At 35.1% G+C, this 72,089-nt stretch overlaps 1 protein-coding gene across 1 annotated transcript; it reads left to right on the top strand.

Moving 5' to 3' along the window:
• The first annotated feature begins 16,965 nt into the window (after positions 1-16,965).
• Positions 16,966-41,476, top strand: LOC131048177 (histone-lysine N-methyltransferase ATXR3). Its single transcript, XM_057982059.2, has 21 exons — positions 16,966-17,205; positions 17,432-19,404; positions 19,632-19,694; positions 19,861-21,474; positions 21,589-22,040; positions 22,134-22,769; positions 22,868-22,974; positions 23,110-23,998; positions 24,114-24,320; positions 24,412-24,483; positions 34,960-35,070; positions 35,196-35,296; positions 38,086-38,185; positions 38,272-38,367; positions 38,528-38,692; positions 38,786-38,914; positions 39,014-39,067; positions 39,162-39,409; positions 40,001-40,109; positions 40,448-40,750; positions 40,838-41,476. Exons 2-21 carry the CDS (start codon positions 17,511-17,513, stop codon positions 41,012-41,014), a joined length of 7,527 nt encoding a protein of 2,508 aa, XP_057838042.2. The 5' UTR covers positions 16,966-17,205; positions 17,432-17,510; the 3' UTR covers positions 41,015-41,476.
• The last annotated feature ends 30,613 nt before the right edge of the window (positions 41,477-72,089 follow it).

The raw sequence follows: 72,089 nt of genomic DNA, 5'->3' as shown, positions 1-72,089 counted from the left end.
GTTATCTTTGTTAAACTTCGAACCTTCTTTCTTCATCATGATCTACAAGATCTTTTCCTCAAGTTGTTAGGCTTTTAGATTAAGAGGACCTGGATAGCTCTGATACCAATTGATGGTATGATGAAGGAATAAGTATTTGGTAGAATACTGAGAGGGGGGGTGAATCAGTATATTGAAAAATTGATACAAAGTTCCCAAGCTCAAACTCAGTCAAACAAAGTAAACATATCTCAGTCAAGATCAATATTCTTAGGAATACTTGACATTAACCGGTTTAACTGTTATGACAACTTTTAATAGTAAACACCTTCAATCTTGTAAAGATCAACAATACTTAATCTTAACTCAACATATTCATCTCTCAATGCTTCTACTTAACATGCCTTATCAGAAGTTAACTAAATCAACAAACAAGATCACAACCACAAAAGCATTCACCACTTGACACAAATGTTTATACGTGGAAAACCCAAATAGGTAAAAACCACGGTGAGATGGGACTCACACGGATAGCTATCTGAACTCTTTCAAAGTTTTCCCTGTTAGGAGCAAAATCCTATTAGAGCTTTACAATAAGTCATGTTAAGAACTAATTCTAGTTAGGAATCGCCCGGTTAAGGGATTTACAAATATGCCTTGTTAGAAGCACAATACCCTGTTAGGAGTAACCTCGCTGGAGGATTTAAGAATCCAAGCTAATGGACCACCTTGTTAGAGGATTTAATGAGTAACCAAGCTTGTTAGAGCTTACCCGGTTAAGGGATTTTATTGCTTCTGCTGTAATTGTTAGAAAACAACAAGTTTTCTTGATCTGTCTGAGTAGCACTACATTTTCTTAATCAGATCCTTCTAAGCTTCAATCTACCTTCACTCAAAGTATCTATCCATTCACTGGTTGGGCAACCACACACTCAACAGGTTTTCTACCAATCTTGCCAACAACCTTTACAAACAACTTCATCAATCTAAAATACAAATCAATTAGGTTGGTAACACAACAAAAACCTAATTCTCATCATTGAGAATACAAACAAGTTGGTTCAATCTTGACCATTAAAAATCATGACAATCTCTTCACATTCTTCAAGACAATTCCAACCGCTCCATGATCACCGCTCCATTGGACTTTGTAACTCATCACACGTTGTGCATTAAATGCAATCCACTTTGCTGCTTCCCTAGACAATAAGCAAACGTGCCAAACCAATTTGAATTTATCCTCATACAATGATCACATGTGTCTCCATCATTACCACTCATCAAATAATAAACCAACAAACTTGATCGGTTAGGGTTTAACAACTGATAGGGTTTACCGGTTACATTACATAGAAAATTTTGACCCTTTACATCAGTTCACCGATTCAACTCACAAACTTTACATACCAGTTACAACATCTTCTACAACTCTCTTCTTACCGATTACTAGCCAATATGAAAAACAACAATATCAGCAATAACATGAATATCATTTTATCGGTTTAATTGACATCAATGACAACATATCATTAATGCAATCTCTATGCAAAATGACAATAAACTCAAAATGCCAACAGTATGTAGTTGTTTCTCCGGTGGAATCAGAGACTGAATCTGATTCAGAAATTCACAAGGCACCAAAGAAAGGTGAATTTTCTAGAGTGATCTGGAAACCCCAATCCGGTAGTGAGAAGATGGAGCCAAAGAAGAAGAAGGCAAGATCCGATCCTGTACCGATAGGCAAGCCCATGAAAGGAAAGAAGACAAAATCAGATCTGGATGAGGCTATTGAATCCAATAAGATGAAATCTTCCGAAACATCATATCATATTATTCCTCCTCTATCTACTCATGAATTAATTGATGAAATTATTAAAGATGGAAATTTGAAGAACATCCATGTATATTATGTAAATATGGATGATAAGGATCAGAGACAGGTTGAGGAATTCGTAATCTTGTATATGGATGTATTTAGTAAAGCATTAATTGAGTTAGAAAAATATCTTCCCAAATATTTGTATAGCCTAATTGATGCTAGGAGAAAATCTGCTAGCCAAATGGACAGAGAAATAAAGGAGAGTGAACTGGTCAATCAGTGCATTAGTATCACAATAAAAGAAATTGACAGATGAATTTTGTTAGCAAATAAGAAGGAATTCAGAAGTAAGCACAGGGTCAATAGTCTAATGGTCAAATGAGTTGAAGAAATAAGGAGAGAGACCAGTGAAATCTGGAATAAGTTTCTCACTAAGAACCAACATGTAGATACTGCCACTCAAAATAATGCCACTTAGTCAGAGAATCCTCCGGCAGACAATGCAAATATAGAAGAGGATACCCAGGATGTTGGTGAACAACAAATTTTAGATTCTGATAAGGTTGAGCCTGCAAAAGGAAGTGATAAATTAGTAGAGGTAGAGGATGGTGCACCAAGTGGTGACACCGGTGCACAGGGGGCACCTAAAGAAGTTAAATTTGGACCTGTTGAGGCAAAGAAGGAATAAGAGGTGAAATAGGATGAACCAGATAAGGATAAGGGTAAGGGAATGGAGACTCTGGTACTTGTAGCAATTGACACTACAAAAACCCAAAGCATAAGGAGTTTTCCACAGTTCAACATCAATTTTGATAAACCCTTTGACCAAATGTATTCAGCTGAGAGAATGATAGTTGTTGCTACTCTTCAGGCGTAAACCAGTCAAGAGTTAGCACAATCATAATCAAAAGAGAAGAAACTCATTGAAAAATCTATTAAAATTTTGGAAAAGGTGGTACCAAATCTGCAACTTGATGCAGGTACCAGTTCATCTGGCAAGCTTCAAAATTTAATTGATCATATATCTCCCCAATTTGATTCTTTATCTAAAGCATCACCCCGACAAGCTATGGAAAAGTTTAAGGATGCTAAAATTCAAACATTTTTACAAATGATTAATAATGATAAGGTACAACTAGATAAAGAGTTAAAACTGATTGATGAGGCCTTGGTGGAAGGCGGTAAGATTTACAAGTCTTGTCTAATTTTGACCAATTTTACTACTAAGATAGACAAACAGATAGAGAATTGTAAAGGGTAGTTAGCTCAGATTTCTCAGGCCTATGATCTCATAGCCAATTTAACCGACAGTATTGAGGGACAAATTTTGAATATCACTAAGAAGATTAATAATTTTGAGAAGGAAAAGGAGAGGATGATCAGGTGAACAGGTCAACTTTGAAACTTAATTGGTCCCCGGTTGGACACCCTAGTGTATCATAAGATGGACTACATTCAGAACATGTCTTAGGAGACTCCTAATGAGATCGTAGCTATAGAATTTCACACTTATGTTTTGAATGGTTTTGTTTCAAATTTGGAGAAGTTGCGAGCAGGATGGAACACATATCTTGGGTTTCTGAAGATAACATATGCAGATATATTGAAGTATGTATATATTTAATCCTCCAGTGTGTGTGTGTGTGTGTGTGTGTGTGTGTGTGTGTGTGTGCATGCAATTTTGGTACACACCCTATCTTTGGCATTGTTGTCAAAGGGGGAGAGACGAGGTGAAAAATGTACAGTGTACAAACTAATTGTATGTATGGAGTGTACAGTCTAGCGCATTATAGATTCATGGATTGTTGATCTAAGGGGGAGCCTTAGAGTTCTTGAATTCTTTTGTTCTTTTGTTTGGTTGTACAGGTTCCATTTTTCACAGTTGTTGCCATCAATGCCAAAGAGGGAGATTGTTGGCAATTGACACTCATCCGGTGATTTTAGGAGACTTCCAGTGGCTGATTATTTATTTAGGGTTGTCATTGATGGCAACTCTTCCTGGTTGTTCAATCTGATAGTCGTGATCCAACTTATCCGGAATATGGAGGTAATCGGTAGATAGTTAACCGGTGAAACAGGGTATAACAGGGTATTTTAGTAATGCTTTGATCCAAAATGATCTCCGCTGATTACAGTGTTTTTGGTGATTATTTTTGTGATCTCGATGATATGGAAGACCTTTAGGAAGCATGTGGTTATAATCTTTTTGTCTGGTGCTATGTTTTGTTCATGATTGAAGCCGACTTGATCTACACATTACACTTATTGAAGCCAGCTTAAAGGAGATTATTTTTGTGGTAAGACCGGATATAAGATTGTTCTGGCGATTGATTTTCATAGTGTTGTATGTGTGGTGATCCATTTTGGTGTGTTTGAGTGCAGTTTCACGTGCGCATTTTGCTTTCAAACCAACCGGTAGCTGACTAAGACCAAGATAGAATATTTAGCAGAGCATAGTCAACTAGAGATTCAAAGCCTAATCGGAACTCATCTTTGCATAGTCAGATGTTGATTAAGAGTTTATTTCATTGTATTTACACATTGTAAACATATTGTAAGTCAATGAGACTTCCTTGAGGGTTGTGGCCCTCCGGGCAACTTTATTGAGCAATGAGCTCTAGGCAGTGAGCCTAAATGCAAGTGCATTCCCATCTATGTAATATTTATGTACTCCTGGCCATAGTATATGAATATTGTGGGTTCCAACCCCACCATGGGTTTTCCCTTTCTGGGTTTCCACATAAAAAATCCGGTGTTGCGGATTTGTGTTTTTATTGTTGCATGTTTATGATTTTATCTGTTATGCATTGTTAACCGGTGGATAAAGAATAAGTATTATTTCAATTTTTGATAGATCACTGATTCATCCCCCCCTTCCTCTCAGTGATCTCTAATTCTAACAAGGGATCCTTAGAATTGTTTTATTCTTTCTTCCGGTGTACATGTTTCATAGGTTTCAACAGCCATTTTTCACAAGTGTTGCCATCAATGCCAAAGGGGGAGATTGTTGGCAATTGACACTCATCCGGTTATTTTAGGTGACATCTGATAGTTGCATATTGGTAAAGGGTTGTAATTGATGGCAACTCTTTGTGGTGATTCGATCCAACAGTCAGGATTCATCTTATCCGAAAGTTGGTGTTAACCGGTAGCTAGTTAACTGGTAAAACAGGGTATTTCAGTAACGTGTTGGTCTGGAATAATTTCCAATGATTGTGATGTTTTCGGTGATTGTTTTTGTGATCTCGGTGTTAGGGAAGACCTTTGGGAAGTGTGTGATTATAATCTTTTGGTCCAGTGCTATGTTTTGTTCAAGATTGAAGCCGACTTTGAGCTACACGTTACATCTCTTGAAGCCAACATGTAGGAGATTACTTATGTGTTATGACCGGATATATAAGACCAATTTGGAGATTGATTTTCATGGTGTTAGAGATGTGGTGATCCATTTTGGTGCGATTGAGCACAATTTCACATGCACATTTTTCTTTCAAACCAACCAGTAGCTGACTAAGACATAAACTGAGTATTCAGTAGAGCAGAGACAGTCAGAGATTCAACTCTTAACTGAAACTCATTTTTGCATAGTCAAATGCTAATTAAGAGTTCATTTCATTGTATTTACTTATTGTAATAAAATTGTAATTCAGTGAGACTTCCCTGAAGGTTGTAGCCTTCCGGGCAAATTTATTTGAGCAGTGAGCTCTAGGCAGTGATCCTGAATATAAGTGCATTCCCCATCTATGTAATATTTATGTACTCCTAGCCATAGTATATGAATATTGTGGGTTCCAGCCCCACCATGGTTTTTCCCTTTTCGGGTTTCTACGTAAAAATTCTGGTGTTGTGGATTTGTGTATTCTTTGTTTCATGTTTATGTTCTTTTCTGTTATGCATTGTTAACTGGTGGATAAAGAATAAGTTTGTGGTTTTAACTTCTGGTAGATCATTGATTCACCCCCCCCCCCCCCCCCCCGCTCTCAGTGATATCTAATTCTAACAGTGCTCTCTACACTGGAAAATTACCTTTGTCCCCTCGCACTTATAGAAAACCACAAATGATTGAAACTACATTGGACACCACTGCTATAGTCTGCAAACCTATTGTTTTCAAAACATGGGGAGCTTTGTATGATGAAATGGAAGAAGAGGATCTCCTGATATGGTTGTATAAAGATGAAGATACAAAGAAAGAACAAAATGTAGAACCTGAAGTCAAAATACTAGCTGAGCAATATGGAAAGGGACTGAAGATAATGAAAAGATATGGCTATGATGGTCATAGTCCTCTTGGTTTACACAAACAAGGTATACTTGAACCGATGAAACCTGATGGTGGACGTAAGGTTCCTGGTCTAGGGTATGATACATAGAACGATAAGACCTTGAGTACTAAGGATAACTCGAGTGAGGTAAGAGAGTCTTCTAACGCAACACAAACCGACGAGGAAGGTGCCATCGATGACGCTGATGTTTTCATTGATATGTATGACTATGATTATATTTGTACCCTTGAGCCTATTCATAACCTTGAACCTAATTATGTTCCTTTACCTCTTGTTCACCTGCAACTTATTGATTGGGACCGTGAGGGACAACCCCAATTAGATGTTTTTCAAAACGATGAGGCAATCATAAAATTTTTTGGAGCATGAAGTGATTTACCCCTTGGAGATCATAGGGTTGGATTCACCATAGAAATCAATAGTGTGGCATACTTTGGAGAAGGTGTGAAGCCTTTCAGTCACAAAATTATGAAAAATATCAATATGTCTTCTAGTGAAAATCATTTTGTGGCACTATTAAACCCCAAAAAAGTAAAAACAAAGGATGTATCGGAAGGTGAAAACCTCTTTGAGGCACCTGAGGATGGAAGGCTTGACACACTTCCCCTAACATCATACCATGAGATGTCATCTATGTTAGTAGAAAATACAATACCAACAAACTTGGGCACAAAAGAGCAACCAAAGATTATACATCTAGCATAATCATTGACACCTGAAGAGAGAATAGAGCATATCCAGTTTTACAAGGAAAGATAGATTAATTTTGCATGGTCCTTTGTAGACATGCCAGGACTTGACCCTGAGTTAGTTATGCATCACTTGTCTTTGCCACCGGGGGCAAAACTTGTCAAACAAAAATTGAGAAAAATGCACCCTCATGTGGCACTACTGGTAAAGGTGGAATTACAAAAGCTGTTAGATGCTAGATTTATAAGATTTGTTGACTATGCTAAATGGATTTTAAACTTGGTGCCAGTTCCAAAACCTAACAAGAGTGTTTGTGTTTGCACAGACTTCAAAGATTTAAAAAATCTTCTCCTAAAGATGACTTCCCACTTCCAAATATTGACATGATATTGGATTCCATAGCAGGACACGAGATGTTATCCCTCATGGATGGGTTCTCCAGCTATAAACAAATCAAAATTGCTCCTGAAGACTAGATCAAAACAAAATTCACTTGTCCTTGGGGAAATTTTTGTTGGAATGTCATGCCCTTCGGATTGAAGAATGTTGGAGCTACTTATCAACGTGCAATTACCACTATCTTTCATGACATGATGCATATATATCTAGAAGATTATGTAGATGTCTTGCTTGGAAAATATTACACCAGGAAGGGACATTTAGAAATCATGGATAAAATCTTAACAAGGTTGGAAAAATACACAGTCTGATTGAATCTAAAGAAATGTGTCTTTGGGGTAGCCTCCGGGAAACTCCCTGGATACATTGTATCATCTAATGGAATTGAAGCTGATCCCGAAAAAGTAAAAGCCATACTTGAGATGCCACCATCAAGGAATATTTGTTAGTTGAGATCTTTACAAGGGAAACTCCAATCTATCCGCCACTTTATAGCACAACTGGTAGATAAGTGTCAACCATTTCAGCACCTGCTACATAAAAATGTTTCATTCAGATGTGATGACAAATGTGGACAATCTTTTCAATAGATCAAAGAATACCTAATGTCACCACTAGTGTTAGTACCTCCCATAGATGACAAGCCTCTACTACTATATATATCCACAATTGCCACAACACTGGGGGCACTTTTGGCTCAACATGACTCTGAAGAAAAAGAACGTGCAATATATTACATCAGTAGTACCCTAGTGGGATATGAGCTTAATTATAGTCCTATTGAGAGTGTGTGTCTTGTTGTAGTTTTTGCCTCACAGAAACTATGACATTACATGCTTACACACCAAACAAAGGTCATTGCAAAAATCGATCCACTTAAATATATTCTCAGTAAAGCAGCTCTTACAGGACGACTGGCTAAATGGGTCACGATTCTTATTGAGTTTGACATTGAATATGTAGAAAGAAAAGCAATTAAAGGACAAGCTATAACAGATCAACTCGTTGATGCTCCTGTCACAGATGATCATCCACATATCACAGAGTTACCTGATGAGTCAATCTTCGACATGGAATATTCAAATCTCTAGACTCTATATTTTGATGGCTCCTTTGCACATGGTGGCTCTGGTGCTGGCATTCTCTTCATCACATCGCAAGGGGATTGCATACCAAATGCTTATTAAATACAATTTCTTTGTACCAACAATATTGTAGAATATGAAGCATTACTTTCTGGACTCCGTATGGCTGTACAATGGAAAATTTTAGATTTGCGTGTTCTCGGTGACTCCCAGTTAGTGATCAGACAGGTTAATGATGATTATAAGACAAAATATGAAAATATTATTCCATACAAGAGAATGGTGGATGATTTCAAGGCCTACTTTACCACAATCACATTTGAGCAAATTCCTCAGGACAACAATAGAGCAGTTGATGCAATGGCTACAATCGCCTCCCTTGTAATAATGCTAAGTAATGTTGAATACTGTGAGTTCTTGGAGCTTGCCTGCAATGTACCACAATCTAAAATGATATGTCTCATTGTTGGTCCTAATTCCAAGTGGTACAAAGATATTTATGCCTATTTACATGATAATACCTTACCTCCTGATCTATCCAACAAAGCCCGAATTTTTTTTATTCATCAAGCCTCCCGTTATGCCATTTTAGTTGATATCCTATATCGACGGGGTCTTGATGGTACCTTACTTAGATGCCTTGAGCATGGCGAAGCCAACACTACCTTGCGAGAGGTGCACAAAGGTATATGTGGGGCACATTTGAGTGGTCCTACCCTAGCTAAGAAACTCTTGTGTACTGGTTACTACTGGCCTACTATGGAGAAGGACGCTTATTAGTTTGTTAGGAATTGCAAGCAACGCCAAATACATGGAGACTTGATACATGCACCAGCATAGGAATTGCAACCAATTATCACCTCTTGGCCCTTCTGTCAGTGGGGACTCGACCTCGTGGGCAAAATCCATCCACCCTCATCTAATGACCACAAATTCATCATCATTGCTATCGAGTATTTCACAAAATGGATTGAAGTCGTTCCCCTTACCCATATCACTGGGAAATAAATTATAACATTTATTCTGAATTACATCATATGTCGGTTTGGTATCCCCCTTTCCATCATTACTGATAACAATCATCCCTTCAAGAACCAAGATGTTTGTGAGCTTTATGAGAAATTTCATATCCAACACCGTTTCTCCACACCGTACTATCCTCAAGGTAACGGCCAGGTTGAGGCCTCTAACAAAAACATCCTTAGAATCCTCAAAAAGATGGTCAATGAAGTTGGTCGCGATTGGTATATCTAGTTGAACCCCGCCTTATGGGCTTACCACACGAGTGTTCGCACTCCCACATGTACCACTCCATACTCCCTTGTTTATGGTGTTGAAGCTATATTTCCCATCGAGGTTGAGATACCCTCCCTATGCGCCTCTTTGCGCAACATGATCAGTGATGAAGTAGAGTCTCCTGCTTGCATGACTTAGAATTGTTGGATGAAAGAAGAAAAATTGATTTTGATCACCTCGGAGCATATTAGCAGCACATGTGCAGAAGTTACAACCACAAAGTCAGATCTCGAACATTTGAGGTTGGTGATCTTGTCCTTAGAGAAAATCTAAAGAACCAGCAAGATAGAGAGAAAAGGGGCAAGTTTGAACCTAATTAGCTTGGTCCATATATTATCATTGTTGTGTATGGATTAGGAGCATATCAACTGGCAACTCCCGAGGGTGAACCACTTGAAGATCCAATCAATAGCATTCACCTTCGCAGATTCTATGCTTGAGTACTTCAAAAAAATTTATTTAAAAGATCCTGAAAAAATACAAAAAATGAGAAAAAGATTGTCACCCTGGTGAAAACCTGGTAAACAAGCGCCTTGTGACACAAAAAAGTGAAAAACAAAAAAATTAAAGGAAAATAAATTCGTCCACAGGTGAAAACCTGGCAAACAGGCACCTTGGGCAAGTACCATGGTGAAAACCGGGCAATCGACGCCATGCGTAGAGATTTCACTTCTCCTTCCTTCAGTACTCTACTTGATCATTCCCTATCTGTATCTACCCTCCCATTTCATAATAGCCTTTCCACCCCCACCATAGCTTATGGATTGTTTGCATACCCCATGCGTAATGCTTCTCTTGCATACCACGATAGTCTTATCCCTCACTAAGGTATCTCATCAACCTTAGGAGTGGGTTGGGATAGTTGGCATCTCATAGTCGGAGGAACAATCTTCTTCAACCTTAGGAGTGGGTTGGGATAGTTGGCATCTCATAGTCGGAGGAACAATCTTCTAAAATGACCTGAAAAAATCATAAAAAGTCCTGAAAAATCATAAAAAATCATAAAAGTCATAAAATGTCTTGAAAAAATCGAAAAAATCTTAAAAATCATAAAATGTCCTAGAAAAACCCTAAAAATTAAAACATTCATAAAAACCCTAAAAATCATAAAAATCCAAAAACATGTAATAAACATTGCAATGACACAAACATGCAGCTTTGGAACTTTAGCGAACTCATGACATGACGAGATTACGATTGAGTAAACATAACAACATGTGATCGACTTATTAAAACCAAACACATTAACTGTGAACAAAAATTATTCGGCATGAAACATATTGTTTGTTTGTTTTCTTATTTTCTTTTGATTGTTTCTGATTTTCTTTTTTTTTGGTGACATGTCTTTTAGCTTTTCCAGGATATCTCTGACTAGAGATTTTATCTCCAGGATGTCTTTGACTAGAAAGGCGAGGATGGGGCATGTTCAGCTGTTTGCTGCTTGTGGATTGTTCCTTAGTAATATGATGAATTGTCTTAGGACATGCTCATTTAAGATCATCAAGGACATAATAGTCTGATGCAAACTGAGGTAATCCTTCTTGTCTGATGTGTTTTCTTTCACGCAATTGGTATGATGATTAATTTGGGTCTTATTTGTATCTAGATGAGTTTTTCCATTTGCCATAATAAACTCAATGATGACTTTAGCATGAGAATTTTTATCACCTTTCATATCCTCTTTCTCATCATTCTTCTATCTCATCACTTTTCTCCTTTCATCACCCTTTTCATCACCCTTTTCATCTCTCTTTTTCATCATTTCTTCCATCATCTTCTTCATTCTTCTTATTGCAGCAAGATCAATCAAATGCTTTATCCAACTGATGCATATATCTGAATCTTCAATCGCTTTATCAATCAACTTGCTTTTTTCAATCTCAATGCCCCCTGGGTTAATCAATCAATCATTGGATCACCTTATCTTGCGCTAGCATGAATCCCTATTAGCTTAATTAGCTCAATCAGCTTATCAACCTGGCTATACTGTCCATTTCCATCAATTGTTCAATTACGCCTTATCAACTGTGCATTTCCATCAAATGTACATCTCAACTTAATCACCTGAACAATATCAATCATCCAATATCCTTTTTGTAATCTATCGAGAGATCAATCTCCATCAAATCTATCCGATCAATCTCTCGAGGGGGCATAACCAATCAATCATCACCCTTATTAGGATATCTCTAGGGCATGTATTAGTTTTATTTTCTCTGAAACAACGCGGTAGGCTGCATTGTCTCAAAGAGGGGCAAAATGTAGACACATAGAATTTTCCATCTTAATCTAGGGTGAATCCACCTCATTTTTCATGCATTATTCCATCTATTGTCATTTATTCATCATTTACCCATTATTAATATTATCATTAATATTATTATTATTCATCATTTATCAATTGTTAATATTATCATTAATTATTATTATTATTATTTATCATTTAATATCATCAATAATATCTATATTATCATTAATATTATAATTCCACTTATCATTTATTAATATTATTATTATATCTCCTATTTATCTTCTATCACCTATGTATTTTAGAATAATATCATTTGTCTATTTTCACAAATACATGCATTTGCATTATTCATTTATACTTTCTCTTTTACCCACTTACATTCACCTCACACATGTGGGATCAAACTCTCAAGTCCAATCTTTTATCCCACATTCATCACATAACTTGGATTCACCCAAAGAATGCCTATAAAAGCAGAGCCCCTCTCCCATTTTGGTGATCATGACTTTGCATTCAAAATATATTGTCTTGGCATTTTGAGCATCCATTAACTGTTTATGCATTCTTGAGCACTCTTAGCATCCATTTCTTGCATTTTTGATCATTTTCCTCAAATCTCCATCTTTCATACCTTCTTGTGCATGTGCTTTCTGAGAGCACTTATTATTTGAACACAAGATCTTGATAGTAGGAGGGCAATGGAGTGAATTTCTGTTGCATGCATGTGTGTTTCTATCTTAGATTTTTGTTTTACATATGTGTGTTTTGCAGGTACTTCATTGTTGGGTGATTGATCTATTTGAATCTTCTCTCATAAGATTTCAGATCAGATTTTTCTCACCTACAGACTGAACTAGAACTTTTGCGAAAATACTTTGATGGGTGCGCCCACATGGAGGTTTGTGATAAGGTGATTTCAATCCTGTTTACTCCTAGATTGGATTGCAACTATTTTTGTTTCTCCACAAAAGATTTTAGGGCCAACCTTTTGGATAGTGCACGTTTCATGTCTACACATTTAATCTTGGCCAACTAGGAGAAAGATTGATTGACGCTTGCAAAGGATATAAATGAAAGATCAAATTGTTGGAAAGGTGGGTCATGAAGAATATAACATGTGAAGAAATATTTGAAATGGATCAAAGGTAATGAGCCAAAGGTTTCACATGAGCAAGGAAGTGTACTGAAGAGAGTGAGCCAAAAGCAACTAACATTGTCCTGTAGAAGTGTTGTGGAGAAAGTTAATTGGTAATTCATTTTAAGGTTGTAGCCTTTTTTTGTAAGTATTTTGATTTATACCAAGTAGTGAACTTCCTTTGGTTGTAGCCATAAAACTCTCTTTCAGGGAGTTACAACTTCCTTTGTGTTGTAGCCCATAAGACTTAATGTAATCTTGTTTCAATTTTTGAGGCTAGATTTGGATGGTAGCTCCAAGCAGCTTGCTCATCATGTTTTTTTCCTTGTTGGGTTTTCCATGTAAATTTGGCATCTTCTTGTGCAACTATTTCCTTACTAGTGATTAATTTTAAGTAATGGTTTGAACTAATATCAATTAGCGCTAAAGGGTTTGTGTTTTAATTGAATACTGATTCATCCCCCCTTCTCAATATTTTGATGTGTTTAACATGAATAAGTGTTTTATAAATAAAACTCATTTAAATAGAAACTACCTATTTGATTAAAAGGTTAAGTAGGGTGCCATTTATATAACACATATTCACCTTCTTTCAAACATCCAAATGGGCTAGATGACCTTCGCTAGGTCATTCAAGGTAGTGAAGGAGAGCATATAATGGCCTTTACTTGAGAAGATAAAATTAACATTATTAACAATGCTTGGGTGAATTTTGGCTTAGTCACCTCTGTAAATGTCTCCCTATGGGAATGAACAACAAATTTTCTTAGGTTCCAAGGTTTTGAAATTATACCTCCTTAAGTTTTTGACAACTGACCACCATTACCAATTAAAGACTTACGTGGAGGTCCATCCTTGCTATTAGTCTTGGTTTTGCAACTAATCATAGTTGACCACCACCTTTTTTGTAAGAGTTGTGCTATTAGCAATTAGTTGAGTGGTGGGTTTATCATGGGGAGTAACTAAAGGGAATTCCCATACACTATGCCTAGAAGATTGACAACGATATAAAGTATTGGGCAAGTTAAAATAGAGGACACATTGAGTGTGTCTCATTTGGCCAATTTGTATATCAATAATCTCCTTTAGATCGACGCAGGTATCAAATTTAACACAACACTCTTCTAGGGTCAAACTAAAAAAAGTTGTTGGATTCAACATAAATACTATTACCTAGGGAGGAGGCTATCTTAGTCAAGAAATTACAATATGACAAAGGTAACTTAAGAAAATCCACTTCGATAGGGACATGAAGGGATTTCTCATTGAAAATCACACACTTTATAGTCCACAGTGTGAAGAGTAACAAAGATGCACAATCATAGTGAAAATAGTTGTTGTCTTTAGCAAAATAAAAAAGGGAAACTCTAGGAAAGGTTTTGCACGACATCAAGGTGAATCCCATGTGGGACCTAAGCCTTGGTCAACCATTTTTTAGCATGCTTTTAGGGTTGAATCTCCCCATCTTTCAAGGATTTTTTAAAGCCAATAACATGCACTATTAAAACTTTAGAATATAAAGAATCACATTCAGAGGCTTTCTAGTGGACATACCTCATGAAATAGCTTGGGTACAAACTTCTTGGGACACTTGAGTAGGGGAGCCATTGTTCGATGTGCCATCAAACATTTAACTTCAATATTAATTATGTAGTTACTAAAGATTAAGGCCATTTATAATGGGCAAAAGCTACTCACATATGTTGCAATGTAGAAAACACTGCAGTAAATGTTTAAAAATAATGCCAAATCTTACTTTAGAATGAAGCAATGTAACATTAGGGAGATCTAAACTAACAATAACACCAAGACCAAAACCTTGGTAGAGTGATCAACCAAGGATTTTCACACTCTTTTATGTTAAATAGCAAAAATAACAAAATTACCTAGTTTGCATAAAATAAAGAACTCAATAATCGCTCGACGCTTGTCAATCATGACAAATAAGTTTTCATGACCAATTTGGTATAGACTTGACACTCTCTCAACACATAAAGCTAAACTAAATAACTCATGCAACTTAATAACTATTTGATGATTTCAAGTTGTGTACTAAAATGACATTGAAAAATATACTATATTATTCTTCAATTTTTTCAATAATTACACATACTCAAAACAAATCTATGACAAGCATAATTTATCATACATAAATACTTATATGTTTGTAAAAATTGATTGACACACTTGTCAATGTTATATATGCTATTTAATTTCATTTCATCGCTTTCTGTAAAAAAACTACTAATGATAATTTATCTACAACTAATGATTCACATTTATTATAAAGTACCCTATGGTACAATCCAATAACACCATTATGTCTATTTTGAATATAATTTCAATCACAAATCATGATAAAATAAACATACAATACATCTCTTCTTATTATGACGATGGGCGTTCTACAATGACAATAGGGTCTATACAATTTATGTATAAGAAAAAAAAAAGGAGACCCACTGTTTTAAGAAAAAATTGGATTTGATTTGTTTCTAAAAAACTAGTAATTGAATTTGATTTGTTTGAAAAAAAATACCAATTATAAAGCAAAAATTGAATTTGATTTATTTTAGAAAACAAAATGTAGATTTGATTTTTTTAATTGAATATCTTTTGATGTTTTTTATATAGATTTTTCTATATAAATATACTAATTATACTAATTCAAAATCTTAAACCATAAATTCATAATTTTAAAGGCAACAAATTTTTGAACAAAACAAACAATTTTAACTATAAAAAAATAATAAGTGGTCACATTTAATGAAACATCAACCCATGTACTTTGTAGAGAAAGCAAAGAGCCCACCATGCGAAGAGGTTAAGTTGCATCACCACCACTATTTTACACGCTTTACACATGAGCGAAAACCGTTGATACAAATCATTGCTCTCCTAAATCATTGGAAATTCCCACGAAGGCACACGATAAGTCTTTAACCAAAAAAATCTTACAAGTATATCTATTCGGACAAAAAAAGAACAAACTAATTTTCAACCAATAAATCTCTTTCCCCTCCCCTACTTCTTTGGAAAAGGGTTTTATGGAGGGGGCTTCTTTAGGTGATGTTTAGAAAATTTGTATTAATTTTATAGGAGTAGATGATTAAAGATTTTTTTTTTTTTAAAAAAAAATTATTTTAAAATTAATTGATAATAATAATTTTTTTGTAGATTTATGTCATTTGGCAAGATTTTTTTTTAAATTAATAGAGGGAATTTCTAGTATAATAATAAGGTTTCTTATTTTTTAGATATTTTTGGGAACCTTTTATGCCATCAACATAGATTTTGACATTTTTGATAAATATATTCAAAGTAAATTTTTAAAAGTGCATTGTGATTTTTTTGAGGTTTAAATAGAAAACTTTAGCTTAAATATTTAAATTGATTTCAAAATTATAATTTAAAATTTCATGATTGATTGATGTTGTTCTAGAGAGTTTGATTTTTTGCATTCATATTTTGGATCACACTTTGAATCATCATCATAGGTTTCTCCTCTCCTTGAATTCTTTATCATCATGATGATGAATCATTGAATACCATTAATACAAAAACACATATAATCAAATTCAAAAACAATATGAATCAACCTTATGCATTGTGAATATATTGATAACATCAAAATTTCATTCTTATTTAAAAAACACTCATATAATCAAATTAAAAAACAATATGAATCAATCTTATGAATTGTGAATATATTGATAACATCAAAATTTCATTCTTATTTTGAAAATTTATATACAAAACTTCATTGCTCTTTCTATACCATTTGGTCATTAATCATTGAAGAAATTTATTCAAAATGTTGAGAACTATAAATTCTTTATCACAACACACACTTATATTAAAAAAAAAAAAACAAACCAAAAAACCCAATAGGTATCTTGGACAAAGCAATTTCTTTCTTTAATACACACTGCCCATATAAAAAGGAAAATTTATTATTAATAGTAATCCATCGTAACCCTTCTTCCAAATCTTAATATAAAATATATATACAGGTGATAAAATCACTAGATTTTTCCAATAGAGAAGAGAAGTCCCGAAACGAGGAAAGGATGCCTTCTTCGCCTTTGCAGACAAGAGAAAGGCAACGTAATAGCTCAAGAAGAAGAACACGAAGCAGAAGAATCCGCACGCGGAGGGGAGGATATACACATTGAATATATATATATATATATCTTGTTCTTGTAGTAGTCTTGGCTGCTGCGTCAAAATCGTCCGGAGATCGCGGTTTCGAAACCCTAGATCAGGTAATATGAAGTATTCATGCTCCCATTACCTTTAATTCTTTACGTTCTTCTGTTGGCTAACTCAACCGGCCAAACCCTAATTTTGTTTTCTGTCAATTCAAACCCTAAACTTTTTTTGGCGCTACGTTCAATTTGTTGTTGGTATTTTTGGTTCTAATGTTTTGTGAGTGTATTCTTTTTTTTATATTTTTTAATTTTGATTTTTGTTGTGGTGTTGGTTTTGCAGATCGAAATCCTGGGCTGAAGTATTGAATTCTGATACAATATGAGTATTGATAGCCCTGAAGTAGGTTGATTTAATTTATATGTGTTTTTTTTTTTGGAAAAGTTGGATGCTTTCCATGGGAGATGGAGGAGTTGCTTGCGTGGCGGCATCACAGAATTTTATGGAGCATTTTAACTCCTCCGAGCCCTTTTGTGGGAACCACGGATTTGAAAAAAGTCAGAATTCCGGGCAGCTACTAGATGATGATCAACAGGTTGCGGGTAACTTGCAGCGGAACAAGAAGGAAGGGAGTAGTAGTGGTGAATTTCATTGTGAAAATGCTAATAATAATGATGTTGTGGGGAGTAGTAGAGCTAAAATTCACGTTGTAGAGTTTGGAAAGAGTAATAGTAGTGATGTTATTGTTGGTTCTACTGTGAATACTGCTAGTACTAGTTATTCTGAAGAAGTTGTTGCTGTTGAGCATTTAGATAGGCCGAAGCGATCTTCGAGGTGGGATGTTACACAGGAAAGCAATGGTTGGGATTCTAGGATTAGGGAAAATGGTGTAGGAGTGGGATTGCGGAGGCATGATGAAAGGCATAAGGAAGTTGAATTGGGATTGGGCCAGGACAATGTTGGAAGAGAACTTAATCATCATGGTGAGAAGCTTTGTGGGTTGGATGTTCGATTGAAGAGTAGGAGAGGGGTTGTTTCAGATGATTTGCATTCACGTTCAGGGCATTTTGAGTCATCTTCCTGTAAAAATTCAAGTGAGAGATATTCAGTTGATAGGTATCCTGGGCATTGTAAGTCAAATTCCTCTTCGAGAAGTCATTATGACAGGCATTCAAGGCATTTTGAATTTTCTGCTTCGAGAATTGTACATGAAAGGTATTCTAGTAGGCGGTCTGGAAGTGCAGATAAGGGTGGTTACTGTGAGCGGAGCTCATATGAGAGTAGGAGATGCCAATATGAAGAAAGGAATGGTTACAAGAAGAGCAGTGCAGATAAGTATTATAACAGATACAATAGCAGTCAGGTCTATGATGATAGGAAGTATCATCGCAGGGAAGTTGAATGGAGGGAGAGTCGTCGACATTCGAACTATAGACAATCTCATAGTGGCTGGGATCGAGGGGATGATGGTAGGCTGTCTGATGTCAGGCAATCTCACAGTGGCTGGGGCGAGAGAAATTTGGATGAAAACAGGCAATCTGATGGAAGGCAATCTCACAGCAGCTGGAGTGATCGAGTTTTGGATGATAACAGACATTCTGATAGCAGACAATCTCACAGTGGCTGGGATCAAGTTTTGGATGATGGGAAGGGATGGAATTCAACGTCATGGGGGAATCATGGGAGGTCAGCATACTCCAGCCTCGTAAAGGATTCAAGGTCCTCCAAGGATGTGGAAGCCCAATTGAGTGCATCGCCTGCTCAAACTCCTGCATCTGATCGTTCTGTAAGATTACATGATGAAGTACGAAGTGAAGGCAACAATACACACTTGAGTGAACAAAGTGCTTTGTCAGAACCTCCCAAACATGAAGAATCAATATGTCGAGGCTGGGTTTATATTGATCACCTTGGAATAGAACAAGGTCCCTTAAAACTTGCGGATCTGAGAATGCTAGTAGACGATGGACAGCTGCAGTCTGATCACTTAATCAAGCGAGAAGGAAGTGATGAATGGGTAACACTAGAAAATGCTGCATCTCCTATGCCTCTCGGAAAGCTATCACTTATAACATCAAAGTGTTCTCCACAGACTCAGAGCGATCCTGTCACTGAAATTCCAAGTAATAAAACTGGAGTGGAGGCAAACAACTCAAAAAATGTACAGGGAATGCCAAATTGCGACAGCATACATTCAGCTCCGCAGGATAGTAACACAAATGTATGGTTTGAGGACTTTCACATTGATGAAAGGATAGAAAAACTGATGCAAGGATTTCCTCTCATCCCTGGCAGAGAGAATGAGATTGTTTCAGGTATTGCTTCAATTGTTGCCTTTTATCATGACTGGAATAGAGTTGGGTTTTCACAAGTAAATTATTTGCGTATTCTTGGTTATGAGAATTTGTAGCCTAGAATGATGTTATTAGTTTGATTTCGTCCGCAAGCCATTTTGCTTCTTTGTTTTTTCTAAGCATTCGCCATTTCCTTTTTCATATTTGTGTAGCATTTGTTGAGGTCTTAAAAATATTGGTTTTTGCAGAAGCTCTGCGCCATGCAGCACGACATGTGAATCACAGTTTGGAACACAATGCAGAATGTGAAGGTGCTGTTCAATAATTACTATGCTTCTATCTCAGTCCTGGGAACCTCTAAGGTTCCTGTTAACATTTTGTGGTCTATAAGCTACTCCATGAATTTTTAGTAGTTTGAAAGGGTAATTAACTAATTATCATTGGGAGAAGAGTTGAATGTGTTGCTTGTCTTTACAGGGTCTCCAGGTCTCAAAGATGGCTATGATAAATACTGCAATCGGTGGAGAGATGCAGAGCTTGGTAGAGGGTCTGAAAATGATTCTAATGTTTCCAAGATAGCAACAACATTAGGTGCAACATTGAAAAAAGATTTGGACTATGATAAAGATGTTTCTACTGGCACAGGCATACGGGGTGAAGGCTATTCTCATTTTTCTGGCAGATGGCCATCTAAAGGTGGTGACTGGAAACGAACTGGTGAAAATGTAGGTGGTTGTGACAGGCTTTTGAGGAAAAAAGTTCTTAATGACGGGGTCCCACTCTGTCATATATTGAAGTCTGAAAGAGTGATGGATCCACGCAGGTTCCTAAAAGAAGCTTCTTCTTATGCTACACAAGGTAAAAGGCTAGAGGTGCCTCGTTGGGCTTATCAGTGGCAAGAAGAGAAGATTGATCCATTCCAGAAGACAGATGTTGCACTCGAAATTCACTTGCAATCAGGTCAGGGATCAATCGCAACCCCAAAAGCACACGCTGCTACATCAAAGTACCAAGTTTGTACTCCTGGTTCTCAAATTTCAACACCAAGGGGAACTGTGACATCTCATTGTGGACATGATGTGTTGAAAACTGTAAGGACAAACAATGGGGATTTAAGTAAGATTCTTATAGGAAACAAATTAAATCAGCACGTGTCATCAGCTACAAAAGTTCCAAATATTGGCAAAGCCACATCTTCCTTTCAGTGTGAAATGAAATCTGTACTGAAGAGAAATACTGCAATTTTTAAAGAGTCTGGTCCTTCAGCATGGGAATTATCTGCTAATAATCAATACATGGAACAAAATTTTGTGAAGGCTGAACGGATTCCACACCAGCAATTGCATTGTAGCATGCCTGCAGAGGATGCTAGGGTGTCCCCTTCTAGGGTTCATGTATCTGGTCTGCGGCAGGCACCAGAAGCTGAAGTAACTCAGGCGAGTGAAGTAATTTCTTCGGCATATGTTAAAACTGTGAACGATCTAAAATTAGATGAGGGAGAATGGTTTTATCGTGATGGTGCTGGCCATGAAAAGGGTCCATTAACATATGCACAGCTTCAGATGCATGTTTCTGATGGCATCCTTCAGAAAAATAGCAGTGCTTACAGGAAAAGTGATGATACATGGGTTCCAATTTCCCATGAGTTTTCTGCAAATTTAAATTCTCTGGAGAAGGCCATAGTTGTAGATTCCCCATGCCACCCTCCTGGAACAGCCAGTCCAGCTTGCAAAGATCCAGAGCAACATGAGCTTCAAGATTGCACACCAAACAATTTTCATGCCCTTTATCCCCAGTTTGTGGGATATGCACGAGGCAAGTTGCATGAACATGTTATGAAGTCTTACAGAAGTAGGGACTTTGCAGCAGCTATTGGGGAAGTGTTGGATGCCTGGTTAAACCCAAAACAATCAAAAAATTCCAAGGATGAACGCACTTCAAGCATTTCAATATCACGACATTCATCAGTGATTGATAGCTTAGGTAATAAGGACAATGGTTTCAACTTGCATAACTCAGAAGGAAAGCTGGATAGGAATAAAAGCACAAGTACTTCTCAACATAACAATAGTCACAATTTTTCACGTTCAGGTGCAATACTATTTTTTTTTACTTTTTGGCTTGAGCATTGCACAAACTTCTTGAATTATTGTTCTATCTTTTTCCAATTCTGAATTTAATCTTCTTTATCTTATTCTCATTCAGGCTTATATTTGTTGGAATCTGAAAAAGTTAGCAGCCATAGCAGATTTGAAATTGAATTGGCCGATAGTCACAGTCATGGTAAAAATCAGGATACTTGCAAAAGGCGTCGGTTGCAAGTTATTCAAGAAAGTGACAAGAGAAATGTTGCCAGAAGTGAGTTGCAGGAAGATTTTGATGTTGATAAATCATGTGGAGATTTGGATCAGGAAGCAACTAGTCATTTTGAAGACATTAGCAATACACAAACTAATGTGCATGGGAGTATGATGGACCGTCGAATACTTGAGAGGGTTTTCCATTTCCTTGGAGATGACTTAAAATCAATTTCCTCCTCTGCTGCTACATGCAAACGTTGGAACACTGTTATTCGAACTATGAAGTCAAAGACCAGACGGATTGACTTTTCTTATTTGGGTGCCATCTGCAGTGATGTGGTGTTTCAATCAATTATGGTAGGTGGTCTCTGTCAAATATTTATGTTTGAGCTCTCAATTATTCTGAAGTTCTTTAAAGGGCTTAACTTCAGAACCTCTTTTTTCTTGCAGGGGAGCTACAGAGAGGGAAAGATCAAACATCTCATACTCAAAAGCTGCACAAACTTGAGTGCTGATGCTCTGGCCAATTTTCTTAATGGTTGCTCATCCATTGTTTCCATTGACATAACTGGATGTAATCAATTCAGAGATGTTGCTCGAATGTTTTCTAATGTGAAATGGCAAAGATCTCATGTTCCAGGTCCTAGCAGTAGTGGTGATCAAAGTGAAGAGACACACTGCAAAGTTAAAAGCCTGAAACAAATAAATGACAAATTTTATGGATCATGCAGATCTTCTAGGGCTCTGGATATCCATACATCCGATGATTCTGCAGGAAGAGATATGGTTATACCACCATTGGAAGCAGATCAAGAAGAACCTATGGATGTGGATGATTTGCATGTTGATAGTAAGATCACAGTAAGTCCTGTCCGCCAGCGTACACACTTAGCTAAGCGCTTCAAACTAAATAGCAACGGGAAATCTGCAAAAATCCAGATGGAAGATGGCAGTTTCAAGGGAGAATCTTTGGGGAGGTCTTCTACTGGGTATTCGGTTGGAGGTGATAAGATGATCGAGAGACATCTATCTGCTACACTGAAGGACATATTGGGTGTGAACACAAACAATTACTTTCTGCAACGGGTATGTTTGTGGTCTGTTTAATCATTACTATTCAATTCAAAATTGTGAAGAACCTTCATGCAGCAGTTTTACTAAGTTTTCTTTCTGGAGTGTTTCAGGCATTGAAGATTGAGCAAAGAATAAAATCTGGTGGCTACAGTGGACATATGCAGGGCATATTTTCCTTTGAGAATGATGTATTTCTTCTCTGCAGAAAAGCATTCCAGTATGGATTCTTTGCATTTGGTGCTCATTTAATCAATTTTTTATTGTAGAAAATGGAATTAATGATTGTGATGGGAGTTGCAGTGTTTGGTTATTGTTGTCTCATGTGTGCTCTGTGTTTGTTGGCTGTTAACAGGGAGCACAAGAAAGGTTCTCAAGAACATGTTGCAGCAGAGGAGATATTCAAAGCAGCTCATCGTCACATCAAAAACCTTAAACATAAGTTTATAAAAGTTTTTTCTGGTGGTACACAGCATCACAAGTCTACAAATGGGAATGAGATGATGCCAAGGTTGGGCAAGGACAAATCTCAGAGTAACTTGTATACAAGTTCAAATGTAAAGAAGAGATATGGGAGGGGCATGGCAATGGCTGCAAAAAGAAGTAAGCGGAGGAGAGGCATGTCTAATAGTGATTGTAGTGACTTCATTGAGGAAGATATGTCAGACCGTGAAAGGAGGATTTCAAAACAAAAGAAGAGACACTGGTCAGATTCAGAGACTGAAACATCAGAAAGTTCAGGCTTTCTGGAAGAGGAATTTCTAGAAAAAGATGACAAGAATGATATTGACGATTCAGATTTGGATATGAAATATGACTCTGAAGGTGAATATGGAGGCTTTTATGAACAAAAGTATGCATTAGAAGATGAGTTGGAGATTAGTGTACGTGAGTGGGGGGCTAAAATGACTACAGACAGTCTAGTTCCACCTGTCACCAGAAAGTATGAGGTTATTGATGAGTATGTTATAGTGACAGATGAAGCCGAAGTACACCGAAAAATGAAGGTTTGTTTACCTGATGATTATGAGAAGAAGCTTAAGGCAGCTCAAGACAACAGAGATAACAATTATGCACATCTTGATATTCCAGAATTGAAGGAATTTAGACCAAGGAAACAACTTGGAGTTGAGGTTTTGGAGCAGGAAGTTTATGGTATTGATCCATACACGCATAACCTCATTTTTGATACAATGCCAAAAGGAGAGTTTACCTTTGATGAACGGCACACCATTATTGAAGAAGTATGTATATTGCAGAGCCCCATTGGTGCTTTTTTTTTGTTTAATTACATTGCTTCTTATCTTAACAAACTCTCAATTTTATTTGGAACTAATAACTTGGGAAAAAAATCTACAGGTGCTTCTTCGGGTTTTAAATGAAAGTGTCAGAGATTACACAGGCACTGGTAAGACACCCATGGAATATCCTGTACAAGATGTTGTTCAGAGGATGATAGTGCAGGCTGAAAAATGTGATGATGTCCACAAACAGACATTTTTTCAAGGTCTTTTGAAGACCATGCAAAGTCGTGAGTCAACTGAGAAATATGTTGCTTATAGGAAGGTATATGAATTAACTTCTTTATGCTGATGTAAAATTATCTTCCCAGTGTTAATCAATTTCAAGGATTTGATACCAATATTATTTCTCACAGGGGCTTGGAGTTGTTTGCAACAAGGAGGGCGGCTTTGAGAAAGATGACTTTGTTGTAGAGTTCTTGGGTGAGGTAATGTATATTGTGATAGTTGCTTTAGTGTCTTTTTTGTTTTTTGTAATCATACTTCTTTGTCCAGAGACTACTATTTTTTGATAGTATGAAGACTGAAAGCCAACATCGGTACAGAGATTAAAAATTCATCTATTAAAAATTCTTAGTGACAAAGTTGCCCCTTTTGACTTACTTTTGTTTAAGCTGTGTCAAAATTGTACTTCAATACAAATTTTAATACTAATTATGCCCTTAAATGCAAAGCAGCCGAAAATGTATTTGTTTTTGCATGTTAAGCAAAAGTTTAACACAAGAAAGAAGTTGGTACTGTACAGATAATCACAGTTTAGTGTTTGATCACCAGCTGGCTTTTTATCAAGGAAAACTTAGCTTTGTACTGCACAGCATTTCTTAAGAAATGAGAGTGCTTGCTGTAGTCTATTGAGTATTGTCTTCTTTAATACCCAACAGATCTCACAGGCTCAAGCAGAATATAGAAATGACAAGGATCTATCCAACCTCATAGCTAAATTGCAAGGGACATTGATCAACTTTTCTTCTTTCTTGCCATTGCTTTCAAAAATATTGACCAGCAAATACTTGCTTAAATTGCACTGCCTATGCTAGGTGATACTTGCTCAAGTTTCCTGGCATTGCCATATTCAATTGGACGCTTCAAATACATGTTGTATTTGTGACTGGTGTGGTGTGTATGCAAGGTCTGGAGATATTTACATGTGAAAATTTTAATGTGCATTTAAGAAGTTATATGCACAGCTGCATGCTTGGACACGTGTATAAGAGATGTTTGCAAAACTGTAAAGACCAGTGGCTTAAACTCAATTGAATTTAAGTAGTAGTCACGCTCAGGGAAATTGGTATATTTGGATAAATTGTAGAAAATAATTATTTATTATTTGTCTCCTATCACTATTTTCAGGTGTCGTTTGATCAGTAGAAACTAGAAAGGGCATAGCAGCAAGATTTGTTTGAGAAAAATCCGCAAACCAGAAGGTTAAGAATTTTCCAAAAATTTGGGATTTAATTGCGAAAAATCAGATTTTCAAAAAATGGAGAAAAACGAAAAAAAGAAAGAAAGAGAGAGGCCTACTTTTTTCAAATTTAAAGGCATTTTATTAGCATATAAATATAGAGAGCAAATAAAAATGAGAGTTTAGTCCATTAATTGTGGAATATAGATTTTATGTTCAAATCATTGATTACATTTTATTGCACAATACATACTGCATAGTGCATAAATAATAACTAAATAGTAGATGCTAATAGTTCTCAATTTCAATTACAATCTGCTTTGTACAAAGTCAAGCTACAAACTAAGTACAAAGTTCCAAAAAATCAGATGTAGGCGATAATTTGCCGCTACAAAGAGAACTGCACTAAAGGGCTGGAGGTCCTGATGATGAAACTCCTAGGTCAGGGCCTCTTCTAAGCCCTTCAACTGCATTGTTGACCTCCCTTAGGATATCAAAATCATCAGGATCTTGAAGGACATCATCACTTTCAATCCATTCAGAACCTGGATTGATCTTGCCAAGGTCAATTTGCTGGTCTTTTTGGTACTTACCTGATTTTTTCATATAGTGTTGAGGATGTACAATGTTAAACAATTGCTAATTCAGTGATATGAGCATAGAAACTGATTCATATTCCTTTCATGTAATACTTGCCACACATGTTCAGTAGAGGGTTTAATGTTAAAAACAGTCACACATATCCATTTTCTGTAGAGGGACCAACATCGAAACATTTAAAAAGGGGTTGTTTGAAATGAGAATTACTGCATCTGACAAGTGATCCCCCATTACAGCATGAGTTAATCTAAATGTATAGAATGTGGGATTAATAAAATTGTTATTTCTCTTTAATGATCATGTACAACTGTGTAAAACTCATCATCATATTACATTTTGAAGAAAACTAGTAAAATGCATTGGAATTAAAATAGATAAACATAGTTAGGCAAATCATTTTACATCAGTTGAAAACTACTGAAAACACGGCATTGGAACTGTAATATATGAGCACAGTTAGGCAAAAGCAAATAGCCAACAAGAAAGATTTTTTTTTCTAAACCCAAAAATAATTATTGATTGTTCTCTTTCAAGTAAATCCTTAAGATTATCTGGAGTTTTGACTGGACTATTTCTTTGTTACGGGTGCAGCTTGGAAAATAAATTCTCATATTTTGAAAGTGTCAAACCTATTGTAAAATGTGTTGAAAACCATATTAGGTCCAGAAAATAAGCTGCAGAAGTAAAATTGGTCAAAAACAGCAAAGGAATGATTGACTTGTGATTACATGCAATCTGGGTGTTTTAGATTGTAATATCTTCATGATTATTTGGAAAAAACATCACCCGTTATTTCATAAAAAAAACTGTGATTCTTTGGAGGAAAAAATCTCCAAATTGGGTGTTTCACATATGCTCGTGATCAATTGCTTTTTTTACACATTTCTGCTTTTCTGACTTTAAGAAAGATCAATTGTTTGTTTGTATAATTCTGATTTATGAATTATTAATTTCTAATTGAATTTCTCTTTAACATTTTTTTGTATCATTGATAAAATCTGTTTTAAACTCAATGTTATGTTAAATTTACCAATATGTTTAAAAGATAGTCACATCACGTTCAAAAATTGTTTTGGTCTTCTTTTGATGTGCAACCTCTTGGAATAGGATTAGATTACATACAATTTTGTCAAGTCAGTATCCCAATGATTCTTCCATGAACTGCACTCAACCCTTCTATATATTAAATAAAATTTAAAAACATATCTTTCCTTACATTAGTTTTAATATAAATTTTCCTTCTATTTATTAAATAAAATTTTAAAAAATATCTTCCCTTACACTAGTTTTAATATAAATTTTTTTAATAATGTTTTGACCCTATTTTATGATGATGAAATCAATATGTAAAAATAATGTTATATTTATTTATTTCTTTTTAATTAGTTGTGATTACAAGTAGTGCAATGATGCTGACAAAATATGGGCATTCTGTTATGAGCAGACTTTAAAAAGTCTAGCTTCAAGCTTGTCTCTGATGATGGGTAAGCTTGTCTCTGATGATGGGTGGAGTAAGATCTGACCTGTTGATGTTTAAACAACATATGCAGTATTACCTGGGTAAATTTTGCAAAAAATATATTAGACTGGATATATAAATCAAAGTAAATTATTTATGATAAATGTTGATAATCAACACACTAAATCAACAAAACTAATGTTTTAAAATGGTAATATTAGACTTTTGATTAATATTAGTGCCAAAAAAACTATATTAGTAGCCTTTTAAGATTCTGACAAAGTTCTTTTGTATAAGATAAATAAGCATTCTACTGGGTATAATGGAATAATGTAACATTGGCTGAATCATAAATCGTATTGTGCTTGAAATAACTTCTCTAAGCATTTTAGGCATAGCTTGAGACTAAATGTTTTCAAGGATAAATACTTTGTTTTCTGTACTCTATAATGTACAGCACAAAGCATCATATGCTTAGCATTACTACTTGAATTTTCTATTTTGTAAATCTGCTATAGTGTACAGAAGTGTTTATTCGATAATCTTCTAAGTTAGTTGTTGAAAACAGTGATCCTTGTTCCTTGGCTACCAAATTTGAAGTTTCCATTCACTGCAAATATTTACCAACATTATGCAAAGACTTCAATATTTGTTGCTGTATTGCTAGATTCATTGCACTAATGATTGGGAAAATTTAGATTTTGCATCATATGTTTAAACCTACTTGATAAAAAATTGGTGGTCAATTGGGATATGTGAGTATTGTGATGTGTGAATGTGAAAGAAATTGTAACATGTAAGCAACTGAACATCAAGATAGGTGTCATTAATCCACATTATTAATTGGATATAATTGTCTTAGTCAATGTTAAATGCAAGCAGTAACATAGCACATTAGTAGATTATTTGGGTTTGTATACTCCTGCCCTAAGTTTTGCTTTTACAGCATAAAAGCTTACAACAGGAGATATGAAACTTGAGTAGATCCTCATCTAGACTATATGAAACCAAGTTGAACAACATTAAAAATCTGTGAAAAACATTGTTATTAATATTTAATCATTTAAGACATGGGAAAGAACTAAAATTTTGTAAGGTGTGGATTCCATAAAAGAAGTGTCTAGAAATGGGCATCAATAGCCATTTTGTTTTCAAATGCAATATAAGAACCTAGGTTGCCAGGAGACCAGTACTGGTACTGGTAAGAGAGACTGGTATCGGTATTGGTACATCTATTTTTGAAAATAGGCGATGGGGGTACTTGGAGATGCCAATTTTTTTCATACATATTTAATAATTTATAGGAAATATCATGACATTGAATTTTCAACACCTCAAATCCTCAAGCAAGGGTATGTTCAAATACTAAATAGGCAATAAAAAACATTCAGGAGAAAATGGAAGTACAAAACACTCAACAACAATCCAGACCTGTAGGATAAAATGAGCAAAGAGTTTATCTAGAACCAAAACATTCATTCAAAGCAAAGGAAACTTCATAGGAATCAATCAAATTCGACAAAGTGTATAAGAAAATTGAAGGCAAGGGCCCAAACCAACAATTTGAATCTTTCAACACTGCAAATGTTTCTGCTATTCTGTGTGATTATATATTTGAGAATATGAATAGGGGAGAGGGGCCAGTAGTTGTACACAGTCCAATAGTTGTACACCCACTTGTGCTTATAATATCCAGTCTTGCCACATATTTATTCTATATATTGTAAATAAATAATCCACATTTAAATATAAAAATTACCAAATGTCGGTCAAAATGGACCAATACTTGAACATAAGATAACCTATAAATATTATATAAAAAAGGCATAAATGCATTCATTAACAAGTGAAATAAATTTTTGTTTCAAATAAAATATTATAGCTATCCACTATAAGTGTGTCATTTATAAAATAAGATGCTCACTTAAACTAGTACTCTTATCATAGTGAAAAAATATTATTCTTATGTGTACAACTATTGGGGTAGCAATGCATATGCATTGGAGTATTTCATATTAATAATTTGTCTTATCACAAATATAAAAGGTGAACACAATAAATACCTTGTTTTTTTCCATGGGAGGGATTGTCCAATGGTTTTAGTGTTCAACAATTGGTCCTTTTGTGTTCAACATAAGTTGTATTTTATATAATAATATGCTGTTTTTATTACAACAAATAATTTTTTTGTGTTCAACTATTGGTCTTTTGGTGTTGGATATAAAAGTTAGAGATAACACACGTTTATGATTACTAATAGGTATTTGGTCCATTTAAGTTGCATATAAGTTATATTTTACATAAAACTACGATATTATACTAATTACAGATGATATTTTTTTATTCAACTACTAGGAATTTTTAGATTAAGTTTTGGTCGAATATTTAAAAAGTCATTTTTTGGACATTTCACACTAGATGTGTTATTTTGACAAGTTGCATGATGAGTTATGCCTCCAAACCTTAGTTGTAGATAGTTAAGTGTCCATTTTACATTTCTAAAACAAAATAAAGGTCTCATTTCTAAAACAAAATAAAGGTCTCATGATATTCCATGTGACGGCTACATGTTGACAAAGTTAGCCCTCGCGACTACTGGTCCCTCTCCTCTATAGAGACAGAAGAATGAAGAAAGAAAATGTATTATCACAACCAAATTCCCAACTCCCAAGGATCTAGTAGAATTCACCCCCATTGTGTGTACTGCAAAGACTGCATAAAGGAATTAAAAGAACAGCAGCAAAAATATAGAAAATAAGAATATCTTTCGAAATTTTCATTGGAATGCATAATGGCAAATACTTGTGGTCTTGTTGGCTTGTGTTGGCTCCTGTTTTCCCTTTTGAGGTGTGTTTACTTTCCAGCTCTCCAGTACGTTTAACTTTTAAGTTTAAGGTTTTTTTTTTGTTTTATTTGTGTGGGAGACTATTCCTTTGTATCGGAGATTGTGGGAGTCTTAGGGAGACCGCAGCTGAAACTCTCCTGTGACTAGAGATGTCTCAGGCAAGGTCTCTGGTACTGGAGATGCCTCTCACTCTCTGTCTCTGAGAAGTATCCCAGGGGGTCAGAGACGTGTCACCTGGCAATAAAGATAATAAAAATGGTCCCTTCTTGATTTGCTTTGTTCACAATCCACTAGCAACTAAGTATGGCAGTGGATGCCATAGTCTTCTTGTTGTATAATCCCTTGTATCCTCAAAGGGTGATACAAAAATTTGTGAATACTGTAGAGAAGAACAATTTTTGTTTGTTAGTATTGTTGCTTCCTATGAGATAGCAACCTATGTGATTGGCTGTGAAATAAATCTGCAAAATTAACCATCAATATCTTACAGATTATGCACATTTATTCCAATATCGAAATTTTTCATTGAAAAACAATGCATTGAAAAAGAAACATCGTTCACAATAGCATCTATCCATTTTGGAGGCTAAATTAAATCTAATTCCAGCAGGTTGCAGTCCTCTTTAACTGTGCACAACTTCTGTCCTTATCCATATATTATGATCGACTACCATTCATGTGGATATCACTCCAGGTCTTCAATTTTTTTCTCTCCATAGCCACAATAATCCCTGTGAAGAATACACCATAAAAATCAAAATTCATAATTTTTTTTGGTAAATAATTTAATAGAATAATAGAGAAAAATAACATACATAGAATAATAGAGAAGAAAAAAACATATTATGAAAGGAGAAGAGAACACATTTATGGAAGGAGGAGAAAAAGAACCCATATTTGTTGAAGGATGAGAAAAATAATATGTTTACTGAAAAAGGAGAAAAAAAGAACAAATACAGATTTATTACAATAACAAGAAAAGAGAACAGAGAATAGGTATCGCATGAATTGAATTTTATTTTTATTACACTTCTAATTGCATACATAATCTGTATTTTATTTGATGTATGTGGGACCGAAGGGCCAAATGACAATTTGGTCATCATGCAAAAAGTTATAAATTCTTTTGGGTCTAGGTATTTTGAAACATTTAATTCCTTAATTACCACATACATTATGAAGTTTAAACTTTATCAGCGTTAAGCATTTATGTATTTTAAACTAGCCTAAACAGAAATTAACTACCATGAAAATAATCTCCCTGAATTCAGCTTATTCAGTGCTTAAAATAGCACCAAAGTATGTTCATTAATGACCATTTTGTTCTCATCTGAAACTTCAAACTGAAGAACTAAGATCTGTTTTCATTTGAAACTTCAAACTCAAGAACTAAGATCTGTTTTCATTTGAAACTTCAAACTGAAGAACTAAGATCTGTCTGGAGTGACAGCTTTCTTGTCAGTTTATATGAATTATATCTTTATTTTTGTCATTTTTGTGGGGAAGAAAATTGATTATGTTTTGATTAGTATTATATTTTTGGAGCGTAGATTGTGCATTTTAGTTTCAAGATTTCTTCAAGTTGTTAGAAGTTTGTGTTATGAATCCTTTGGAAGGTAATATGAATGTTAACATGTTTTCAATTGTGCTGTATTGATTTTATGCTTATTGTGCATCTAAGTATTCCTTGAACTTAACTTTGTTTACTAATTAATTTATCAAACATTTCTAAGGTTTGGCTTGTGTATTCAAAGCGTATCCCTTTTGTCATCATTCAATTCTATGTTTTCAAAAATGCACAAATTTCCTCTGGATGAAACTTTAGGAGATGAGTTTATAATGCAGTGTCTGTGCATTGACTCTACTAACAGTTGTATATTTTGTTCCATTCCCTGTGGAGTATGAGCTGCATCTCACTCTCATTAAAGCTGATTATCAACTGATTGCATGCATTAAAAGCTGCACTTACTTTTGTAGGTAATGTTAGCAATTTCTAGTAGACCCATATAATGACTATTAACTGATTGTGTGTATTAAGCTGCACTTTACTGCAATATAAGGATATGATTAAATTGATTTTGTAACATCAACAATTTCTATTAGACCCATATAATGTTTATCAACTGATTGCTTGTATTAAACTGCACTTTATTGTACTATAAAGATATGATTAAATTAATTTTTTAGGTAACATCAACAATTTCTATTAGATCCATACAAGTCATAACAAATATAATATATTTTGAAACATAAGGAAAGCATTTACAACCGTTTCTCCAATTTCCTTTTGAGGGAAATGGTTAATCAACTAAATGGATACAAAATAGGTGGTCTGACTAGTTTAGATACACTCATCTTGCTTAACAGAGACAAAGATCTTGCTATCCAGTAAGCTCATATAAAATCAAACTAAGAACTGAATGGCACTGCTTTTGTAACTCTGGATATTTGCAGTTATAATGTTTTGTCAGACTCGGTGTTCAAGATTCATTGGGCACGTACCGGGTTCAGCCCCCTAGACCCCTGGTACTGGTCTGGTACGGTCCGGGTTCAGGGTTTGGGTCCAGTTCGCCTGTGGTTCGGACAGGGTTCGTGGTTCACAGGTCTGGTTCGAACCAGGGCGAACCCAAGAGGACCCAAGTTGAACCCAGGGGTCTGACAGCCCAAAAAAGGATTTTTTTTTGCAAAATTTATTTGTTTTTGAATTCCACCACATAAAAAATTAAAATGACCCTATGTCTCAAGCCACACACCTTTGTGCATCGTACAACCAAGAGAGAAGCACAAGTCTGTACGAAAGAACAAGTCAGAAAGCACAATTCCCGTACGGGAGAATGCACCTTGATCAGAATTTTGACTTCTTTGGCCTTGTTCCTGACATCTTAAAAAAGCAGAAAATTAATGCGCTGCCCCGGGACCCTGCGAGGGGCGCTGCCCCTCGACTCCGCAAGGGGCTCTGCCCCTTGACCCTGTTGGGGGCGTTGCCCCAAACCCCCATTAGAGAATCCATTTGATGATCAAACTTTAAATTGTTGAAAGTTGAAACAATGATACTTGAATATTTTATCATTTTGATATTAAACTTGATGTATATGATGCTGTTATGGTATGATCATGATGCTATGATTACAAGTTTATGTTGGTTTTGTTGTTTATATGATGCTATGTGACATGCTAATCTTAATTCATGCTTATAGGCTGCATATATATATAATTTACATGTTTTTGTACTAACGAACCCAAACGAACCCAAACCCCTTTTCAAAATTTTGCCGTTCTGGCGTACCGGGTTCTTCGAACCCGAACCGGTAACTTAGCATTAAAGTAAAAGATCAACAATTTTATTAGAGATTCTTGTACTGATTGAACAGGAGAGAAGGCAAATAACTGCAGTAGCATGAATCTTTTGGTACTAATCCGATTTTTACAATTTTACCCTGTTTCTTTGGGTTTCAAGTACCTGGGAATGGGTTTCAGGCACAACAAATATTATTATGTGTATTAATAATACACACACACCAAAAAATACAGAGTTTTTTAGCTTTCAAGTTTTCATTTCCATAATTAAGATTATTAAACTTTCTAGAGAGTTGCATTCAAATTTACCACCAAATGTTGTATGCGTTTTTTTATTTAATGCTTTTACTTCAAAATTTAGCCAGCTTTTGTTGGGATGGATGATGGATGCCAACTGGGATAAAGATACTCCACTGCATGCTCCACTCCTTTCTGGCATTTTGGTGACATCCAGGAAGTGTCCAGGGGACACCTAAACACCCAAGTGATAGAACAAGTGATGTACCCAGAATGGCTTTCTGAGGGGACGCATATCCTGGGGATATCATGTTCAAATTTAAGGCAGCCCAGAATAGCAAGGGGATTCTTTTTGTCACCATCACCAAGACAACTAAAATGTGAGGAAGTGCCTCAGTGGAGTACTGCAATTTTATTATGGTAGCTGGATAGGCATGGGAATTTCTAGTTCTGATAGGATAATGGAAGAAATCTCAGCACATTCATTCTACACAAGGAATTCACGATGTTGTAGCTTCACAACAATTGAGCAACTAGTATTTGTAACTTGTACATGTTAACAGATGACTTCAGAGCTCTTATGGAAACCTCCTGATATATGCACTGTCTGTTTTAACATACTTATTTTACATTTTTGTCATTTTACCTAATTTCACTGCTAATCATATCTTTTTCAGTTAACAACCATCAGAGTAATGGTGCTGTTCTCATGTTGTATTAAAGTCTTTAATAGGATCTGTATGAATATGTTAAATTTATTCAGATACAATATTTGATCAAAACAAAAATTAAAGCGTTGGACATGTAACAATTTTAAATAAGTTTATTCAGTTCATATCCATAATCTTAATATTGAGAAGCTGATTTTAAATAGGACACTAAGTAAGCATAAAAGTGAGTTTTAAAATACAGGTGCGCTATGCAGAAAACTAATTAATAGATAGATTTAGTATTTACGGAATGGACAGATGTATTTTATTTTTTAAAATTACTGTTTCTAATTGTTTTATTTTGTTTTACAAAATTGATAAACATAACTAATATATATTTTGCCCATTCTGCAGGTTTATCCTGCTTGGAGATGGTATGAGAAGCAGGATGGGATCAGGTCTTTTCAGAAGAAGGATAAAGATCCCGCTCCTGAGTTCTATAATATTGTTTTAGAGAGGCCAAAGGCAAGAAGATAATATTTTGCATTTTCATGTTCAGTGGCATGGTGTGGACGCTTTTTTCACAAAATGTGAAATATATATAATATCAAAATGGAAAAACTTATGTGGTTTGTAATGTCAATTTGCAGAGTGATGGTGCAGGGTATGATTTAGTTGTGGTTGATGCAATGCACAAAGCTAATTATGCCAGCCGCATTTGTCATTCTTGTCGACCCAATTGTGAAGCCAAGTAAATTTCTGGCCTCTTCTTTCCTTCCTATTAAGTTTATATGCACTTATTATGGTAAGATACATGAACTGATTGTATTTTTCCACAGTTGCCAGAAACATAAGAAATAAGAAATGCAGCAATTATAGTGCACTGCTACTCATCTGGCACATCCTCACTTTCATTCTTGATCTTGATATTCATCATGGTGGGCTTTTTTTGTTTGGTGAAGTTTGGACGTTAACTGGACCCAGCATTAATGCTGGTCTCATCCCCTAGCATTGATGCTGTCCAAGCCCACAATCTCAATGGCCTAGTGAAGGCTTGAAGCCTGCAAGCTCAATGGCTCAGCATGGACTTGGACTGCTTATTTAACATTCCCACAACTTAACCATCTTACATGCCCTCAACAGCACAAGTCATGGCGAATCCTTATTTTCTTATGTCAAATATTTAATTCTGCTAGTTTGCCAAACCCGCAGGAACCCTATATGGTCTTTGTCTTTGTCATTATGCCAAGCTATATGTATGGGACCAATTTTTTATATGGTAGTAATTATTGTCTCTTCCAAACTCTTCTGTGTGGTTACTAGCTTATTAGTAATTAGGTTCTTATTTCTGACTCTTGATGGGCTTGAAAGATTTCATGCAAGTTTGTGAATTATGTTGTACCATCAGATAGAAATTATGAAATACACAGCATTAACTTGACAAATTGAAGGTGTACATGGAATTCAACTACTTGGGTTTAAAATGGAGAAAAAGAACATAGCAAATTAATAAATGTTATTATACTCAAAATATGGAAAACTACTATTGATATTTCTTTGCAATATCATGCGTAGAAGGATAAAAAACATAAAACAAACAAATATTCAATCATAGTTTAAAAATTTGCAACTCAGCAAAACTTGGCCGACCCAAATCTGACTTGGACTGAATGACTCATGAAAAATCTTGGCAAAATTTGCATACATAAAAACACAAATAAATTGTAAGATAATCTTGAAAACACGCATAAATCTGAATTTACAGAAGTGTTAAATAGTTCTTCTTCAATTATAAATAGAAAACAAATTCACTGCACATCATAGTGTCATATCATTATGTAAATTACAAAAGCTTATTATTAGTTTTACAAATATTTCTGTGGAAAACATGGGCCTAAAACAAATTTGTTTTTGCCTTTTAAAACCAGAGTAGGACCTGTTTTTAAGGTGGTTTTTCCAAGAATTATATGGCCGAGCCTCTGGCAGAGTAAAGGGCTCGCTGGCACATTTCCTTTCAAGATATGGGGTGGAGTCAAGAGGCAGAACCATTGCCACCAAGTCCAAAATAAGGCCTTCAAAACCACAGAGACCTTTTGATGATTTTTTGTCAACATGTCGTAAGCGTGAGAGATTGAAAGAAAAAAGTGTGAAAAATGACTGTTTTGATGCTTTTCTGGTCATGGAATTTTTATTTGCATCAATAGGGGGAGTTTGTTTTTTGTAAACTTGCAAGTGCCTTGCTGAGAAATATGGAAAAATTCAAAGTCAAGTTTACTCTTGCCAGTAAGTTGGCTAGGAAGTTGTGTGGCAGGAACTCACGAGTCGGTGATTTTTTAAACTATGGATTCAATTCTGCCAATCACTCGGAAATTCTAGATGCGCATCAAATTCTCAATCAAATATGGTGAACCTTTTACATCATGTCTTAAAGAGTACAGAAATGCTGCTTTTCTATCTGATGAAGTCCAAACCAATTTTTATTATTTTCTTTGTAAAACTAGGTTGGGTGTTGAATACATATAAAAAAAATCCTAGGGTGGGGGGATCTGGGGGTGGTGGACCCCAGTGGGTTTCAGGGGCAGCTCCCCTGTCACCATAGGGGCCTCAATGGCACATCCCATTTTGAAAACAATTACCACTTTTAACCAAGTTCTAAATACTTAAAAGAAATGCACTTTTGGGGTTTTTAACATTTGGGAAAAAAGGTTGCCAAAAAACCATGGCTCATTCAAAACAATTGCATTTAATTGCAGTTTGTTGAATAAACTACAGTTTACTGCTTATAATTGACCAAAAAGAATACTTTACAGTTTTAAACAGCAGGTCAGTTCAAACCGGCAGGGCCCCAATTCCAGGCCACAGTTAATGGCCAGTTATACTGGGTTCATGCTTCTATGGTTCAAAGCAAATGCTTGAATATAGAAATTATAACATTGCATGTGGTTCCATGATAGTACTAAGAATTAAGCTCTCTCATTTCTGAGAACAATCAAGCTAGGCAGAAGTGATCCATATCTGTTAATTGTGCAATTGTTTTTCCGTTATTTGAAATAAGAAACAATTGCTATATCTATTCTCATTTCTGACAGGCCGATGTGCTTCTCTGATCAACTTAATTGGTTTTTTCTTAGCTATAATTTTTGCAGTTTGAATTTTTTCCTGCATGTGATTTTTCTTCTTTTTTGGGAGCCAATGTCCAATGGAAGGAATTGGATACAACTTTTAACACATAATATATATATATGTGCAAAATTCCATAATTGCAGATAATATCCGTGGGTCTTGTAAACACTAGCTATAAATTTTTAACCATTTTACTTCCCACAATTTGTTTTCGCTTTTGGACTGGCTTTCTGAGTCAAATTAGTTGCCTAGTTAGGATCTCTTAGGAACTTCATCTCCCAAAAGCCAAAGCATATAATGATATTTTATTATTTAATGAAGATAAGATGTATGTAAAAGCTAGGTCATGGGCTTCATCTATATTTTTTTATTGATTTATCTGTTTGTTGATTGCTTTTTTCATATTGTCTGAAACAGAGTCACTGCTGTTGATGGACAATACCAAATAGGCCTATATACTTTACGACCTATACAGTATGGGGAAGAAATCACATTTGATTATAATTCCTTAACAGAGGTAATTTAGAATATCTGACATAGTTATTGATTAAGGGCCTGCTGGAATTCAATTTTTTTTTGACTGACTCATTTGACTTATTGCAGAGCAAGGAAGAGTATGAGGCATCTGTGTGTTTGTGTGGTACCTATGGTTGCAGAGGTAGCTACTTAAATCTTGCTGGGGCAGGGGCCTATCAAAAGGTGATGTTTGTCAATTCAATCAGGCACAGTGGCAGACACCATTGTAGTTTTAGTTGCTGTGCTGCATCATCTTTTCCAGTTTCTTGATATCATTGATGACATGCAAAAGTTACAGTAAGGCAGCAACTCTAAACCAGTTGTGGGTTGGTACTTGCATCAGGTCCTGAAGGAGTGCCACAGTATATTAAACAGGCATCACTTGCTCCTGGAAGCTTGTACCAATTCTGTTTCTCAAGAAGACTTGAATGATTTGCGCAATGCAGGTGTTGGGACTTGTCTGCTGTCGGGATTACCTGGCTGGGCAATAGCATATTCAGCCCGTGTGGTGTGTTGGCTTATTTGCTATTTATTTTCATAGTAAGATTTGTTTTTATGTACCAAATGGATATACTTATTTTTGTCCTTCCATTGACACCAGGTGAGGTTTATGAATCTTGAAAGAAGCAGGCTTCCCGACCAAATAGTAAAGCATATTAGAAAAGAAAAGAGGAAGGCTGGTTTTGAGATTTCTTATGAATGTGATGAGAGGGGTGAGGCAGAGGTTCAGGTATGAAAGTAAGGAATACCAATGTTAGCTAGTGTACCATTTCACAAAAGATTCATTTTTTCTTGATATGACCAAATTGTATGTTGTCTTTGGGGACAGGCAGAAGGATTCTACAATCAAAGGCTTCATAACCTTGCTATTACTCTTGATAAGGTAACTGAACTGATTTAACCTGTTTGGAAAAATTTATAGGACTCCTATTTAATGTAGATCATTTCTCTCTGATTATGGTTTCTTTCCCTGACAGGCAAGGTACATAATAAGGAATATTCATCAAGACCCGAAAAAAGCTCCTCCACCTCTACGAAAGCTCGATTCTACAGAATTAGTTTCACTACTTTGGAAGGGTGAGAATTCGTTGGTTGAGGAGTTACTCCGATGCATGGCAAACCATGTTGATGTGGAACGGTTGAACCGCTTGAAGCAACAGGTTCATATGCGTGAACTAAGTGGTTCCAAGAATATAGAAAAAAGTTTACGTGAATCTTTGTTGTGGTAAGAATTATGTGAATTACTTTTCAGTTTCATCTGTGAATTAGGGAAGAGCCTGTCTGTATCTTAAAGTAAAAGCCAACTTAACAATTTTTAAAGGTTAATATACTCATGGAAAAGCTAGGAGCATACAATTCACTATTTTTATTGTGAATAATTGTGACATAGTGTGGTACTTAATGCGTGAACTAAGTCGTTCCAAGAATATAGAAAAAAGTTTACATGAATCTTTGTTGTGGTAAGAATATTGTGACATGGTGTGGTACTTAATGTGTGAACTAAGTTGTTCCAAGAATATAGAAAAAAGTTTACACGAATCTTTGTTGTCGTAAGAATTATTTGAATTACTTCTCAGTTTCATCTGTGAATTATGGAAGAGCCTGTCTTTATCTTCAAGTAAAAGCCTACTGAAAAATGTTTATAGTTTAATAAACTTGTGGAAAAGCTAGTAGCATACACTTCACTATTTTTATTTTAAATAATTGTCACAAAGTGTTGGACTTTTCTGCATACACTTCACTATTTTTATTTTAAATAATTGTCACAAAGTGTTGGACTTTTCTGTAGCCTTAATTTTTCGTTGTTGGCCTACAGGTTAAGAGATGAGTTGCGAAATATGCCATCATCATGTAGATGCCGTCATGATGCTGCTGCAGATTTGATTCACTTGTATGCATATACGAAATGCTTCTTTAAAAGTCTTGTAAGTATGAGTTATGATCAATTCTACCCAAAGAGGGCATTAGATTTGTGCACGGCCAAGACCACATTAATATTTACTTTACCGTACATGCATGTTTGTGATGCACGATTTAGAATTTAGTAGCACCTCAAAGTGCAGGCAAAATATAATGATGAAATTAGCATAGCCAAGCTATTTACCATTTAGTTTTGTGCCTATTTTGAGGGAATGTCTTGATGCATTTACTGACAAATGATATAATCTTCTGCATGATAATCTGTAGAATTAAGAAAACCATTTCAATAGTTAAGTAATTTGATGCTGAATATTCGTTAATTTTTTGTTGTTATCGGCCATAGGATTATGGCCCTTTAGTATCTCCGCCTCTGTATATCAGCCCCCTTGATCTGGGTCCCAAGTATGCAGACAGCTTGGGAGCAGGGTTTCAAGAATGGCAAAAAACATACAGCAAGGACTATGCACTAGGTCAGTTGATATATTGGTTCAAGCAGACTTCTTCGGACCCTGGTGCTAGCCTAAATAAAGCACGGAGAGGTTGCTTAGTTCTACCGGAAATCTCATCATGCTATGCCAAGACCCACAAACAAGAATTATCCCAAGATTATGGCTCTAAACAGCGTGCAGAGCTGATAAGAAGGATGGTGAGTAGTGGTATTAATGTTTTTCTTGATCAATTTAGATTTCCTTTCGAAATGATTTTACTTAATGCTCTGGTATATTCTTTACAGGAGCGAGAACCTCAAAAGCCATGGCCAAGGGGTGAGTTTTGGGAATTCAAGATTAATCGGGGTCTTTTTGGCAGCCCTATGTTTGATGCTGTTATGAATAACTCATCTTTAGATAAAGAGATGGTGCAGTGGCTGAAAAATCGGTCTAGTCCATTCGAGGGTTCATATTATCACTGACACTGAGTCACACATTGTTTTGGAATGATTATTCCATTGATCTAGAGCTTCTTGTGTGCATATGCTATGGGAAGCGGTAATCATCTCAAAACAACAGTGTATCTCTTGAGATGTTCTTTGTACAGGTTTTGTACTTCATATTCCTTATGTAGCAATGTTACCTTGCTCCCATACAGCTGCTTTCTTCTTGATTTATTGTATTGAGGACTTCTGAAAATTCAAAGTGGGTTGCAACTGCCTTTACAAGCCTTTCTGTATTATTCTTTACACTCTAGCAGAGAAAGATTTCTCGTTTTTTAGAGAAAGCTCCTTTCCTGATTTGTTACAGGGCATTTGCACCTTGGAATGACTCAGATGTCTGAAGTGTCTATTAAATGGACAGCTTCACATCTTCTAATTCAGGTGTCATCAATTTTATTTTGTTATGATCCATTTGTAGATTAAAATTTCTTCACTTGTACAGATGTGTGACAATTATGGCGCATGCTCAATTTTTATCATTTTTGAATCTTTTCTTATGCTCTTACAGCTTTGTACTGACCATTGAAAGGTTGGAATCTAACATGGTGCGACGGATGTGAGAGTGTTATTATTGGTCATTCTTTACCTGAGAAGAGTCAAATGCTCTCTCGTGGTGCTTTATTATGTTAGTAAGGGTTTCTTGAATGCATGGCTGGTAATTTAGAAGCTGTGAAGTTTAAAAGACATCGGCTCTGATATACCTCAAATTTTGCACTAAAGACCTAAAGTAGAAAGTTACATCTATTTTGATTTGCAACCCATATTTGTAAAGTGTACGAGGGAGCTTAATCTTAGAATTACCTTTCCTGTTTCAAAAGCGCAATGGCTCTGGATTATGACCTTTAACTGGGTGTTGTGGATATGCTTCATGAAATCAACCAAAAAGGTCCACGCTGAATAATTCCACTCCCGTTTGAATGGATTTATTGCAAAATCTAGCAACTCGATTGCGTACAGCTTACTGTGATGTTGGGCTATATCTATATTACAGTTTGCCCATTTCCAGCGTAGCGAGATATGGAGCATTTTGTCAGGATCTTTAAGAGCATTTTTTGGGCTTAAAATTGTTGTCAAAATGTATTTTTACTATTCAGCGATTCTTAGGGCGGGGTCCTCATTTGTATTTCTGCAATAACAAGACTAATTCTTCGCTTGTTCAATACAGTATGCTGTCTGAAGTTTGTAATGCTTTTTTATGCGTCAGAATTTTATCTGACAGTTTGTCTATTTGTTAAAACATATTTTTTTTAATCATTGGCCTTCGAGAAACGTGACACACCAAAATATCAGTCGGAAGAATATCCCGCATCAGCACAACGCAATTTATCTGTGATGATGAAAATGGATATGTACATGCTCCTTATGGTTATGAAATGTGTTTTTAAGCTTATAATTATGTAGATCAGATGGAAGTCACAGCTTAAACTATCAACTCCTATGCTAACTGATTAACTAGTCATTTTGCAATAATTTTGTCGTAATAATTTAAACGGAATTCATATACGTTTTCCAACTTAATAAAGGTGTTAGAACTTATAAAGGTCTTTTTTGCATCCAGACCCCATGGTGGTGGAGTATGGTGGCGGAGTGTAATGGCATGAGCATGTTAATTTGATATTTTTTAATCCAAGTTTGACAATCATTTGTATCAAAATATTTAATATAATAATAACTATATATATTAGACAAATTATCATTTTTTTGTAAACACATTCAATAATAAATAAAATATAGGGGCAGGTGAAAAAATAAGAAAGATTTAAGGTTGTCATGAGTAAAATGATTGTAATTTTGTCTTTTATTATTAAAGAACACAATAACAATTCAATAAATAGTGTTTTATTTCTCTTAAAAAAATCAAACCAAATAATTATTTATCTTGAATTCGAAGATGATGAATGAAATAAAATAAGTATTATTATTGGAAAATAATACAATGTTTTTTAAATGGTGTTAAAAATGTTTTTATGAAAATAAACAAATAATTTTCACTTCAACTTTGTTGGCTATCCAATTTGTATTTTAGTTACTTCTAAAGTTTAATCATGATCTTGTAAAAGTTAGGTCACCAAATAGGAAACACTTTGTTTTTTGTTTTTCTCTACTCTTTAAGCTCTATAAAATATAGGTGGGTTTTCTTTTATGACATTGATTGTAAATATGTAACAACTCTATAAACTAGTGCCTAATAGGTTAGCTAGTGCCTAATAGGCTAGCTGTGATTTAGATACGAGGATACAAGCGATAACACACAAAAAAATAGTTCAAGCTTTTTATCATTTAAATTAAATTTAAGGGTTTAGGGAGACAAGAACTTATTGATGTTTATTTTGGGTTGAGTCACTATAACATACATATTCATTTCACAACATATTAATATATTTAAATGGTCCTTCATGAATTATTATTTTGTAATAACTTGACTTGTAAAGGGATAGCAATGTGATCCTATTTCAAAATCCGCTTTGTATAAATAATATTTGTTATTTTCAATAAAAGAAATTATAGTGCTTTTGGAACATAGACTAACAATGAACACAACACATGTAGAAAATGTGTACTGATGAACATTGCAATGCTTGATTATTCTATCCAAAATAATATTGCATCACAAAGACGACACAATGAGAGCATGTATTCATATATGCTTAAGATCAAATTATGCAGTGTTATTACAAAAAAATACATAACCATGGACTCTTACTACCTAAACAAAAATAGAACAATCTAATCTTTGCCCCAAATCTTCTTAGATCTCTCAAAACTTATTTTAGCACCCTTTGAATGATTTCGCTTCTATTTAAAAAAAAGAAGAAAACTGCATGTTGGGAGTAAAGGTTGTGTTTGGATTTGTTGAACAACATCATTGCATGCAACTTCATGTGAATTGTGCCTTGGGTCTAATGTACAATGCATTGAGTGCCACCTTGCATGTGAATTGAGAATTTACATTGCCAATAACATGCTATAGTCAATCTTTGTAATAGAACTTGAAGTATCCACAACCAATCCTCTCATGCAAGCATCAAATCCTAGTGGTGGCATGAAAAAACATGTTGCATGCTTCAAACAATAGTTCTGGAATGTTGATGAATTATCAATGCATTGTAAGCAATCTAGAACAAAATCAATACTTACTATGCTATTGGTAACAAATTGGGGATTTTAGGAGTTCTTGGAAAACCCAAAACCTTTGATGCTTCTTTTGCTGCCTTAATTCTTTTTTTCTTTTGTCTTTATTGCTAGTTGAAAACCTTCATTTTTCCTTTGTTGGGGTTTACTAACAACCAAGAACTCCATCGGGGGTTCCCAAAACCTCTTTTAAATCCAACCTTTTATCTTTTTATTGTTTACTTTCTCTTTATTATTTTCCCTTTTGCGCTTCATCGAATGGCTTTGCCTTTGATTTTTTCCTCATCAAGGGTTGGCCCTTTTTAGGAACATGCTGGTGATTACTAGAACACCCAAAATCATTGATGCTTTTTATTTTGCCTTAGTCGCCTTCTTTTGCTTAGTTGTCGGATCATTGAGAATAAAAAACACAGTTACAGGTTCTTGGGGTTCTAGAGTCACGCCATGCTCTAACTCCTTTTGTTGGCGCTACGGTAATTTTAGGAACCACTGTTAGCACCAACATTTAGCCAAGGTCCCAGAAACCTTTTTTGAAAAAGGTTTTGGAACTTTCAAGCCTTCAACATTTAGCCAATTTCCTCTTTTAGTCAATGACACCATCTTCCTTATTCATGAAGGTCCAAATTTGTCCATTAGCAATGGTTGGGGGTTCATTGGGAATCGAGAACTTTGTTGGGGTTTTTTTGGGGTTGGGGAACTGCTCCAACTTTCAATTTCTTTTATGCTTCAAAAGACTCAACATGAAATTGGGGATAGACAAAGGGACAAAACTATTGCTTAAATGACAAGAAATGGGGATCGACAAAGAGACAAAACTCTTCCTTAAATGACAAGAAAGTAGGTGACCCTTGAAACATTGATAGGACAACCTCATCAAGGTGTCAACGTTTGGGATGCAATCTTGAATCATGCTTGTTAGTGATAAATTTGAGGGATATAGATCAAAGTTCTGTACCCAAAGGATTTTTGATGTTGTAGTCTTCTACCCTAGACTCAAGTCCTGTTGAGGCAACAAGGAAAGGGAGTCCAGATCATGTCTTAGTTGTAAATCAGAATAAAATGTCACATACACATAATATACCCAAAATCAAAATTATTTGTATTCATATATATATATATCATCTATTTTTATCTATTCTTGTGAATAGATCTTCTTGGCCCTTAAATAGTATTTCTAAAATACAACCTATCTTCTAAAGCTCTTATTCTGGGCCCTTATTTTTGGCTTTCTATTATATACTCCAAACTGGTATTTGTATACTGTTTTCCTGCCAACATCATCCCCACATTAAAACCTTGACTTGTCCTCAAGTCATCCTTGTCCAAAATCATGATGGAAATGTTTTAACCTTGCTTTGTAGACATAACACTATAGGGTTTTACCATCCAAAGTCTCCAACTAGATTGTTCCTTGATCAAGAATATCATTGATCTTTGAAGGTCCTAGCCACCAAACATTGAGTTTGCCTTGCTTTTAAAATTTGCTGTCATATAATAGGACAATGTCTCCCAAATAAAATTATTTTGTCCTTAGAATCCTATCATGCCAAGCTTTTTGTTGTCTTCATTTTGCCCATAAGTGTAATTCAACTAGTTGCCTTTCTTCATCCAACTTGACTCATGCTTCTAGCACAACAAATTCTCCCTCAGTTAATCTTTGAGTGAGGGCCATGTGCATATTATCAACTATAAAGTTCACTAGTAAGATAACTTCTGTGCCATAAACTAGGTCAAAGGGTGTATGTGAGGTAGCCCTTTTATATGTAGTTTGATTAAGCCCAAAGTACTACTGGTATCTTAATGTCCCAATCAGTTCTATTTGCATTGATCATCATGGTGAGAGTTGTTCCACAAGCCCCATTTGCTTGTGGATGGTAGGGAGTGCTCTGGTTATGTGTAATCATAAAGTTTTCTAGCAACTCCTTGATAGTTTTACTGACAAAAAGTTTCCTTTGGTCACTTGTAATGCTTAAGGGACACTTGAATCTAGTGATAATGTTATTGTAGAGAAATTTAGTAGTGGTGTATGCATGCTTTGTTTAATTCCCAAAAATCTACGTATATGTTGTTTTCTTCGGTGTTTTTGTTGTGGATTACCATAGGGCTTATCCACTCTAAATCTTCTACATGTTTAATTATCTTGACTGCCAACATTTTATCTAGTTCTCTCTTCACCCTTTCTTCATATTAGGATTTAAGCAATAAGGTCTTTTCCAGTGCGATTTGGCACCCTCCTTTAATTGTATTTTCATGGTCCCCACTTCATCCTTAATACCTTTCATTTTTGTAAAACGGAAATAGATCTTCAAATTCTATTAGTAGTTTAATAATTGATGTGACAACTAGTTCTTCCTTCTTTGGTCTATTTGATGCAGCTATGTTTTCCTCTTTAAGATTTAGTGGTTGATTATAATAGTGTTTTCCGAAGTCTTTCTTTAGTTATATTTCCCATTCTCCTACCTAAATATCAAGCTTTGGATCTACCTCCTCTTCATCTTTGTGGACTTTATAGCATCTGTTATGTACTGGCTGTGTCTATTTATCTCTATACTCTACAAACTTTCATACTCCTTGACTCCAAGGTTGTGGATTAGGCCCTAAGGATATGTTCTCCGATACTGGTTTGAATATAATCTCCTTTATATTTCTTAGTGCCTTGTGTATCTATTTGTTTTCATCCCAAAATGAAAATGTGTGAATCAAGTCTTTTCAAACATCTTCCCATTCCTTGGTTTCGACTCTCCTTTCTTGATTGATATACCATGTTTGTACCATTGGTGTTAATGTCTAATAGAATAATTGTATGTGGAGGCAGTGATTGTATACTCTATCTCTTATCCATGTAGTAACACAATTGTAAAGGTGGTCTTCTGGGGTTATTGTTCCTTGGTATTTTGGGATGGTGGGGTATTCTCCTTTTTGTAGTTATTGGGATTTGATGAGAATTTTGAATGCAAGCCAGTCCAAAATAGTGTTCTTATGTGTATTCCACCAACACGGACTGTTGCAAGCCAATGTGTCTTTGTAATGCTGCCATCTTCACTTTTTCCTCTTTGAATGTTTTATTCATTTCTAAAATTTATATTCAACAACTCCTAATCCACAAAATCTTGGTAGTTTAATATGCGAGATCCCTCATTTGACATTGTGTGTTTCTAGTATCGATTCTTCATTATATCCAAGGTTGTAGGTGTATGGATCCTAATCATGAATACTCAGTGGAATCCAAAGAGTGTGTGTTGGGGTTTTGGTGTGGAAGCCTGGGATATATTACATAAGGGTTGGGTAGGGCTATTTTTGCAATGGTTATACATATGAATTGTCTTCAATGCTTAGTAGGACATGTACTATTTGTTCATTATTAGCAAAAGATAATTCTTCAACCATAGAATCTATGATACCGTTTGAGTTAACAAACCATCTTAATCCAAGTAGAGCCTTGAATGTGTTGAATGACTCCATTTATACCACTTAAAAATATACATATTGTTTGATGCCCTTGATATTCACCTTGAAATTTTTCTAGGTGCCTAATGTCTCCATTCCGTAACTGTCAGCTAGAATGATAATCATTGGTATTTTGACAAGCTTCGGTCTCCCCTAGTTTTTCTGATGTGGTGGATGGAATTATGTTTAGGTCTATGCTCAAGTCCACCATAACATACTTTACCTTATGATATTTCAATTGGACATTGATCAATAATGGTCCTTTGATAGTTGGTTCACCTGTTTCTTTTTTTTCTAATACTTACTCCATTGTTATAATTTTAGTATCGAATCTTTTTGTTTGGCTACAATAGCTAGGTATTTCAATATTTTCACCTCTTCTTCTATGATACATCCTAATTTCTCATGCAATTGTTTATTTTGCCTACTCAATCTACTTTTCATGTTGTCTCTTATTAGGCTTAAACTACACCGATTCTTTTTCTTCTTCTTTTGGAATATAATATTCCTTAAATTTGTCCTCTACTATAGGTTTATTCTTATGCCTCCTTGTATTAGTTCCCTGTCTAGTTGTGGTCTAGTTAAAAAATTAGCTCTTTTTTTTTTTTCTTATCCATAATGATCTCTTCTTTGAAGTTATCTTTTGTTGAGGTGTTCGAGGACCATACATCCATTCTTTGACATTCTCTTATGTCCTATTGTGGCATCCTCTGAATCACCATTGCTCCTCTCTATATTCATCACTCCAGGAAGGCTGGCTATTATCTCTTTTTAGATAGAATGATCATGCAACATCACATGAAAACATAGTGTGAGTGTCTTGCCCACAAAATGTGCGCTTTTTATTCTTATCTTCCCAACACTTTAAGGCATAATGACTCATCTTTCCACAATTGAAACAAGTGGTATCATTTCTTGTTTTGGTATTTTGGCCTCTTCCTCTTCCTCTATAATTGGATTGCCTATTATCATCCTTATAGCCCCGATGATTGTTCTGCATTGACAAGTGTTCTAATTATCTTGCTAGGGTGGGATCCAATAACCAACATCACTTCTTTTGTGAGCATTGTAATTATGAATTTGACAACATTGAGTACCTCCAAAACGTATTGGAGGTTTTTTCTTTGGTAGTATTCAATTAAGTGTAGGTCCCATTCGTGACATATAGTAAAACATATTGAATTGCCTAATTTTTTTAAGCGCTGCTAAGGTCTTCTCTACTTTATCTCTGTGGCATTCATTCCACATGTGCACTTCTCAGTTGCAATATGTACACCATATACTTCTTGGTTGCTTTGGCTTAGTAGCATGGATCTCTTGTTGTATAACCAACCTTTGTACTTACTCTTGTAGATCCTCTAATATCTCAACATTTTTTTTTGTTCTCGAGTCTTCTCCATGGCTAGGATTCTATTTGGTATGTCATGGTGATTAGGTTAGCATATTTCTCGAATTCCCTATCATCTAGTCCTACTTAGATGCCTTTGCTTAATCTCGATATGAACCTTTCTATCTTTTGCTTCTCAGTTAGTGGCTCTTCTAATTTCCTGCACACTTAATTTTTTTGTCATAGCTCTTTATACACTCTTTATTACCTTGTGTTAATTTTCTCATCTTAGTGACACTTTCTATAAGAACTACTAGGGTACCAAAATTTGCTAGGAATTCTCCTTTAATTGTGTTCTAGGTGGCTGCATGCTAAGGGTAATTTTGATGCACCATTTAGGTTCCTCCTTTCTTAATGATACTACAAAGTCCAACACTCTCTTTGTCTACAAATTTAATTTCTCATATTGATTCAAACAGAAAATCTTGTTCTACCGCTTCAATGGTATCTATCTCAAGTACAAAGATCTTGATGATTGTTTCCATTGTTTGGGAGCTTTGTCCAGGATTTAGTGTTGTCTTAGGATTAGGTACCAGTTGTCTTACTAGTTTTGGTGTTGTAGTTTCTTCTCCTTTTTGATGGTACTTTAGGGCTTTGATTATCTGCACTTGTCTCTTGCATGTTCTATGTCAAAATACTCTTCTTCCAATATCTCGTTCCAAGGGATATCCTTGTTGCTGTTGTAGACACCTAAAATTGTCTTGTCTAATTAAATAAATATTTTTTTTAGCCTAATTCTTCTATTAATTAAATAAATCTTTATTTATTTAATTAATTCATTTATCCTCTTCTAGCCTTATTTCTCATTTAAATAAATACATTTATTTATTTAAATTATCCTTTTCCTAAATTAAATGAATACTTTTATTTATTTAATTGATCCCACTTCTTCTATTAATTAATAAATCTTTATTTATTTAATTAATTCATTAACCTTTTCTACCTATGACACATGTCATTCATCTCTTAATTCCTACACTACCTACCCTCTCATTATTTTATTATTTTCTCTACCTACCAATCATTCGACTACTAATCATTCAAATCATTCAACTACTAATCATTCAAATCAGCTATTCGACCCCCGACGATTCTAGCATTCGAATTTTCATATGCAATCAAGCCTACTTGCAACCACATTTCCGTTCTTTGTTGAGCTCTTGTGCACACATAAAATCTGAGAGCAAATATATCAAGCAAGATCAATGGAGATAGGAAGAATGAAGATCCAAACCCTATTGGACATGTGATGGTATAATCTTTGTGATTTTATTTGATTTGCATTGTCTTAGGTAATCTTCATATGTTATGGTGGATCTTTGTTGTTGTTAGGCTAGGGTTTTGTGGTTGAATTCATTTAATCTTTCAATATTGTTGTTTCCATTTTCACCATAAACATTTTGGCATGCCCCATAGGACATGAATTTTTGTTAGATCCGTGTTTTTGCAGGTTTTTCTAACCCTATATTGGTGTTTTGTAAAACAATTTGGAGAATAACCTTGTGCAGCTAGGGTTTTGGACACAAGATCAAGATCTTGGAGAGATTTGATCTGATCTCACAAACAACTTGGAATATTTGCATCAAATTGTTTTTGCAGGTTTGGGACAGTATCAAAAGCTCACAATCCAAAATTCAGATTTTTTGGATCATATTTTAATTTTCTATGAATTTTTTATGAATTTCCATAAAAAAATAATTTTGAGAGAAAATGAGCGAAGTTTTTGGATTTTCTTATATTTTTGGATATCTCTCTGATTTATACACATGATCTATTTTTTGCGATTTTAATTTTGATGCAAAATATTTCCTTAAAAATCGGATCTTTAAAAATTAGGGGTTTTTCATTATTTTGATCAAATATCACAAACTGCTTTGAATTTTGGCATCAAATTTTGTTTGTAGATCCAAAACATGATCAGAGGTTCTCAATAAAAAATTAAGATTTTTTGGAGCATATTTGAATTTTCTATGAATTTTTTATGAATTTTCATAAAAATTTAATTTTGAGAGAAAATTATCGAATTTTTTCGATTTTCTTACATTTTTTGAAATCTCTCAAAATTATACACAGGATCTATTCTTTGTGATTTTAAATTTTATGCAAAATCATTCCTAAAAAATCAGATCTTTGAAAATTAGGGTTTTGCATTATTTTGCTCATATCTCACAAACTGCTTGGAGTTTTTGCAAAATTTTTTTTATGCAGGTTTAGAAGACGATCAAAAGTTTCCACTAATAATTTCAGATTTTTTGGATCAATTTTGCATTTTATATGAATTGTTTATGATTTTTCATAAAAAAATATTTTTTAGAGCAAATTAGCAATTTTTTTTGGATTTTCTTACATTTATGGAAATTTATTGAAATTTTATAGGTGGTCTTTTCTTATGATGAATCAGATCTTTGAATTGGTAAAAAAACACATTGTTGAAGGCCCCTATTTTACAAAGTCTTTTGAATCTAAAATTTACCTAACTTGTGTGTTTGCAGGAGGGGTATTATTGCAAAACTACTCAAAAATCTTTATTGCAGAATTTTGGCAAGGGTTTTTGATCTTCATTGTGTGCCTTGTTTTCATAGATTATCAAACACTTCAATTGGTGCACTAAAATTGAACCAGTGTCTTTTGTGTCTTGAGCAATAGGCTCTTTTTATTTAATCTCTAGAGGGCCTATCTCCCCATGTGGTCATTAGGACTACTAGTGAGGAGAGGACGACCCAAGTGGTAGTGAGGAAAATCCATCCTTTTTCGAACCACTATAAATAACTGTATCCATGGTGAAAACCATGGATAACATGTGCTGATTAGTTCATACCGACACTATGTCTCCCCATAAACCCGTTTGATCAAATTTATTTGATCATTTGTAGGGCGTAACCCCTACTGGATGGGAGCCTTCTGTATTTACAGAGCTGAAAGTGCCGCATGTATGGCCACACGAGTGGATGCCCTTACTAGCACCTTTTTGTTTTAGAAAGCCAAAATCCTTCTAGTTGTTGGGTCAGGAGGTCAGACCTCTGGAGCGACCACACACATACGGTTCTTAGTAGAGATACAAAGTTCGCCACAAGGAGTTTTCGTGGGGACTGATGTTTGGTTGCACTTGCAGATAACTATTGAAGATTTGGAAAGTGTTAAATCAAAGAATGAGGAATTAAAAGAGAATGTGAAGGTAGCAAATGAATGTGTGTAGAAGTTGAGATAGAAAATCCAGAAATTCAAATCGAGGCACAAGGAAGTAAGTAGAGAATAAGATTCTTGATAGCAATAAGCTTTTGGAAGAATTGATAAACATACAGAAAGCCCATTTGGAAAAGAATTGACTTGGATTTTAGTCTGGTGAATGTTCAAATTAGTTTGACAAAGATAAAAGCAAAGAGAAAAAGGTAGAAGTAGAGAAGAAATCAGAACATGCAAGCAAGATCTGAAATCAGAATACCAATGCACGAAGGCAATTGGTTCATTAACCTAATGCATAAAGGTACCCATATTTTGATGGCTATTGTTTTCAATGCAATAAATTTGGTCATAAGGCTACAAACTGTAGAAGCACTAACTCATTTGGGTGCATTTTTTGATGAACTATGGGATTTCTTTTGCTCTGTCCGATTTTACAACGCAATTTGTGTCAAATTTCCTTTTTTTTTTTGGAAACCTTGCCTGCGTTCGTCAGAATTTTGACACTATTACATTTGGAGTAGTTTTTCGACAAGCATTTCCGATGAGGTATGAGATTTATTTTGCTTTGTCGGGTTAATTTTTTTAAAAAAATACCCCATGTTCATCGGAATTCCGACGTGTTAAAATTTCACGGATTTCACCTATTGATTGGCATATGTTGGTCCGATGATTTTCACAGCCTCTTGATTTCTTCTTACTCATTGGGATAACATAAGCTGATGACCTCTCTTCCCGCTGATCGGTGCGAGTTATCCCGCTAGTCTCATTGGGCATCGAGATAGCTTAAAATGTATTCAGGCGATGGGCATAATTTCCCTGATGTATTTTCCCTCACCATAGCTCCTCCTGATACATTATGTCTCCTCATCATAAGCTTTGACCCTTTATCGCCGTAACCTTTGCCGATGTGTTTTACTTTTGCCAGTGTCTATTGGGACTAGTCTTACTGATAGCATCATCGATTATCGACAATACAAGATTTCTCCATTGTCGCTAGTGTGCGTTCTGCCAATGAACTTCATCGGTGTATTCTATCCTGTTCACATGCTTCTACTTGTGTGTTACCATTAGGTTGACTTTTGTTGATAGTGCAGATTTCTTATTTCACGTCGGAATTCTGACATACACGTGATATTTAAAAAAAAAGTAATTACGTGCCATCATTATATACAGGCTCAGGGTGCAAAAATTGGGAGGAAGTGGGCACAATTGTTGCAGATATATGCTCGGCAGCAACTGTACAAGAGGTTGGTCCTTTCGTTCTTGTCATCAAGAATTTTTTGCAAGTTCCTTTGCTTTCCTTGCATTCTCTTGTTCATTTTGTTTAATGGTATCCAATTTGGCAAAATATGGATCCTCAACCTCCTTAACCTCTCCATTGTTTAATGGTATCCGCTTTGGCAAAATATTTCACTTTTATATTTGATCATAAGTACACAATTCAATCAATTCAAATCTCATTCTCAAAAGAGGGCATTCACTTACCATCACTTAGGATTCAATCTCTCTCTCTAGAGGTTGAATCTAGTGTATTTCCTCCCTCTTCCAATGTAATGTGGAAAATGTGTTTGAAGAGAAATCCGAAGTGAAACTTTCATCTCTCCTCAGAGGGAAGAAAAGCTTTCCTCTCAATATCTCCATCATTCACCTTTTTCCAACATCATAGTATGAAAATTAATTTCTTGTGTTCTTTTAAAATCTGGGTTGCTGTTGTAAATTTTTAGCAAAAATAAGGGGGAAATGCCGACCAAATTTCATCAAATTGGGGGTTCTTTGTTAAATTTTTTTGTTTATACCAGTTCATTTTAAAATGACTGGGTTTTCTTGTTTTAATTTTTTTTACCAATTCCATGTTTGAATTGAACTGGGTCTTTCAAAATATTTATATAAAAAATTTTTGACTAGAAAAATGTTTAAAAAAATTAAATGTCGAAATTGGGGAGCGGAGGGGGTTCTGTGGCTCAACCCCATAGCCACCCCCCTCCCCTTCCGTGAGATGCAACACCACGAAGTGGGGCTGCAGGCCCACATAGTGGGGGCTGCAACCCACTACATGGTGTGTAGACCCACCACGTGGTCGCTGCAACCCACGGTGTGGGGCTGTAGTCCCACCATGTGGGGCTGTGGTCCCACCTCGTGGGCTGCAAAATATGGGTCCTCAACCTCCTTAATCTCTCCATTCTATGGATTCTATTTATAAAGACAAGTTGCTTCATAGCTTCTAGAGGGGTCAATAGTTCTTTGCGACTGTAAACCCTTCCAGCCCTCAAAATAGCCCTTTGTATGGAAATAACTTTTCTAGGTCCAAGGCTAGCTACAAATTGTAGAGGAGAAAACATCCATTCATGTGATGCTGGTACGTTTATGTCAACACCAACTTGGTTGGTTACTATAGCCATTACCTGTTTGACAACTTCATACTTGTCATCTGGACTAAGGAAGTGTTCCAATGAATGGAGCTTCAATGATAATATCTCTTTGCCAGGACCACATAATGTTGCAACCATGGCCAATGGATTCAGAAGATATCGACCAAGAGCCACAACATGCCTCACAATCCCTGTTGTAGATGTTCTTTTCCCAAAAGGATTGATTGATCTATTTTTGATATTTTAAAATTATCATCTATCCATCAAGAGATCCTTACTAAAGTGTTAAAAGATGCCCATGTGCCTACTAATATTCATCATACCCAATTCCAAGCACCAGTATGCCATCTATTCGCTTTGGAAAAATATGGATCCTCAACCTCCTTAACCTCTCCATTCTGCGGCTGCCAGTTATAAAGACAAGTCGCTTCATAGCTTCTAGAGGGGTCAACAATTCTCTGCAACTATAAACCCTTCCAGCCCTCAAAATAGCCCTTTGTATGGAAGCAACATTTTGTTGGCAATATTGCATTATAACAGACAATGAAAGATTGTTGGCATTTCAATAAGGATATTGAGAAGGTTGTTGATGATTATGGACCTAACTGATTAAAGATGTTTTACTATCTTGATATTATTATTTTGTCATTGATGTCAAGAAATTGATTTTCTAATTCAGTATGATGTTGCCATATCTTGAGAAGTATGATATGAAGATTATAAAGAAGTCGGTAAAAGACACAGGAAAGAATATGATGAATAAGGGGATAAGTTATTCAATGGGCAACTACTACTGAGTTAGACAATGATGAGATCATGATGTTTTAGATTGTTTTAACATCATACATATGTTGTAAAATGTAAAGGTTAATACTATACTATGTTATCAGGCAAAGAACCTAGTCGGTAAACCCTAAGGAACCTAGTCGGTAAACCCTAAGGTTATCGCTATCGGTTAATGAAGGCGGAATGTCTACCGAGTGAAGTTTAGTATTCACCGAGTTGTAACCGAGCTATAATAGAATGCATTAAATGTTTACATGTGATATTTAATGAAAGAAGCTGATGAGCTGGAGTGGATCAATGATTGGTAAGCCGTGTATGAAGATTGTTAAAGAATCTATGGTAAAGAAAGATCGACAGGAAGATCTACAGCTAAGATTGAACCGCATTAGCCTAACACAAGTTCCAAGGTGAAAATGCAAGTTCCAAGGCGGGGTAAAACATTTTCAGATCGAAGAATACATTGAACCTGGACAAGATTGAAGATCTGATGGCTATGATTGATCATGGGAAATGTGATCAAGGAGATTAAGCGGTTACCTGATTGTTTATAAATAGGAAACTGTTGATAAACAATGTATGCAGGCAAGTGTATGCACAGGGATGCTACGTAGTGATTACTGAGCACAGAAGCTTGAAGACCTATTTTGATAACAGAGTATATAGCCCAACAAATAGACAAGATTAGTTCTATGTCTAGATTGCATTGAACAAATAGGAATCTGCTTTAGCATTTTTAGATGTGAAGTTGCAGACATATCTTTATTACTGTTATTTTGAGAAGTAGCAGAAAATCTCTTAACCGAGTGGACTTAACAGTCTTATTTGTAAAATCCTCTAGCAAGGTGACATTCATATTGAGTGTTTGAAATCCTTTAACAAGGTCACTTCTAACAAAGTGAAGATCCTAACAGATCTAAGGGAAATCCCTTAACCGGGTCACATCTAGCAATGTGTTTGTAATCTTTAACAAGATTTTCTTTTAACCAAGCATACTCTAGAAGAGTATATTTCTTAGTGGGTCCGAAATCCCATAGTGGTTTTTCCCTATTTGGGTTTCCACGTTAAATCTGGTGTTATGAGGTTTATATTGTTCATATGCTTTTGAGTTTGCATGTTTGACAGTTTTTTGGTTATATGACTAATATATATGTTACCGAGGTTGAATCTGATGTTTTTATGGATAATTAAGTTTGTATGATTCACCCCCCCCTCTCATCTTGTTGGCTATTGGATCTGTACTTATATTAAGTATCGGAACTATCAATTGGTATCAAAGCTTTGGACTCCGAAAGGAAAGTTTAAAGGCACTTGAGTTAAAGATCCAAAGATGTATAAGAGGGATGCACCGAAGCTGAATAAGTCAAGTTTCTCTACATGGCAGAAAAGGATGAAGCTGCATCTATCAGGAATTGGAGAATATGCTGTCTACTATCTGGAGAATGATTTTGTCACACCGAGCACCTATCCATTGACAATGGAAGAGGTAAAGGTGAAGCAAGAACATATTCAAGCAATGATTGAAATAACATCTGCATTGACCGACTCAGAGTTTAATGATCTAGAAGGATGTACTGATGCAAAGGCAATGTGGACTAAGCTCATATTAGTGTATGGTGGAGATGAACATGTTCAAAGAGAAAAAGTGGATAGTTTAAGAGGACAACTTGAATCTATGAGGATGAATGAAGGTGAGAACATAACCCAATATAGTACAAGACTAAAGGAGATTATAAATCAAATCAAAGGAGCAGGAGGAACTATTGAAGAAAAGGATGTAACAAGTAAGTTGTTAAGAACCCTTCTACCTGCCTATGCAATCCGAGTCTCTGCAATCAATGAATTGAGGTCTGTACCCAATATGCCAGTTTCTTTAGATGCTACTATTGGTAAGCTACATGCATTTGAGTTAAGTAACTTTGATAATAGTGGGTCATCGGTAAATAAAGTTGAATTTGCATTTAGTTATTTTCATCTTAATGAATCTAATGATTACCATGAAAGAAAGTATAAGTACTCTGAAGGAGATCACAATGGAGTAAGTGAAAGATTTCAGAAGAACATGGAAGAAGTACACAAACTGTATGAAGAAATCAGAAAGCAAGAAGAGTTTGAAGCACTATTGGCCAAAAGGTTACCGAGAGGCAAAGGTAAGTATAAAGGAAAACTACCTTTGAAATGTTTCAATTGTGATAAGATTGGACATATTGCTTCTAATTGTCCTGACAAAGATTTTACTGAAAAGAGAGATTACTGAGATGATAGACAAAAAGATAATCATTACAAAGGACACCGAGACTTCAGAACAAGAGATAGAAAGACATGCTTAATAGCTGATGAGGAATCTAACGATGATAAATCAGATGAGATAGATATAGAGGAAGTTGTTTATGTGGCTATCAAGGATGGATCAGATGAAGAAAGGTATGAAGAAAAAGCCCTAATATCTCACATAAACACTAATGATTCTTGGATCATAGATTGTGGTTGCTCACATCACATTACAGGTGATAAACACAAGTTTATTAAATTAGATGATTATGATGGAGGCTATGTAAGATTTGGTAATGATGCACCATGTCTGGTAAGAGGTAAAGGATCCATAACACTTCTTGACAATGCTAAATGTAATGATGTTTATTGGGTTGAAGGTTTGAAATACAATTTGTTGAGTGTAGCACAACTAAACAACACATGTTACCGAATAGAATTTCAGAAAGGAATTGTCAAAGTTCATGACAAGAATGGAAAGTTAGCTGCTACCGGGACACAAACAAAAGGTAATACATTTCACTTTGATTCAACTCACAATAAGTGTTTGTATGCAAAGATTGATGATACCTGGTTATGGCATAAAAGGTTTTGTCATGTTAATTTTGATAACCTGATCAAGATAAGTAAGAAGCATCGAGTAAGAGGTCTACCGAGTCTTGAAAAACCTGAGAATGCTATGTGCCGAGGATGCCAGATGGGTAAGATGACAAGATCAAGCTTTACAAGTAAGTCCTACACTTCTAAGGAATTTTAGTTCTTGTGCATACTGATCTTTGTGGTCCTATGAAAGTTCAAAGTTATTATGGTGATAAATATTTCATATTATTTGTGGATGATTACTCAAGGATGATGTCAGTAATGTTTTTAAAAGAAAAATTAGAAGCTTTTCAAATGTTTAAATGGTACAAGGCTAGAGTTGAAAATGAAACAGGAAGACAACTGAAATGTCTCAGATCAGATAGAGGAGGAGAGTTCACATTTGATGAATTCAACTTGTTCTGCAATGATCATGGTATTAAAAGACAAGTCTCTGCACCGAGAACTCCACAACAGAATGGAATAACTGAAAGAAGAAACAGATCTATTATGGATTGTGCTAGAACACTGATAATTGAGAAGAAGGTGCCACAAACATTTTGGAGAGAAGCAATAAGCACAATTGTTTACACCTTGAACTGAGTTCAATTGAAGAAAGGTACTTTGAAGACACCTTATGAAATATGGTATGGCAAGAAACCTAATGTAAGTTATTTCAAAATCTTTGGGAGTAGATGCTATGTTCATAAAGATGATAGGAATGACAAGTTTGATCAGAAAAGTGAAGAAGGAATGTTTCTAGGTTATTCTTCTAGAAGCAAAGCATTTAAATGTCTGATCAAATCATCTAACAAAATAGTAGAAAGTGCAAATGTGAAAATTGATGAATTTGCAGAAAGAAATGATGAAGGAAACTCCAAAGAACCAGAAGATTATGATGGATTTGTCTATGTGCAACCGAGAAGTCCTACCGAGAAAACTGTTGAAGAAAATGAAGAAAATATCCAGTTACCGAGTGATGAAGAAGATCATACAGAGCCTACCGAGCTTGTATTAGCCAAGTATGTCAGAAGACATCATGCACCAAGTCAGATTATAGGAGATAAGGATGATCCAGTGATGACAAGGAACAAACTGAGACAAAACACATGTTTGATATCTGAATTTGAACCGAGAATAGTAAAAGAGGCATTTAACAGTGAAGATTGGATAAATGCTATGACAAAAGAGATTGATCAAATCAAGAAGAATGACACATGGACATTGGTCCCAAGACCGAAGGACAAAAATGTAATCAGTACAAAGTGGATCTTCAGAAACAAGCTAAATGAAAAGGGTGAGGTCATTCGGAACAAAGCAAGACTAGTTTGCAAAGGTTATGCCTAAGAAAAAAGAATTGATTATGGTGAGACTTTTGCACCTGTTGCTAGACTTGAAGGAGTAAGAACATTGTTGGCATATGCTACTTTCAAGAACTTCAAGGTATATCAAATGGATGTCAAATCTGCATTTCTGAATGGAATATTAGAAGAAGAAGTTTTCATTGAACAACTTGAAGGATTTGTTGAAGACAATAATAAAGATCAGGTATGTAAGTTGAACAAAGCTTTATATGGTTTGAAACAAGCACCAAGAGCATGGTATGAAAGATTGCACTCTTATTTGATTAAGATTGGTTTTATAAGGACAAGTGAGAACAACAACATGTACATGAAGAATGATGAAAATGGAATACTGATCTCCGCCATATTTGTTGATGATATTATATTTTGTGGAAATGACTCTTTATGGAAGAACTTTGGAAATGAAATGAGCAAAGAATTTGAGATGTCATTAATCGGTGAGATAAAGTATTTTATAGGTTTACAGATATTGCAAATGAAAAATGAGATTTTCATTACTCAATCCAAGTACATAAAGGAAATCTTGAAGAAATTTGGAATGGAGGATTCAAAACCAGCAAGTACTCCTATGACTACCAACTGTAAATTATCAAAGAATGATGAATCTGCATTTGTTGATGAGACACTTTACCGATCTATGATTGGAAAGTTGCAATATGTTGTTCACAGCAGGCCAGATATAACACGTGCAGTAGGTATTGTTTCAAGATTTTCTGCAGATCCTAAGGAAACATACTTGACGACAATCAAAAGAATTTTCAGATACTTAAAAGGCACTGAAGATTATGGCTTAGTATATCAGAAAGGAAATGAGTTTGATTTAAAAGTTTATACTGATGCTGATTGGGTAGGCAACATTGATGACAAGAAAAGCACAAGTGGAGGAGCTTTCTTTTTAGGAGAAAGACTAGTGAGTTGGCTTAGCAAGAAACAAGGATGTGTTTCTCAGTCAACAACAGAAGCTGAATACATTGCTGCAGCACGGAATTGTACCAACATTGCATGGATCAAACAACTATTGGAAGGTATAAATGAGAAAGTTATCGAGCCAGTAACTATATTCTGTGACAATACTAATGCCATTAATATTTCAAAGAATCTTGTTATGCACTCTAAGACAAAGCATATCTCTATCAAATATCATTATCTTAGAGGAGAAGTTCAAGAGAAGAAAGTGGTGTTGGAATATGTTAGCACAAAGGAGCAAATAGCAGATATCTTCACCAAGCCACTACCAAAGGACACTTTTGAATATCTCAGAAGTAAGTTAGGGGTCCTACCCCTATCTTCCATTCACTGACCGAGTTCGGTGAAAGCATCAATTCGATGACTCTACAGAATACCTTTTAGGAGTTGATGCTGATTTACACACTTTAGGAGATTTTCTAAAGGTGTGCAGGAAATAGGAATTGAAGACAAATGCTCTGACCAAGACTCAGTTGATACACAACAACAGGAAATAACTTCTTACAAAAACAAATTATGTTTTAGTTCTTTTCTTTTTTGGCATTGTTGTCAAAGGGGGAGAAGACCTACCAAAGGGGGAGAAGACCTACCAACATAAGAGAAGTCTAATGTATTGGGGAGAGAATTTCAAGCATTTTAGAATCAGAGCAATCCGAATCTTTTAAAGGTCAAATCAATAGGTTTTGCCATCAATGCCAAAGGGGGAGATTGTTGGCAATATTGCATTATAACAAACAATGAAAGATTGTTGGCATTTCAATAAGGATATTGAGAAGGTTGTTGATGATTATGGACATAATTGATTAAAGATGTTTTACAATCTTGATATTATTATTTTTTCATTGATGTCAAGAAATTGATTTTCTAATTCAGTATGATGTTGCCATATCTTGAGAAGTATGATATGAAGATTATAAAGAAGTCAGTAAAAGACATAGGAAAGAATATGATGAATAAGGGGATAAGTTATTCAATGGGCAACTACTACCGAGTTAGACAATGATGAGATCATGATGTTTTAGATTGTTTTAACATCATACATATGTTGTAAAATGTAAAGGTTAATACTATACTATGTTATCAGGCAAAGAACCTAGTCGGTAAACCCTAAGGAACCTAGTCGGTAAACCCTAAGGTTATCGCTATCAGTTAATGAAGGCGGAATGTCTACCGAGTGAATTTTAGTATTCACCGAGTTGTAACCGAGCTATAACAGAATGCATTAAATGTTTACATGTGATATTTAATGAAAGAAGCTGATGAGCTGGAGCGAATCAATGATTGGTAAGCCGTGTATGAAGATTGTTAAAGAATCTATGGTAAAGAAAGATCGACAGGAAGATCTACAGCTTAGATTGAACCGCATTACCCTAACACAAGTTCCAAGGTGAAAATGCAAGTTCCAAGGTGAAAATGCAAGTTCCAAGGCGGGGTAAAACATTTTCAGATCAAAGAATACATTGACCCTGGACAAGATTGAAGATCTGATGGCTATGATTGATCATGGGAAATGTGATCAAGGAGATTAAGCGGTTACCTGATTGTTTATAAATAGGAAACTGTTGATAAACAATGTATGTGGGCAAGTGTATGCACAGGGATGCTACTTAGTGATTACCGAGCACAGAAGCTTGAAGAACTGTTTTGATAACAGAGTATAGAGCCCAACAGATAGACAAGATTTGTTCTATGTCTAGATTGTATTGAACAAATAGGAATCTACTTTAGCATTTTTAGATGTGAAGTTGCAAACATATCTTTATTACTGTTATTTTGAGAAGTAGCAGAAAATCTCTTAACCGAGTGGACTTAACAATCTTATTTGTAAAATCCTCTAGCAAGGTGACATTCTTATTGAGTGTTTGAAATCCTTTAACAAGGTCACTTCTAACAAAGTGAAGATCCTAACAGATTTGAGGGAAATCCCTTAACCGGGTCACATCTAGCAATGTGTTTGTAATCTTTAACAGGATTTGCTTTTAACTGAGCATACTCTAGAAGAGTATATTTCTTAGTGGGTCCGAAATCCCACAGTGGTTTTTCCCTATTTGGGTTTCCACGTTAAATATGGTGTTATGAGGTTTATATTGTTCATATGCTTTTGAGTTTGCATGTTTGACATTTTTTTGGTTATATGACTGATATATATGTTACTGAGGTTGAATCTGATGTTTTTATGGATGATTAAGTTTGTATGATTCACCCCCCCCTCTGATCTTGTTGGCTATTGGATCTGTACTTATATTAAGTATCAGAACTATCACTTTTCTAGGTCCAAGGCCAACTACAAATTGCAGAGGAGAAAATATCCATTCATGTGATGGCGCTAGGTTTATGTCAACAACAACTTGGTTGGTTACTGTAATCATTACCTATTCGACATCTTCATACTTGTCATCTGGACTAAGGAAATGTTCCAGTGAATGAAGCTTCAATGATAATATCTCTTTGCTAGGACCACATCATGTTGCAACCATAGCCAATGGATTTAGAAGATACCGACCAAGAGCCACAACACACCTCACAATCCCTACTGTAGATGTTCTTCTCCTAGAAGGATTGATTGATCTATTTTTGATATTTTAAAATTATCATCTATCCATCAAGAGATCCTTACTAAAGTTTTAAAAGATGCCCATGTGCCTACTAACATTCATCCTACCCAATTCCAAGCACGAGTATGTCATCTATCATCCTCTTATCAACTAGCCTTAAATCAAAATGATATGCTACCGAGTGATCCAACGCATAATTTTTTCCCTACACATTGAATTCATCATCATGAAACACAAGGTGAAACGAGTTCTAATGGATATTGGTTCTATCATGCAAAATCATTTTGAGTTGGAGACTTGAAATATGAATAATTTATCTCATTTTATTTGTTAGTTGCGTATTTTGTTATGGGTTAATAGAAATCTGGGTATTGTATATAAATTTAAAATAAAGTAGAATCTAATCAAACACTATATTTCATTTGATGTTATCAATAATTTTGACTAGTTTTCTTCATAATGTGTATCTTATATAGTTTATCTTAATATTGTCTTACTTGTATCTTGTAGCAGTTTTGGAAGAATTATCATAACTTTCATTTGAACCGTTACATCTTTCTATAAATTGGAGGATAAGTCTATAACAATGATATCAAGAGACTGACTAGAGCGATTGGCTTCATTAAAAGGTAAGGGTAGCCTTTTTCATGTTTGTCTTTCTCAAATTATGGTTGGTGTCTATTAAGTTGTTATCTTGTAAGGGTGTGTTGAAGATTGAGAAGAGACTTTTGATGGGTATTAATGCCTATTGCCAAGTATGCCTAATTGGAGTTGAATGTTTCTAAGTTTTATGTGCATTAGAGGGCAAACGATTCCTAAGATTATCACTTCAATTAAATAATTACTGAAAAATTTGAATTGCTTTCTTATAAATGAATGCTTTAAATAAAATGTTACTTTATTATAAGTATGATTTCTTAATTGAGAATAATTTGAAAACACCTAATTAAATTATCTTCAAACAATAGTAGATTAGTGCCTTCACCCCTGACATAATGTTGCAGTTAGTCTTACTGAATTTAACTTTGCTCTGAAAGACCAATAAGACAGAATGAAGCTTGACATCCAATCCTTCAAACTGAAGCTTAACCCAAACTATAATAACATAGGATAGCACATTGAAAAATCTAAATGAATAGGTTTATCATAGGGAACTAATCAAACAATCAAAAAGATAAATACAATCAGAGATGAAAAACACTTGATCTTTGTATTGAAATAAACATAAGATAATCAACTGATTACATATAGCACAATATCTTTTCACCAGTTTGACATTTCCAGAAAATAAACTCTAAGAGTATTGTATATAATTGCATCTCCGAATCTATCTTTCATTTCATGAAAAGATCCTCTATATATACAAATGAGGATTTAGTTTCAAAATGAAAGGGCATACCCCTTCATTCAAAATTACACTAACTATTATCTTAACTTAAAAAAACCATCTAGCTGACCCTAACACAACTACCAACATAACAAACATATTACATAAGACTTTAAAAGACAAAAAATTGAAATATTCGGAACAAGAGCTAATTGCCAAGCACTTCGCCACAATTCTTAATATGCTCCAAATACTTTTCTGACTTATAGGTATCCACATCATTAATCACGTCCCTAACAACAATCTCTAATGTGAAAAAACGCTCCATCTGTGCAGTGGTTTCCTTTAACTCTATTCCATTAGTCCATGCAGCATCAAGGGAAACACTGAGGAGACTTTGGTATTCAATAATCCATTTATCCTTATCCTTAATTTCACCTTTCTGGTCAACTAACATAGGAATACGATGTTGGATTACATCTTTACACTCATCATATTCGTTTTGTAATTCTGCATGAAATTTATCATGCTTTGCAAGTAGCCTTTCAATTTTCTCAATCACTTTGGCATTTTCTCCCTCGAAATTCTTCTCATGCAACTTGACCCCCAATCTGTTTTTGTTATGTGATACAACACTGCCCACATTTTTCTGAAACACAACCCAAAAGTCTTCCAAGTGACCCTGCAACTTTTCAAATCTTTTATTCAATAAGAAAGAAGCAATATCAATTCTTACACTTTGCATATGTTTGAGAGTTCTTTGATTTTCTTGTTGCAATTCCTCACATTTCTTCTTCCATTTTGAATTTTCAGGAGAAAGCAACATGGGTTCAAAGTGTCCACTTCTTCTGATGGCCTCCTCATACATAGCTTTCTACTGATTCCTTTCCCTTACCACTCTAACCATTTGTGCCCTATTGAATTTGGAAATATCTACTCCTATATCTGCCGAGACAATAGGATCAATTTTTCCCACCTTTAATTTCATCATGTGTCCAAAAGCCCTATCCACATCAATAATTGTGGTTCTCTTGTTTGGTGGATACAGTGCCCATAGCATTAGTTCTTCCTCATCTAGATCAAACCTTGACCCAATAAAAATTTCATTAACTCCTTGAATATCCAATTTGAATTCCTTATTATCAGAGTGCAATAAACTATCAAAAATAAAAGAGGCACTCAAGTCCCATCCTGGAAAAATAATTACTCCAACCTCTATCAGTAATACTGAAAACCATCTTTTCAATGGGAAAGAAGAGCCTACATCAAAGCAATGAAGAATGACACCTCGCCTATGGAAGTTGGAATATAATAGAATTAATCGTCAAGGTAATGTCATTCCATCTAATGGTTTATGTTTGGAATTTATATTTTTATATTGTGTTTTGTTTACTGATGATGTAATTGATGATGATCATCGTTGTTAACTTTTTTAACATATTATATGCCTCGTGAAGGTTGTCAAGGCATTAATGACCACCTTCCAAAGGGACTAAAGAGTTATCCCAGACAGTTTAGTAGGTTTCCCTACTACGAGTAGCTGCAAATTGTGCATTTGTTTGATACTATGCATATTGGAAAGAATATAATAGAGACATTATGGAAAATATTGGATGGAAGGCGTGACAAAGAAAAAAATGTCAAAATTGGTAGTGACATTCAGGAATCCAATCATGCAATGAAAAATGTCATTCAATCAAATACTGATGGAGACCAGATTAATATAAGTGCCCTTCCTTGGTTATTAATGGAGCAACAAAGTAATTCTATAAAAGAAGTCAGACAAAAAATTCGATTTCCCACTAGATTTGCTACAAACATAAACAATCTCATAACAAAGAAAAGTGAATTTGGGTCAGGGATGAAAATGCATGATTAGCATACCTTCATTAAGCTAATTCATGTTCTTGTGTATTTACTATATATTTGTACATTGCATGTAATTTTCATTGTATTATGTTAGAAAACAATGAAAAAGATCATTTTATAATTGTTGCAGTACGTTCTACCTCTATCTCTCCCAGCCCACTTCGACAATAATGTCAAGCAAGTTATATATGATCTTGGAAAATACATGAGGTAAGTAGTAATATTTGTTCAATTTGTAGTGATATTACTTGTTATGTAATATATTGTATATTTTTTTTTTCTAAAGTCTCGTTAATATATTTGCGTCTTGAATCTCTTGTAGGTGGTTCTCATCTAAAGAAATCCATAAAAAAGATAAAATATTGGAAGAGGAAAATTCCTCGTCTAATGTTTGAAATGCAAAAGTGTCTACCTTCTCTTGGCATTTTAATAGAAAGAAAGATTATTGATATTCATTAAGGATATTGAGAAGGTTGTTGAACATTATTTGATATAACTGAAAAAGGATGATAACTATCTTTATAACATTATTTTGTCATTGATGTCACGAAATTGATTTTCTGATTCAGTATGATGTTGCCATATCTTGAGAAGATTGTTTTGATGAGTATTAAGTGGTCGGTAAGTGACAAAGAAAGAATGTGATAAGAAAGGGGAGAAATAAGTTATTCAATGGGCAACTATTACCGAGTTAGACAATGATGAGATCATGATGTTTAGATTGTTTTGATATCCTACATATGTTGTTGATTGTAAGGTTAATACTATACTATGTCACCGAGTAAAGAACCTAGTCAGTAAACCCTAAGGTTATCGATATCGGTTAATGAAGGCGGAATGTCTACCGAGTAAAGTTTAGTATTTACCGAGTTGCAACCAAGTTATGATAGATCGCATTGGATGGATAAAAGCATTATTTAATGAAGGATGCTGATGAGCTGGAGATGTATAAATGATTTGTATGCCGCGCATGAAGTTTGTTAAGGATCTATGGCAATGGAAGATCGACAGGAAGATCTACAGCGCAGATTGAACCGCAATAACCTTGTTCAAGTTCCAAGAAAGGAATGTAAGTCCCTAGGCGAGGTAAAATGTTTTCAGATCGAAGGATGCATTGAACCTAGTCAAGATTGAAGATCTAATGGCTAAGATTGATCATGGGAAATATGATCAAGGAGATTAAGCAGTTAGAAAATTGTTTATAAATAAGGAATTGTTGATAAACAATGTATGCGGGCAAGTGTAAGCACAGGGATGCTACATAGTGATTACCAAGCACAAAAGCTTGAAGACCTATTTGAATAACAGAGTAAGGAGCCTAGCAGAGGGACACGATAAGTCCTATGACAAGATTTTTTTGAGCAAATAACAATCCGCTTTAGCATTTCAGATGTGAAGTTGTAGATATATTTATTACTGTTGTTTATTTTGTAAGTGACAGAAAATCTCTTAACCGAGTGGACTTAACAGTCTTATTTGTCAACCCTCTAGCAAGGTAACATTCTAAATGAGTGTTTGAAATCCTTTAACAAGGTCACTTCTAACAAAGTGAAGATCCTAACAGATCTGAGGGAAATCCCTTAACCGGGTCACATCTAGCAATGTGTTTGTAATCTTTAACAGGATTTGCTTTTAAACGAGCATACTCTAGAAGAGTATATTTCTTAGTGGGTCCGAAATCCCACAATGGTTTTTCCCTATTTGGGTTTCCACGTTAAATCTGGTGTTATATGTGTTATGATGATTATGTGTTTATGAGTTAGCATGTTTAGCAATTTTTGGTTATATTGCTGAAGTATAAGTTACCGAGGTTGAATCTGTTGATTTCATGGAAGATTAAGTTTGTATGATTCACCCCTCCCTCTCATCTTGTTAGCTATTGGCATCAGAACTTTAGAATTGGTATCGGAGCTTTGGACTCCAGAAGAAAAAGTTTAAAGGTACTTGAGGCAAAGACCCAAAGATGTATAAAAGGGATGCACCGAAGTTGAACAAGTCAAGTTTCTCCACATGGCAGAAAAGGATGAAGCTACATTTATCAGGAATTGGAGAATATGCAACATATTATTTGGAGAATGATTACATACCACCAAGAACCAACCCGATGACATTGGAAGAGATAAAGGTAAAGCAAGAACATATTCAAGCTATGATTGAAATAACATCAGCATTGATTGACTCAGAGTTTAATGATCTAGAAGGCTACAATGATGCAAAAGCAATGTGGACCAAGCTCATATCTGTATACGGCAGTGATGAACATGTCCAAAGAGCAAAAGTAGATAGTCTAAGAGGACAACTTGAATCCATGAGAATGAATGAAGGTGAGAACATAGAAGAAATGTATGAAGAAAAGGCCCTAATATCTCACGTAAATAATAATGATTCTTGGATCATAGACAGTGGATGCTCACATCACATGACAGGTGATAAACACAAGTTTGTTAAATTAGAAGACTATGATGGAGGCTATGTAAGATTTGTTAATGATGCACCATGTCCAGTCAAAGGTAAAGGATCTATAACACTTCTTGACAATGCTAAATGTGATGATGTATACTAGGTTGAAGGATTGAAATACAATTTGTTGAGTGTAGCATAGCTCAACAATACAAGATACCAAATAGAATTTTAGAAAAGAATTGTCAAAGTTCATGACAAGCATGGAAAGTTAGCTACTACCGGGACACAAACAAAAGGTAATACATTTCATCTTGACTCAACTCGAAACAAGTGTCTTTATGCAAAGATAGATGATACCTGGTTATGACATAAAAGGTTTTGTCATGTAAATTTTGATAATCTGATCAAAATAAGCAAGAAGCATCGAGTAAGAGGTCTATCGAGTCTTGAAAAACCTGAGAATGCTATATGCCGAGGATGCCAGATGGGTAAGATGACAAGATCAAGCTTTACAAGTAAGTCCTACACTTCTAAAGGAATTTTAGATCTAGTACACACTGATCTTTGTGGTCCCATGAAAGTTCAAAGTTATTATGGTGATAAATATTTCATATTATTTGTGGATGATTACTCAAGGATAATGTCAGTTATGTTTTTAAAAGAAAAATCAGAAGCTTTTCAAATGTTTAAATGGTACAAGGCAAGAGTTGAAAATGAAATAGGAAGACAACTAAAATATCTTAGATCTGATAGAGGAGGAGAGTTCACTTCTGAAGAATTCAAATTATTCTGCAATGATCATGGTATAAAAAGGCAAGTATCTGCACCGAGAACACCTCAGCAAAATGGGATAGCCAAGAGAAGAAACAAATCAATTGTGGATTGTGCCAGAACCCTGATGATAGAAAAGAGGGTACCTCAAACATTTTGGAGAGAAGCAATCAACACTACAATTTACACCCTAAACCAAGTACAACTGAAGAAAGGAACTGTGAAGACACCATATGAGATTTGGTATGACAAGAAACCTAATGTAAGTTATTTTAAATTCTTTGGAAGTAGATGCTATGTTCACAAATATGACAGATATGGAAAGTTTGATCAGAGAAGTGAAGAAGGAACATTTCTTGGTTATTCTTCTAGAAGTAAAGCATTTAAATGTCTAATCAAATAATCTAACAAAATAGTAGAAAGTGCAAATGTGAAAATTGATGAATTTACAGAAAGAAATGATGAAGGAAATTCCAAAGAACTAGAAGATTATGAAGAATTTGTTTATGTTCAATCGAGAAGTCCTACCGAGAAAGTTGCTGAAGAAAATGAAGATAATGTCCAGTTATTGAGTGATGAAGAAGATCAAACAGAGCCTACTGAGCCTATATTAGCCAAATATGTCAGAAGACATCATGCATCAAGTCAAATTATAGGAGATAAGGATGATCCAGTGATGACAAGGAACAAACTAAGACAGAATGCATGCCTGATATCTGAATTTGAACTGAGAATAGTAAAAGAGGCATTTAATAGTGAAGATTGGGTAAATGCTATGATAGAAGAGATTGATCAAATCAAGAAGAATGACACATGGACACTGATCCCAAACCGAAGGACAAAAATGTAATCAGTACAAAGTGGATTTTCAGAAACAAGGTAAATGAAAAAGGTGAGGTCATTCAGAAAAAAGCAAGACTAGTTTGCAAAGGTTATGCTCAAGAAGAAGGAATAGATTATGGCGAGACTTTTGCACTCGTGGCTAGACTTGAGGGAGTAAGAACATTGTTAGCATATGCTGCTTTCAAAAATTTCAAGGTATATCAAATGGATGTTAAATCTGCATTTTTGAATGGTATACTAGAAGAAGAAGTTTATATTGAACAACTTGAAGGATTTGTTGAAGACAAGAGTAAAGATCAGGTTGTAAATTAAACAAAGCTTTATATGGTCTGAAACAAGCACCTAGAGCATGGTATGAGAGACTGCACTCTTATTTGATCAAAATTAGTTTTATAAGGACAAGTGAAAACATCAACATGTACATGAAGAGGGATGAGGACAATGGAATACCGATCTCAGCCATATTTGTTGATGATATTATTTTTTGTGGTAATGATTCCTTATGCAAGAATTTTGGAAATGAAATGTGCAAAGAATTTGAGATATCATTAATCGGTGAGATAAAGTATTTTATAGGTTTACAGATACTGCAAATGAAAGATGAGATTTTCATTACTCAATCCAAGTACATAAAGGAAATCTTGAAGAAATCTGGAATGGAGGATTCTAAACCAGTAAGTACTCCTATGATTACTAACTGTAAACTATCAAAGAATGATGAATCTGCATCTGTTGATGAGACACTTTACCGATCTATGATTGGAGAGTTGCAATATGTTGTGCATAGTAGACCGGATATAACACATGCAGTAGGTATTGTTGCAAGATTTTATGCAGATCCCAAGGAAACCCATATGATAGCAATCAAGAGAATTTTCAGATGCCTGTGAGGCACTGAAGATTATGGCTTAGTATATGAAAAGAGGAATGATTTTGATTTAAAATTTTATACTGATGCTGATTGGGCAGGCAACACAGATGACCAGGAAAGCACAAGTGGTGGAGCTTTCTTTTTAGGAGAAAGACTAGTGAGTTGGCTTAGTAAGAAACAAGGATGTATCTCACAGTCAACAACAGAAGCTAAATATGTTGCTACAGCATTGAATTGTACCAATATAGCATGGATCAAACAACTGTTGGAAGGTATAAATGAGAAAGTTACCGAGCCAGTAACTATATTATGTGATAATACTAGTGCCATTAACATTTCAAAGAATCCGATAATGCACTCTAAGACAAAACATATCTCTATAAAGTATCATTATCTCAGAGAAGAAGTTCAAGAGAAGAAAGTTGTGCTGGAATATGTCAGTTCAAAGGAGCAATTAGCAGACATCTTCACAAAGCCACTGCCAAGGGACACTTTTGAGTATCTCAGAAGCAAGTTAGGGGTCCTACCCCTATCTTCTACTCACTGACAGAGTTCGGTGAAAGTATCAATTCGATGAATCTATAGAATATTATGTGTGGATTGATGTTGATTTATGCACTTTAGAAGGTTTTCTAAAGGTGTACAGGAAATAGTGAATAGATACAAGTTGCTCTGACCGAGACTAAGATGATACACAACAAGGCAAATCACTTCACAAAGGAAGAAACCATGATTTAGTTCTTTTACTTGTTGGCATTGTTGTCAAAGGGGGAGAAGACTAAATGGTAAAATCCTAAATGAAGAAGATAACGGAAGACTAATGATAGGGGGAGAAGACTACAAAGGGGAGAAGACTTAATACAAGTCAACAACTCAGAAGCCTAATGAAAAAGGGAGAAGACTTCAGGAGATTTTAACAGCTCAAGGATAACAG

Source organism: Cryptomeria japonica, chromosome 6 (genome assembly GCF_030272615.1).
Source record: "Cryptomeria japonica chromosome 6, Sugi_1.0, whole genome shotgun sequence".
Taxonomy (NCBI): Eukaryota; Viridiplantae; Streptophyta; class Pinopsida; order Cupressales; family Cupressaceae; genus Cryptomeria; species Cryptomeria japonica.
The sequence above is the reverse complement of the archived record's forward strand: the minus strand, read 5'-3'. Positions and strand labels throughout refer to the sequence as shown.

Excerpts from the sequence above, each read along its gene's own strand:
- LOC131048177 (XM_057982059.2), top strand. The coding sequence starts at position 17,511 with ATGTGTTTTTTTTTTTGGAAAAGTTGGATGCTTTCCATGGGAGATGGA. Across the intron at positions 19,405-19,631 it reads AGAGAATGAGATTGTTTCAG|AAGCTCTGCGCCATGCAGCA; the intron begins GTATTGCTTCAA and ends TGGTTTTTGCAG. Across the intron at positions 39,410-40,000 it reads TTACGTGAATCTTTGTTGTG|GTTAAGAGATGAGTTGCGAA; the intron begins GTAAGAATTATG and ends GTTGGCCTACAG.